General features: G+C 44.9%; 1 protein-coding gene, 2 long non-coding RNA genes and 1 pseudogene across 9 annotated transcripts in view; 3 read left to right on the forward strand and 1 right to left on the reverse strand.

The window, feature by feature from the left end:
- The first annotated feature begins 3,501 nt into the window (after nucleotides 1-3,501).
- Nucleotides 3,502-20,671, forward strand: LOC141373969 (uncharacterized). Its single transcript, XR_012380427.1, has 3 exons — nucleotides 3,502-3,719; nucleotides 8,376-8,525; nucleotides 20,327-20,671. It is a non-coding gene; the product is annotated as an uncharacterized lncRNA (long non-coding RNA).
- LOC112822642 (peroxiredoxin-1 pseudogene) lies at nucleotides 12,625-13,542 on the forward strand (annotated as a pseudogene).
- Nucleotides 20,672-39,520: 18,849 nt separating the features above from the next.
- LOC141373965 (uncharacterized) lies at nucleotides 39,521-47,584 on the reverse strand. Its single transcript, XR_012380425.1, has 2 exons — nucleotides 47,337-47,584; nucleotides 39,521-39,809 (listed from the first exon to the last, which is right to left on the reverse strand). It is a non-coding gene; the product is annotated as an uncharacterized lncRNA (long non-coding RNA).
- Nucleotides 47,585-67,918: 20,334 nt separating this feature from the next.
- The window catches only part of PIK3CB (phosphatidylinositol-4,5-bisphosphate 3-kinase catalytic subunit beta), a 199,898-nt gene continuing 196,162 nt past the window's right edge, over nucleotides 67,919-71,654 (forward strand). For 3 of the 7 annotated variants that reach the window (XM_073899403.1, XM_025881567.2, XM_073899404.1), the window contains exon 1: nucleotides 67,920-68,139. The gene's annotated coding sequence lies outside the window, so the exon portion shown is untranslated. The other 4 variants (XM_073899405.1, XM_073899401.1, XM_073899400.1 and 1 more) reach the window with 4 other exon arrangements.

The following is a 71,654-nucleotide window of genomic DNA, read 5'->3' on the forward strand; positions in this document are numbered from 1 at the left end:
TTAAGGAGGGTAAATGATCTGATGAGCACTGGGTGTTATATGCAACTAATGAATCACTGAACACCACATAAAAACTAATGATGTGTTTTTATGTTGGCTAATTGAACTTAATGAAAAAAAAGAAAAGAAAGAGAGAAAGAAAGAAAAAAGAAAAAGGGACTCAAGTCCATGGCCTTGAGACCAGACTGCCATCAAGATCAGAGGTTTCTCTGTGGTCTGACCTTGTCTCTCCTAGACTGCCTGGTCTGACCCAGTGTCTACCTACTTCCCCACATGTCCCCCGGTCTCTACTTTCTCAAATGCTCCCTCAAACCACTGGGTCCCTCCTGGATTTGGTGGCCACCAAGGCCCCTCCAGCCCCCCACTTCTTCTGCAAAATAACAACCTCTCTTGGAAATTCCTTTTTTTTTTTTTAAGATTTTATTTATACATGAGAGACAGAGGCAGAGGGAGAAGCAGGCTCCCTGCAGAGCAGAGACCCCGATGTTTGACTCGATCCCAGGGCCTGGGATCATGACCGGAGCCAAAGGCAGACACTCAACCGACCGAGCCACCCAGGCATCCCTCTCTTGGAAATTCCTAATTCCATTTGTCAAAGGTGGTGACTCCGTGGGCACCTGGGTGGCTCAGTCGGTTAAGCGACTGCCTTCGGCTCAGGTCATGATCCTGGAGTCCCGGGATCGAGTCCTGCATCGGGCTCCCTGCTCAGCAAGGAGACTGCTCCTCCCTCTAACCCTCCCCCCTCTCATGTACTCTCTCTGTCTCTCTCTCTCATTCTCACTCTCTCAAAATAAATAAATCTTTAAAAAAAAAAAAAAAAAGAGTGGTGACTCCGTTTGGGGGCTGTTCATCCTGACAAGACACCTTGAGGGGTTGCGGGTTGCTGGCCTGGCCAGCATCTAGAGTGGCTGCCCTGAGGAAATGAGCTACCCCAGCTCCAATCAGCTCTGACCAAGGAAGGGAGCAGGGTCACTTGTCATGAAACCTGACTGCTGAAATCCGCCCCTTTGAGGGGCGCCTGGGTGGCTCAGTCGTTGGGCGTCTGCCTTCGGCTCGGGTCATGATCCTGGGGTCCTGGGATCGAGCCCCGCATCAGGCTCCCTGCTCCGCGGGAAACCTGCTTCTCCCTCTCCCACTCCCCCTGCTTGTGTTCCCTCTCTCGCTGTGTCTCTCTCTGTCAAATAAATAAAATCTTTAAAAAAAAAAAAAATCTGCCCCTTTGGGAAGTCCCAGTGGGATGCGGCAGGGCACTTCCCATTAGGAGGCCTGACATCTGGAATTCATTTTGCTTTTCTATAACCAAATGTGCACTCCAGGTAAGTCAACTCTTTAATTCAAATCTGAGCACACAGTAGGTGCTCAGTAAATAAAGGCTGGTTGGTCAACTCATCCTAAGGAGTTAAGGTCAGTTTTTACTCAAATTTAACGTGCATACAAATCAACTGGATCTTTTTAAAATGGAGATTTTTTTAAATATTTTATTTAAAATTCAATTTAAGGGACGCCTGGGTGGCTCAGTTGATTAAGCATCTGCCCTTGGCTCAGGTTATGATCCCAGGGTCCTGGATGGAGCCCTGTGTCAGGCTCCTTGCCGCCCCCTCTCCCTCTGCCTGCCACTCTCCTTGGTTGTACACTCTCTCTCAAATGAATAAATAAAATCTTTTTAAAAAAATAAAAATTCAGGGTGCCTGGGTGGCTCAGATGGTTAAGCATCTGCCTTCGGCTCAGGTCATGATCCCAGGGTCCTGGGATCGAGTCCCGCATCGGGCTCCCTGCTCCTTGGGAGCCTGCTTCTCCCTCTGCTTCTCTCTCTCTCTGTCTCTGTCTGTCTATCATGAATAAATAAAATCTTTTAAAAAAAATAATAAAAATAAAAATAAAAATTCAGGGGCACCTGGGTGGCTCAGTCATTAAGCGTCTGCCTTCAGCTCAGGTCATGATTCCGGGGTCCTGGGATCGAGCCCTGCATCGGGGTCCCTGCTCGGCGGGGGGCCTGCTTCTCCCTCTGCCTACAGCTCTCCCTGCTCGTGCTCTCGCTCTCTCTGACAAAAAAATAAAATCTTTTAAAAAAACAAAACAAACAAACAAACAAAAACACCCTGTCTTTCCCCATAAGGGAGGCTAACTTTGCTGTGAACAATCCTTTCTTTTCATTCGCTGATAATTTCTTATGCCACCGTCCTTCCTATAAAAACTCTCCATTTTGCACATCCCCCAGAACTCCCCTCTACTTGCTGGATGAAATGCTGCCCAGTGCATGAATTACTTAATAAAGCCAATTAGATCTTCATACTTACTCGGTTGAATTTTTGTTCTTTAACAGTGGTCCCTACCCATTAGACGCCAGTAGCGCCCTTCCTCAGTTGTGACAACCAAAAATGTCTCCAGACACTGCCCAGTGTCTCCTGGGGAACAAAATCACCCCTTCTTGAGAACCACTGCTCTAAGGCTTTGAGTTAGAATCTACGTTTTAACAAGATCCTAGGTGATTTGCATGCATATTAAAATTTGAGAAGCCCTGGTCTATGATACAGCAGCAATCCAAACACTTACCCTCTCCTCTGAACTCTCACAGCCTTTGCTACCTGTGTCTCTTACCTGACAGGTCCTCACACCTCTCCTGTACTAGCATTTAGCTGTAGCTGGGAGCCCAGCTCGAGCCTAAATGAGTGTTCTCAGTGCAGGGACAGGTGTCCCTGGAGAGGCACACACCGGAAACTTTGTTTCTACCTGCATCTCCTTCCTTCTTCTAAGGGAACCTTGATGTTCTTGGGAGAATGACCTTCCCTCACTCTTATCCCAGTAGCGGAGAGGGGGCCACCTATAGTCTCATGGGAGAGGAGGTCTATTTCACCCCAACCTCCACACGGATTGCTTCAGTGGCAGGCAATGAATTAAGCCAGGGAGACCCAATTTCAGAAATTCTGTAGGGACTAAAGACAAAGAAAAGATCCTTTTCCACCAAGACTGATAGCTATAAGGGAGATAGAAGCCTGGAATTTTGGGGTCAGCCAAGTGGAAACAGTCAGCCTGAGTGAAGCCAACACTAAAGAAAACAGGACAGGAGAGAGACTGAGTTCTGACCACATTGTTTGAAGTCCTGGTTCCAGCCATTCTTGAAGACTTGCCATGAGTTTTCAGCAATACAAAGTAATAAATTTCCTTAAAAAAAAAAAAATAACAAAAAAAACCTATGAGCAGCTTCAGTTGAGTTTCCATCACTGCAAAGAGCAGTGTCCTAACATGCGGGGACTGAGGAGTTAGGTCCATCAGGGATATATGCTGGGGTCCTCTGCAGCCACGGGCTGAGACAGAAGTCCTCAGGAGGGTTCTAAGAGCCCCTGGCCACAAGCAGGGCCGCATCCGTGCCCAGGTCACCAGATGCCACCCTGATGCAAGGGAGGTCACAGCCTGGCGGCAGGGAGACCACAACGGTGTGGTCGCTCTGGATCCTCGAGGATTGCAGCTTTGCCAGCCAGACAGATGCCCCCTGGACAGGAGAATAGCCTCACAGCCAGGACAATGAAGAGCCGCCACCCTCCAGTGACTTCACAGGCAGCAAAATTCCACAAGGGGGCGGGGCAGTCCAGAGTAGACCCAGGTGAGAGAAATGGGAGCTCTCCGAACACTTCCCCGGCAAGTCCGGCAGCCCCAAGGGGACAGGGTAGTTTTGCAGCAAGCTGAGGTCTTGCATTCTGCAGATGGAGACTGAAGCCAAGGTTAGAGCTGGGTGCCCTTACCCGTAGACAGGAAAGGCTCGGTGACCTAAATGTCAGTAAGTTTTCCCGAGGATGCCCTGGGGAGAAGGCAGATAATCAGAGGGAGTGGCCACAGGCTACCCCGGGGTTCCCAGCTTCACCAGCACCAGCAGCGATGCCAGGCCAAGGGGACATGCAGCCCGGGACAGCAAACAACTTGGCAGTCAGGTCTGGCCCCTGACATCAAGCAGGATGGGGATTAGTCAGAATCAGGATCACTTGAAGAGGACCACAGCTGTGCTATTTCTTTCACATGTGTGTTTGTAGAACAGCATTAGGTCCTCTGTGTGTGGTCTCCGACCTCTCCAGAGCACGCTGGCAGGGGAGGGAAGGTCCGATGTGCCTGAGCAGACGTGGAAGGGAATCCCAGCAGCAGAAACCTGTAGGGGCCCGGCTTTTCCACGTCCTGGAGCCTCCTCGCCACTAGAAGCACAGGGACAGCTGGGAGTGAGGTCTGAGGCATCCTCTAAAGCCAGGATAGGACAGCCACGATTCAGCCCTGTGGTCTCTCTCCTGAATGTAAATACAAGTGCCCCAACCTGCAACCACTTAGGAAGCAGAAACCAAACTCCAGTAGGTAAACAAACTGGCGGGAAATCTGCTTTGCAAGTCGAAGCACCAGAGGAAACTCTAGACTCAGGCTCTGAGACAGAAAGCTCCTCCTACATCACCCAGCCCAAGTCCCTCAGGAAGCCAAAAACTGGAGAAGGCAGGGTGCTTGCCCAAGGTTACACAGTAAGTTGGTGACACAGCCAGGAGCCAAAGCCAGGCCTCTGGACCCAGGGTCTGGGGTTCTGTGCCATGTGCCACAGGACTTCCCTCCTGAGGGAAATCTCCATATTTCAGATGAAGAAAGAGACAAGGATTTCTGTGCCATGCATTTGTCGCTGCATCTGGACTTCTCACTCTGGAATGTTACAGTGGGAGCTCATTGCTATCACTTCCTTACAACAATGCCGGTTGCCCTGACCTATAAAGCCACAGCCTTAGTAACCCAAACCAGCTCGAGCCACTGCCGAGTTAGAGGAGAAGAGCAGGGGCCATCATTTATTGAGCACTGCTCAAAGTTCTCCAGCGCAGGAGAGAGAGAGGCTTTAAGGAATTGGCTCATGTGGTTATGGGGGCTGGCCAGTCTGAAATCCTGAATCCTGCAAGGCATGCCAGCAGGCTGGAAACTGCAGCAGGAGTCTGTGTTCCAGGCTCAAGTCCAAAGGCAGTCTAGAAGCAGAATTCCTTCCTCTTCAGGGGACCTCGGTCTTTTCCTCCCAGGCCTTCAATTCTTTTAAGGTTCTCTCACCGTATTGGAAGGTAATCTGCTTTACTCCAAGTCTACTGATTTCGATGTCAATCACATCTGAAAAATAACCACAGAGCAACAACTAGATTGGTGATTGACCAAACAACAGGGTATCATAGCCTAGACCAGTGACACATAAAAATAGCCGCAGGAGCACCTGTCTGGCTCAGTTGGTAGAGCATGTGACTGTTTTTTGTAAACAAATTTATTTATTCATTCATTCATTTATTTATCTATTTTTCAGTTTTTTTTTTAAGTAATCTTTATGCCCAATGTGGGGCTCGAACTCATGACCCTGAGATCAAGAGTCACACGCTTTTCCAACTGAGCCAGCTGGGCACCCTGAGCATGTGACTCTTGATCTCAGAGTCATGAGCTGAAGCCCCACATTGGACGTGGAGCCTACTCAAAAAAATTAAATAAATAAATAAAATAGGGGTGCCTGGGTGGCTCAGTCGTTAAGCATCTGCCTTCGGCTCAGGTCATGATCCCAGGGTCCTGGGATTGAGCCCTGCATCAGGCTCCCTGCTTGGTGGGAGGCCTGCTTCTCCCTCTGCCCCTCCCCCTGCTTGTGTTCCCTCTCTCGCTGTCTCTCTCTCTGTCAAATAAATAAAAATTTTAAATAAATAAATAAATAGATAGATAGATAAAATAACTATCACAAGCACTAACTCAGTGCCAGGCACTCAGATAACCCCAACAACAATCCTATGGACAGCCATCATCATCTTTACAAAAGATAAAACCAAGGTCTTAAACCACAGCAAGGGAGGAACCAGGCCTGCAACCCCAGTCTCCCTTCCTTGTGCACAGCGTTCCCCTACTTCATCCCTTCCTCTCTCTCAGCTGCTACAGCACCAAAAGATGCTTCTAGGCTACAGGTTCTCAGTCCCTGATGCACATTAGGATCACTGGTAAAACTGATTTAAAAAACCAATCTTCAGACCTCATCTCCCCCAGATCCTGATTCTGTTGGTCAGAGGTCCCCTGAGCATCAGTATTATAACCTCTCCCTCTCCTAACGTGCAGTGAGGCTGAGAATCCCTATTCTAGAAGGTGGGACAAGTGAAAGGCAGGACCTCTCTTTTGCGGAGTGTAGATTGCCCAACAAAAAACACACAACCTAAAGGAAATCAAGTGGCTATAAAGTAGCCTGTGGGAAAACTCAGCAAATATTTTTCCTCTCTCAGCATGAAATTAGCCATTTCCCCTCTCATTTTAAAGTAGCTTACAATGAGTACTTCCTTAATTATTTAATTGGAAATACAAAAGGGTGAAAGTGAGTGTAATTCATTCCAGCAATAAGCATTTTGTAAGCACCTGCTGAGTATTGAGCACTGTGCTGGGCAGCCAAGCAGTCAGATCTATGGAGGTTCCCATCTTTAGCCAGCTAGCCATTGGGTGGGCAGTCGGAACCACAGAATAATGTAGGAAGTGCAATGACAGAGGCCTGTCCCAAAAGTCCCAGAGTCCAGAGATGGTGACCAGCCACAGAACAGAGAGGTGAAACGCTGAGCTCAATACTGTGAAGTCTGTGTTTTCAGAGACTTACACTCTGAATGGATGTCCCTCCTTGGTCACCGAGGCCTCAAGGTGCTGTGGCAGCCAGTCCCCTTGTGAAGGGAATCCACCAGGGCTCCCAGATGCCCAGCAGAACCCATGCTGCCCTTTCTTGTCCCACCAGTCCTTAGTGAAATGAGAAAAACTTCTAGAGATTCTCGCTGTTAAAATGTCCCCCTTCTTTTCTGATCTGATCATAGAATTGGCTTTTGCTCATGTCCTGATGGCTAAAGCAATGATTGACAAGTCTATGCTGTTTCCCCAATAACTATAGGGGATACTTCCCAGGTTCATGAACTCCAAAAGCCTGGCAACCACCACACAGGACAATGACCTGGGGCCTCATGTGAGCAGGAATCTCTGGGAGCCTCAGCTTCTATACCCAGACTTGTCCCCACCCTGCCCACCCACAGGCTGCCTGAATAAACTACATATAACATACCCAGGCTGTCAGCTCTTTGAAAGAGAATACCTATGTTTTGGAGCAGGATATTGGTAGAATTGTTGAACTGGATATTTCCATGTGTTTATCAGGAAACAAACAGGGTGTGTGGGTGGCTCAGTCGGTTGGGTGTCTGCCTTCAGCTTGGGTCATGATCCCGGGGTCCTGGGATCGAGTTCCATGTCGGGCTCCCTGCTCGGCAGAGAGCCTGCTTCTTCCTTGCCCCTATCCCTGCTCACTCTCTCTCTCTCTCTCTCTCTCAAATAAATAAAATCTTAAAAAAAAAAAAGGAAACAATTACAATCAGGTAGTATGTAAGGTACAAAATGAGAACAGGATAACTCTGCTACTATTAGGACTCAGACTTCTTGGACTGGACACCGCTAGCTAAACCAGGGGAGTAGACCACAAACTTCGGTTTCTCCCACTGCAGACATGGGATACTGGCCCATCGCTGATGTGGCCCTTTGTAAATAAATCAACTGAAAATGGGCTCACGCTTGGTAGGAGTGACTACTCATGTATCAAGGTAAACCTACTACCATAAAATAAAATTGTCTTTGACTGGGCAAGAACCTTATAAGGACAAAAAGGGCAAAAAAATTAATCAAATTGTGCAAAAAGAGAACTGAGAAACCGCAGGGGAAGCCCCTGGCCTCCCCTCTGGCTGACCCCAGACCCCAGCACTCCAAGTGCTGCCTCCAGCATGGTTCCAGCCCTGGTGGTGGATGGGCCAATCCTGCCAACATCAGGAAGGGTGTGGATTTGACTCTTAACCAACGGTCCTGCCAGGATCAAGGAAAGAGAACTAGCAAACCTGTACTCCCAGGGAGCACAAGCCTATGTTCAAGTGAAGGGAGGACTTTCAGTAGAAACCATATTTTCTCCTTTTTTTTTTTTTTACAATGACTATGCTTTTTTTTTTTTTAAGATTTTATTTATTTGAGAGAGAGAGAGCACAGTAGAGAGAGTGAGAGTGAGAGCACACAAGCCGGGGAATGGGCAGAGGGAGAGGGAGAAGCAGACTCCTGGATCAGCAGGGAACCCGAGGCGGGGACGGATCCCAGGAACCTGGGATCATGACCAGAGGGGAAGGCAGCCACTTAACCGACTGAGCCACACAGGCGCCTCCTCTTTTTCGTTTTTAATGCGTTCTTTTTATAATCACACATGCCCTTTCAAGACCAGAACAAAAGGAACAATATAGATGGGGTGGCAGGGGAGACTACAGAGGAGGGAGGGCCACTACACCATCCACAAAGGCAAAAAAAACTTGAGTTCCAACACCAAGAACTATCCCGTTTTTGTCATTCCTCAGCTCTTCAAATCCTGATCCCACCGCATCATGCACATTTCCAATGATCCAGGCCCCCAACCACTAAGTGAAATGGACCGGCGATCCTGTGTTAGGGGCCGGTCTGTAAAGAGACGCCCAACACCAGGATCTTCTGGCCAAGTGACCCCAAAGGTACGTCTGGGCCGCGGGCTGCGACCGCCAGGTGGCGCCCTAACCTCTGCTCCGGCTGCCGCCGGCTCTTCTCTCTCCAAAAGCCGCGGGGCAGGACGTGCACACACTGGGCGCTCGATGGGGCGCGCCTGGTGCCCGCAGACCGTGGAGCTCGACCCCAAACACAGAGGCACCAACTGCTTTGACCCCCAAACCCTAGGAGTGGGCCGAGGGACGTCGGGTCCCGAGGACACTGGCACGGTCCTCGCCGCCGCCAAAAGCAGTAAAAAGCCTTCTGACCTAGCTGCCCCTCGCCTCCCGCGCGGGGAAGGGGCGGAAGGTGAGACCTGAGCAGGGCCCGGGGAAAGCAACGCCACCCAAAACTGAGGGGACCTCGCACCTGAAAAGACACGTCTTGCGGATGACGCGGTAGGAGAAGACGCCAAAACCCCGACCTCCCACCCCCTTCCCCACCGGCCTCGCCCTGCGCTCAGCCCTTGCCCTCCTTCCTCTTCCCGCTCGGGGCAAAAGCAGAAGTGTCTGAAGGTCTGGAGGAAACGGGCCGGAAGCTCCCGGGGTTCCCAGCGCGGCAGCCTTGGGGGCGAGGTCCTGCGCGCCGCCGAGCGAGGGGCCCACTCACGCCGCAGGGACGCTGGGTCAACGGGGCCCGCCAGGGGGCGCTGCGGGGCGGGCTGGCCGCCGGGGGCGTGGCCGGCAGACCCGGGGAGCGTCGCTACCGGTCACACTTCCTTAGAGCGGAGCCCAGAGACTTTGAGCACAGGGTGGCGAGAGCCTCTCCCGGCCGCTATCGCCAGCAGGACTCAAGTCGGGCACTGAGGGCAGGTCCTCTGTCTTGCTGGCTGCTGCACCTTCACTTCCTGGAACAGTGAATAAGAAGATTATTCACCAGATTCTGATTGAGCGCCTGCTAATGCCAGGAAATGTCCTTGGCACTGGGGATAAATGAATGAACAAAACAGACAAAACCACTACACTGGTGAGGTTTATATTCTGTTGTGGGGGCAGCGAGGGGAGGCAGGAAGACAGGCAATAAGCAAGATAGAAGTAGTAAAAAGCAGTAGGTAGATGTCAGAAGGGGATAAATGCTACGGGGAAAACTAAAGCAGAATAAGGAGTTGTCGAGTGAGGTAAGGATTCTCACTTTCTACAGTGTGGTCAGGGAAGGCTTCTCAGAGGGAGACACTTCAGCAGATACCTAAAAGAAGGGGCGAGGAGGGCCAAGCAGCTAGGTGCGGTAAGAGCAGGAAAATAAACGCTTCACACTGTGTTAAATGAATGCGTTTTCAAGGCAGGACTCTGCACTGGGCCATGGTTCCTCTGATGCACCCAGGCACCCTCGCTCCACACCGGTCTGCCCCCTTCCTTCATCCTACTGGCCAGCCAGCCATCCTTCAGCTCAGCAGTCCAGGGCACCCACCTGCTTCTGCCGGGTGTATTTCATTTTCATATCCCCTACACCCAAGATATGGGAATGAAAAAGATACACCGCTTGGAGGAAAAATGGCCTTTATCTTCCCTCTAGTGGGACCGGAGAATGCCACAACCTTCCTGGAGAGTAATTTGACAGCATCTGACTTTAATTTTTTTTTATTTTTTTTAAAGATTTTATTTATTTATTTGAGAGAGAGAGAATGAGAGATAGAGAGCACGAGAGGAAAGAGGGTCAGAGGGAGAAGCAGACTCCCTGCCGAGCAGGGAGCCCGATGTGGGACTCGATCCCGGGACTCCAGGATCATGACCTGAGCCGAAGGCAGTCGCTTAACCAACTGAGCCACCCAGGCGCCAGCATCTGACTTTTAAATGTGCTTACACTTTGAGCCAAATGCTCCACTGACTGGAGCTAGATTGACTGGGTTTGTTTTGGTTTGGTTTTCTTTAAGTAAACTCTACATGCCCAACGTGGAACTTGAACTCACAACCCCAAGAACAAGAGTATGCTCTATCGATTGAGCCAGTCAAGTGCCCCTAGATTGACTGGGTTTTAACTCCAGCCCCATCCCTTATCAGGTCTAGGGCCCTGGAAATACTTTTTACCTGGATGCCTGAGCTTTCACATCTATAAAATTAAGCTAATAATAATGATAACCAATTCATAGGATTTTTGAGAAAATACATCACAAAGGGTTTAGAGCAGGGCCTGGCTCATAGCAAGTGCTCAATAAATGTTAGCCATTATTATTTGCTTGGGCAACTACTTGACATAAACATGAGCTGACCTGTTCACCAAAAAGCACTTTGCAAGATTATCTACATAACTCTGTTTCGGAGCAACCTCAGTAAAGATCCAACAATAGGGAGATGACTAAGAAGATTGTGGTGCATCCATTGTACAAAATAAAATGTAATTTTAGAAAGATTGTGCCAATGAGAGACATTTTGAGACCCGTATTGGCATCAGACCAAATGTCCCAAAGAGGAGAGTCCTTCAGAATGCTGGGATGAGTGGCATGACAGGACTGGGGAGCACTTGGATCTAGGGGCCTCAGTTCCTCTGAGTTAGGAGAGCTAATTCAACCTATTATCTGAATAGTCCGTCAATATCAATCAAAATCTTCAAATGCCCTATTTTTTGACCCAGCAATTCTACTTCTAGGAGCTTATCCTAAAGATATACTTGCACATTTGCACAAAGACTCATGAACAAGAAGGTATGTGGCAGTCTTGTCAAAGATGGAAACAACCTAAATGTCCATCAACAGAGGAATAGTTAAATAAATTATGATGCATTTATCCAGTGAAAGACTGTGTAACCATTGAAGTTAGTGAAGCAAATCTGTATGTGCTAATGTGGAAAAATCTACAAGATTCAATACTTCAATAAAAAATAGGGGCGCGTGGGTGGCTCAGATGGTTAAGCGTCTGCCTTCAGCTCAGAGCGTGATCTCAGGGTCCTGGGATGGAGCCCCATATCAGGCTCCTGGCTCAGCGAAGAGTCTGCTTCTCGCTCTCCCTCTGCCTCTCTCCCCTGCTCATATTCCCTCTCTCTCTATCTCTCTCTCTCTCTCTGTCACATGAATAAAAAAAATTAAATTAAAAATAAAATAAAATAAGATAGGGGTGCCTGGGTGGTTCAGTCATTTAAGCATCCACCCTTTGGCTCAGGTCATGATCCCAGGGTCCTGGGATCGAGCCCCACATCGGGCTCCCTGCTCAGCAGGGAGTCTGCTTCTCCCTCTCCCTCTGCCATTCCCTCTGCTTGTGCTCTCTAGCTCTATCTCTCTGTCAAGTAAATAAATAAAACCTTAAAAAAAAAAAAGATTATCTTTCTCCTTCTCCCTCTGCCTCTCCCACCCTGTGTGTGTGTGTGTGTGTGCGCCCACGTGCACAAGCTCTCTTGCTCTCTTGAAAGAAATTCTCCATCTCACAGTGAAAGAAATAAACCACATAAAATTGCTGATATTCAACAATTATTTTTACCTAAACCAGCAATTTCATATGGCTAATATTAATACAAAACAATATTGAGATACTACTTTTATCCTTTCATATTGACAAAGATTAAAAAGGTTTGCTAATACCTTGTGTTGGCAAAACTCTGGGGAAACAGACATTGAGAGCAATCGCTGTGGAAGGTGATTTGGGAGTTGTCTCTCAAATGACAGGAGAGTGCTAAGTGAAATAATTCACACAGAAAAGAACAAATACCACATGATTTCACTTATATGTGGAACCCAAAAGACAAACCAACCAGAAAACAGACTCTTAAATACAGAGAACGGATTGGTGGTTGCCAGAAGGGAGGTGGGGGGGGGCATGGGTGAAACAGATAAAGGGGATGAAGAGATAGAAACTTCTAGTTATAAAATAAGTAAGTCATGGCGATGAAAAGTACAGCATAGGCAATAGAGTAAAAAAAAACAAAAAACACACAACAGATGTAAATACTCTTTGACCCAGCTATTATCCTCTATACTCCTACACCTAGAATGTACACAGTTATTCATGCAACATTGTTTGTAATCTCAGATGATTAGAAAAAAAAACTGAATGCCCATCAATTAGTTGATTAGTTAAATAAATTATTACATTCACAAACACACCCCCCACACACACACACACACGCAACAAAGCATGAATAAAAATAGAATGAGGAGCGTCTTCTTCCTGCCTTGTTTTCGGCCTTTTTGCTCTCAGAGCCGCTGATAGCAAGATGTCTTCGGGAAATGCCAAAATTGGGCATCCTGCCCCCAACTTCATAGCCACGGCCGTTATGCCAGATGGCCAGTTCAAAGATCTCAGCCTATCTGACTACAAAGGAAAATACATTGTGTTCTTCTTTTACCCTCTTGACTTCACCTTTGTGTGCCCCATGGAGATCATTGCTTTCAGTGACAGGGCAGAGGAATTTAAGAAACTCAACAAGTGATTGGTGCTTCTGTGGATTCTCACTTCTGTCACCTGGCACGGATCAACACACCCAAGAACCAAGGAGGACTGGGACCCGTGAACATTCCCTTGGTATCAGACCCCAAGCGCACCATTGCTCAGGACTATGGAGTCTTAAAGGCTGATGAAGGCATCTCCTTCAGGGGCCTCTTTATCATTGACGATAAAGGTATCCTTAGGCAGATCACGGTAAATGACCTTCCTGTAGGCCGCTCTGTGGATGAGACTCTGCGCCTGGTTCAGGCCTTCCAGTTTACTGACAAACATGGGGAAGTGTGCCCAGCTGGCTGGAAGCCTGGCAGTGATACCATCAAGCCTGATGTCCAGAAGAGCAAGGAATATTTCTCTAAGCAGAAGTGAGCGCAGGGTCGTTTTAGGGCTGGGCTGCAGTGGGTGGCCATGAAAACAAAATCTCTCTTGTATTATTGTCATGCTTAGAACATAAGACTTTAGACTGTGCAGATGTGGTATGGGGACAGGACAGGCCTTTTCTGCAGGGGTTGGGGAGGCCAGCCTTTCTTTTCTGGAGAGAAGGGCCTGAGCTGTTATGGGGCAGGCCAACTGTATGTACAGTAGCAGGGCATCACGTTTTGTCTTTTGTTTCTATTAAACTTGAACCGAGAAAAAAAAAAATAGAATGAGGAAATAAGCTATAAGATACACTGTTAGATTTTCAAAAAACCATACACACCAGGTTCTGAACAATCGTATAGTATGTTACCATGTGGCTAAACAAATATAAATGTGTGTGTTATGGCATCTGGAAAAACTGAAAGCATTTGTTGTGCTTAGAAAGGGGAACTTGGGGGGCTGGAAAATAGAGGTAGGAGGGAAACGTTTCATTGAATACTGTTTTGTGCCTTTTGAACTTTGAACCCTGTGAATCATTACCCATTCAAAAGAAACAACAATGACCACAAAAAAACCAACCAGCCCTGGCAGGGCTCACAGTATATCCTATAAAATCCTAAAAAAAAGTATATCCCCATTCTAACCAAAGCATTGATATAACAAGAAGTAGACAGATAAACTCAGCAGTAAGCGGTTCTCCTCAAAAAGTCTGCCCTAGTCTTCGGAAATGTACCGCCTCAGGACATTTTATCTGGGCAAAGATCTGTGGGGCCCTTTGGTAGCACTAGAACTAGTCTTAAACAGGTGCTGGTAGGAACTTCCTGAGCGCCCAAGGAATCCATGAAGCCTCCCAGAGGGGGAAGCCAGGGACCTGGTGGCAGGAGCTCAAAAGGCTATCCGAGGAGACAAAATTAATCCAAGTGGGAGACAGAGTTAGGAGACAGGGCAGGAGAGCTGCAAAGGGAGACTGGAGTATAGGCAGCCAAGAGACCATCCGTCAGCTAAGCCAGAGAAGGTAGGCTGCAGCGGAACAGAACATCCTCCTGGGTCTGGGAACCAAAACATGGAAGCTTGCCCTCTCTCCCATGACCCAGTTTGTGCTTCCTGTGCCTGCAAGTCTGAACTCTGCAAGGTAGGAGGTGCTGGTCCCCAAGGGGGACACGACAAGTTCCCTTTGAACTACAAGATGCAGTTCCTCACCAGCATCCTGCCAATGAAAGAAGGAGTCACCACACTGGAAAAGGCAATTGACCCTGATCAGCAGAAGGAGATAGAGCTGCTTTTACACAGCGGACAAAGGGGAACACATGTGGAACCACTGACATTTTGGATCAGATAATTCTTTGCAGTAGAAGACACTAGTATGTACTGTAGGATGTTCAGCAGCATCACCAGCCTCTCCCTACTAGATACCAGTGACACTTCCACAGTTGTGACAATAAAAATGTCTCCAGGCATTGCCAGATGTCACCTAGGGAGCAAAATCATTGTCAGTTGAGAACCACTAATGTAACTAATAACAGCAAAACTTTTCTTCAAAAAGAGATCAAGTTGGGGCTGCTGGGTCGTGTAGTCAGTTAAGCATCCGACTCTTGGTTTTGGCTCAGGTCATGATTTCAGGGTCATGAGATCTAGCCCCGTGTCAGGCTCTGAACTCAGTGTGGAGTCTGCTTGAGATTTTCTCTCTCCCTTTCCATCTGCCCCTCCTCCTGCTCTCTCTCTCTCTAAAATAAATAAATGAATCTTTAAGAAAAAGAGACAGGGGCGCCTGGGTGGCTCAGTCGGTTAAGCGTCTACTTCAGCTCAGGTTGTGATCCCATGGTCCTGGGATCGAGCCCCGCATCGGGGCTCCCTGAGCTCCCCTGCTCAGCGGGAAGCCTCCTTCTCCCTCTCCTTCTGCCTGCCCATCCCCCTGCTTGTGCTCTCTCTCTCTCTGTGTCAAATAAATAAATAAAATCTTAAAAAAAAAAAAAAAGATCCGGGTGAGAACATAGGAGAATTCAGCCCACCAATGCCGGCTTGGAAGCTAGAAGGGGACTATGAACCATGAGCCAAGGGATGCAGGTAGCCTCTAAAACCTGCAAGGAACAGATTTTTTCCTAAAGCCCCCTGAAGGAAAGCAGCCTTGCCTACACCTTAATTTCAGTCCAATGAGACTGAAATTAGGCACATGGGTAGGACTTCAGCTCAGTTCATGATCTCAGGGTCCTGGATCCAGCCCTGTCTTGGGTTCCCTGCTGAGTGGGGAGTCTGCTTGTCTCTCTCCCTCTGCCCTCCCCTGCTCATGCTCTCTCTCTCTCAAATAAATAAATAAAAGTCTTTAAAAAAATTCAGTCCAGTGAGGCCCATTTCAAACCTCTGGCCTCAAGAACACTAAGATAAATTTATGTTGTTTTAAGTCACTGAGTTTGTGGTGTTTTATTATAACAGTAGTGGAAAACTAATACACCTTCTCTATTTCACAGTCTTCACTTATAAAGTTATCTCAGACACCTCTGTGGCTCAGTCAGTAGAGCATGCATCTCTTGATCTCAGGGTCGTGAGTTCGAGCCCCACTTGAGGGTAGGGCTTACTTTTTAAAAGTATAAAAATAATAATAGGGCACCTGGGTGGCTCAGTCATTAAGCATCTGCCTTCGGCTCAGGTCGATGGAGCCCCGCATTGGGCTCCCTTATCAGCAGGAAGTCTGCTTCTCCCTCTCCCGCTCCCCCTGCTTGTGTTCCTGCTCTCGCTGTCTCTCTCTTGTCAAATAAATAAATAAAATCTCTTTTAAAAAATCTTTAAAAATAATAGTAATAAAATAAAGTTATCTCATAAGGTTACTGTGATGATTAAAAAAGAAAATATAGGGGCACCTGGTTGGCTCAGTCCGTAGAGCATACAGCTCTTGATCTCAGTGTGGTAAGTTCAAGCCCCACGTTGGGTGTAAATCTTACTTTAAAAGAAAGAAAGAGGGTGCCTGGGTGGTGCAGTTGGTTAAGAATCTGACTCTTGGGCGCCTGGGTGGCTCAGTTGGTTAAGAGACTGCCTTCGGCTCAGGTCATGATCCTGGAGTCCCGGGATCGAGTCCCACATCGGGCTCCCTGCTCAGCAGGGAGTCTGCTTCTCCCTCTGACCCTCCCCCCTCTCATGTGCTCTCTCTCTCTCATTCTCGCTCTCTCAAATAAATAAATAAAATCTTTAAAAAAAAAAAAAGAATCTGACTCTTGGTTTCTGCTCAGGTTGTGATCTCAGGGTCGTGAGATCAAGCAAGCCCCGAGTCAGGCTCTGCACCCAGCTAGGAGTCTGCTTGGGATTCTCTCTCCCTCTCCCACTGCCCCTCCCCCCACCCCCACATGTGTACACTCTCTCTCTCAAATAAATAAATAAATAAGTCTTGAAAGAAAGAAAGAGTGAAAGGAAGGAAGAAAATACAGGTAGAACCCAGAGAAGAGTGCTCAGCAACTAGTAAGTTGCTAAATAAATGCTAGAAAAATAGTAAATGTAAACAATTGAGGGAAGAAACCACAACGGATGCTAAAAAGATTAGATGAAATGTTGTTTAGGAACAGGATGTCAGAATGGTGACCAAGGGTTACCTCATAGTCTACACACTAATTGCAAAAGGGGGAAGGGCCTTTACAATGGAGACACATAACAACCACCATCTAAACTCAGTCTTCAAACATAACAGGACCAGAGGTGGGACAACCTAACATTGATGTCCCTCCAGATAGAATACAACATAAAGTACATCATCTTCAAAATATTTCTCACCAAAAAAGTTAACCTGATGCTAATCAAGCTAGAGAGCTGACTTTGAGTTGGCAGAAAATACAAAGAACAGAGGAAGAAGTTAAATAAGAGCAAGAAGAAACATTGAGATCAATCTTGAACATGGAGATACTACGCAACTATCCTTGTCTCTTCAAAAATTTGGTGTCGTGAAATAAAAAAGGTTGTGAGGGAGTGGTTCTCTACTCCACATAGTCTTTTGGGAACCCAGACCTGCCCCCTCTGTGATGCTGCCATCCTTAACACACCTCCTGTAGGGAAGGGAAAGGGGGGCTGGAGAATCTTACAGGGTGGCATTCAATAGGCCACCACAGAGAGTGGTCCACATCTGTTTCCACTTGTATTTTTTTGACGTAGCTTCACCTGGCCCCCATCTAACTGCAGAAAGGCTGGGAAATGTGGCTGGAAGCTTGAAAGAAAAAGAAAGGGATTTGATGTGCATCTAGCCAGTCTCCCCACACAAACACCACCACTCCAGGATGCAGGTCTCAGCATGGCCTCTGCCAGGGAATCCTGAGCCATGCATGCCCTCAGTCCCGTGCCCTTTCTCCATCTGAGATGGACCAGCAACCCACTGTCCTCCTTTCTCACGTCATCCCCCATAGTCAGTCAGTCTAAACACCAATGTCTCCATCCCTACGTATCGCTAGAAAGCCATCACCTCTGACTGCAACTGCCAGAGCTCAGGGTATCAGCCTCCCAGCTGGCCTCCTTCACGCAAGACTTTTGTTCTCAGAGGATGTACATTCTTGTGTAAGGCTGAAAGTGAGAAAATAAATGAATAGACAAGATCGTTTTTGTATGGTTTATTTATTTGAGAGAAAGAGAAAGAGGGCATGTGCACGTGCTTACATGAGAAGGAGTGGGGGGACAGACAGAGAGAGAATCTTCAAGCAGACTCTCTGCTGAGTGCAGAGCCCCATCCCATGACCCATGAGATCATGACTTGAGCCAAAACCAAGAGTCAGACGCTTAACCGACTGAGACACCCCAGCGCCCCATTCAATATAATTCAAGATAATGGTAGGTACTATGAAGGAACCAGAGGCTAAAATGATAAAGAATGGCTATTTGGGGTGGGGAGGAAGAACTAATTTATACAGAGTGGTCAGTAAAAGTCACACTGAGGACGTAGCTGTGGTAGATAACATTACCCAGAATTATCCAGAAGAGCAATCTTTCCATTTCTGTATGAACCCTGATACTCCCTCTTCGAGTGGTAGAGTCCATGTTCCTTCCACTTAACCTTGGACAGGCCTTTTGACTTGCTGAACTAATAAAGTACAACAGAAGTGATGCTATGTGACTTCTGAGGTCAGGAAAGACAATAGAGTTTCTGCCTGAGTCTTTTGGGATACTTTCCTTGAAACCAAGCTACACGAACAACCAAGGCCCCCATGCTTCCACCTTGGCTTAGCTCATGGACCACTGCCAGCGCCAACATGCCAGCCATGTGAGTGAGCCACCTTAGAAGCAGATCCCCACTCTTGGGTGATTTGCCCCATCTGAAGCTGCATGGAGCAAAAATGCATCTTTCCCATCAAACCCTGCCCAAATTACAGATATATAAACAAAATAAATGACTGCTATTTTGAAGCCCCTGAGTTTTGGAAGGTTTCATTACGGAGCAACAATACTGAGCTGAGACCTGAATACTAAGGAGCCAGCCAGAAGGAAATCTTCATGGAGCATTTTAAGCATTGCCAACAACAAATCCTGTAGCACTGAGACAGGACCAAGCTTGGCACACTGAAGGAACAGACAAGGCCACGTGGCTGAGGGAGCAGTAGATGTGTGACTGAAGAGAAAGGAACGGAGCCACAGTGTGCAGAGTCTCAGGCACCATGGTAAGAAGTTAGAAATTAATCAGCGGCGCCTGGGTGGTGCAATCGGTTAAGCAATTGACCCTTGATTTTGGCTCAGGTCATGATCTCAGGGTCATGGGATAGTGGGGGGTCTGCTTGAGATTCTCTTTCACTCTCACTTTGCCCCCCACACACACAGTGCACACACACTCTCTCTCTCAAAGAAGAAGAGGAAGAAGAAGAAGAACTTAGAAATGAATCAAAAGTTCAAAGGTTCAGTGGGAGCTTTTGGGGCGATGTGAAAGGGAATTTGGCTCGTCCTTGAAAGATGGCTAGGGCTGTTGGGAGGAGAGCAGTCTGTATCAGGACAAAAGTGAGCAGGAAGACCAGTTAACAGACACCGCACTTGCCCACGATGAAGACAATTGTTCAGTAAGTGGTGGAGAGAAGATAGATTCTGGGCCTATTTTGTAGAAGCAACAGGCCTTGCTGATAGGAAGGGTGAGGGGTGAGGGACAGGGGAAAATAAAGGCAAACTTCTAGCTTTTTCTCTCAAGCAGCCAGGTGAATAACGGTGTTACTGGCTGGATGGGGAAGGCTGGAGGAAGAGCAAGTAGGGGTGGGGGAAACTTCCCTTTCCCTCAGGATGTCTGATTTCAATGTGGTTATTGAGAGCCGCAAGCTGGTTAAATACTTCTCCCTAAGCAGTTATGGGCAGGCGAGTACAGAGCTTCTGGGTCTGATGGGAGTGGAAATTCTGATAACCGCTTGTCTTTTCTTAAGAACGCCTGAGTGGCTCAGTTGGTTGAGCGTCTGCCTTTGGCTCAGGTCATGATCCCAGGGTCCTGGGATCCAGTCCTGCATTGGGCTCCCTGCTGGCAGGGGATCTGCTTCTCCCTCTCCCACTCCCCCTGCTTGTGTTCCCTCTCTCTGTGTGTCTCTCTCTGTCAAATAAATAAATAAAAGCTTAAAAAAAAAAAAAAAAAGAATTCCTTTCTGTTTTCTGTCTGCCTGTATAGCTTTAAGAACCTCCATGCAGATTGTGGTTGTTATAATTGTAGTGGCAAAGATCCCATTTGGAAGCTGAAACACACCCAAAGGAGGAAATTGAACTCAACATGTAGGGGACCCAGCCAGGCACTTTCCCCAAACTATACTCCATTAGTCAATCTGGAAAAGAGCCCCTGGTGATAGAGACAAGGGAACCAGGCTTTAGGGGTTCACTGAAAGAATGACTAAAAAGAGTCAGGGCAAAGAACAGTGAATGAGCTTCTGGAATGACTCTGAAAGCAGGCAGAAGACCTAAGCTGTCAGAAGCAGCTGCTGGATCTCCTATGCGGAGAGGGGGAAGGAAGGGAAGGGGGGGGGCCCGGGAGGAGAAGGAAGGATCCTAGGCCAGGCCACACCTCCATGCCTTCCTTACCTTGCCTCTCCAGCCCCAGTTCCAGGAGCTTGCTCAGTCCACTCAATTCCCTCCCTCCACAGGATGCACCATCCCCAAAGCTCAGAGGGGAAACTGCTCTCTTCACCTGATGTTCAGCAAAGGTCATTCATCTGCCTGGACTTCTTGAAGATCACCTCACAGGACCCCAGGTTGGACTGGTCAGCAGAAGGAAGTGGGATGTGCAGCCAGGCTCTATACGGGGAAAGAATGGGCAACCACAACAGCAGGGACAGGGCACTCAGTGCCCGGGAGCAACTTTGCTGATTCCCACTGAGTTCAAATGCCACTAAATCCTCTCTCCTGTATTTGTCATGTTTGTTTCAACTTTCCCCATTGTCTCCATGAGCCCACAGTACTTGCTGCCCAAATATTACTTCTTCCCACTCTTTCTCCAAAATATGGCAAAGAGTCTCAAGTTTAACCATGAATCACCAGAAAGCCAATGATAACCCATACCTGGGCATTGCTCCATGTATGCATTCCATAATTATTTATTGAGCTCCTACCACGTGTGATTGTTAAGAAGGCTACTGCAGTGTTCCAAGTGAAAGATAATGGAGACTTGGACCAGTATGGAGGTAATGAGAAGTGGTTGGATTGTAGATATATTTTGAAAGGTAGAGCCAACAGGATTCCCTGGTGTATAGGACATGAGGTGTGAAGGGAAGTTTGCCTGGGGCGCCTGGCTGGCTCAGTCAGTAGAGCATGCGATGTTTGATCTCAGGGTCATGAGTTTGAGCCCCATATTGGCCATAGAGTTTACTTAAATGAAAATCTTTTCTGAAAAAGAAGGATGGGGGCACCTGGGTGGCTCAGTCATTAAGCGTCTGCCTTCGGCTCAGGTCATGATCCTGGGGTCCTGGGATTGAGTCCCTCATCGGGCTCCCTGCTCCGCGGGAAACTTGCTTCTCCCTCTCCCATTCCCCCTGCTTGTGTTTCCTCTCTAGCTGTCTCTCTCTCTCTGTCAAATAAATCAAATCTTTAAAAAATAAAAATTTTAAATTTTAAAATTTAAAAAAAAAAAGGAAGGATGCTTCCAAGTTTTTGGCCTCTGCATCTGAAAGGGTGGTATTTGCCATTTTCTGCAATAGGAAAGACTGCAAGACAAGTAAATTGAAAGAACGAAATCAAGAGCTTGATTTAGGGACATATTAAATTTGAGATACTTACTTAGACATTTCAGTGGTAATGTTCAGATAGCAGTCCAGAGTTCCTGAGAAAGGTCCAGGCTGTAGGTAAAAAATTTTGAAATCTTAGCCTGCCTTTCTCTGCTCATAAGCAAAAAGAAACATTGGAATGAGAGGGGGCCTACAGAATTTCAACCAATAAATATCAGGAAGTATAAGATTAACCAAGATAGGGGCGCCTGGGTGGCTCGGTTGATTGAGTGTCTGCCTTCGTCTTGGGCGATGATCCCAGGGTCCTGGGATTGAGCCCCACGTCTGGCTCTCTGCTCAGCAGGGAGCCTGCTTCTTCCTCTGCCTGCCACTCCTCCTGCTTGTGCTCTCTCTCTCTCTCTCTGTCAAATAAATAAAATCTTAAAAAAAAAAAGATTAACCAAGATATCTAGAAATGTTGCAGTCGGCATTGCCTGACAGAGTTGAAGAGTGACCTCTCTCAGAGCCTAAATGGGATGATATATCTAAGTGTACTTTAGAGTTTCCAAGTTCCTAGGCAGATGGGCACTGTCATTGAAAATGTCTATAGTGGGCAACCCTCTGGGGTCCCTTCTCTCTTCGGGAGCTTTGTACTCTATTATTGAATAAACTTTACTATCACTCAATAAAAAACAAAAAAAAAGTCTACGGTAGTCTCCTACCCTATAGAGACTAATGTGGGAATAATCTTATCCCCCTAAAATGGAAATGGACCAATGGCCTTTCTAGATCCCTTCCCTCACGAGGTTAATATCACTATTAAAAAACAAATATCCTTTCCTCCCTCAGTAAACTTCCTTTTTCCTCCCTTTACCTTGGCTTACCCTTTTCCTATTCACAAAATAAAAGCTGCCATGCATATTAATGAAAACAAACGGTAGGGGGAAGGGAGAAGGGACTAGGGAAAGACTATATCTAGCAATAACTAACCTTAAATTTCTTATTAAGTGTATTTTTTTAAATTTATTTATTTATTTGAGAGGGAGAGAGAGAGAGAGCACGCATGAGCAGGAGGGGCAGAAGGAGAGGGAGAGAGAATCTCAAGCAGCCTCCCTGCTCAACACAGAGCCTGCTCGGGTTCCATCTCACAACCCTGAGATCATGACCTGAGCTGAAACCAAGAGTCAGGCGCCCCTGTGTGTATTTTTCTGAATTTTTAAAAATTTGTTGTGGGGCACCTGGATGGCTCAGAAAAGCATTCAACTCTTATTCTTGGGTTGTGAGTCCAAGACCCACATTGGGTGTAGAGATTACTAAAGAAAATCTATAAATAAAAAAAATTTTTTTTAATTTGTTTTTAGATGTTTGCTGTCAGTGTAATTATTGTTCTTTTGTTAGCTATTTGTTTTTTCTCTGGATGTTTGGGTAGGTTTTTTTTTCTGTCCCTCTGGGTTGATTTTTTTTTTTAAATAGACTTCATCTTTTAGAGTAGTCTTATTTTTTTTTAAAGATTTTATTTATCTATTTGACAGAGAGAGACACAGCGAGAGAGGGAACACAAGCAGGGGGAGTGGGAGAGGGAGAAGCAGGCTTCCCGCTGAGCAGGGAGCCCGATGCGGGGCTCAATCCCAGGACCCTGGGATCATGACCTGAGCCCAAGACAGACGCTTAACCACTGAGCCACCCAGGTGCCCCCTACCCTATCCATTTTTAAGTGTACATTTCAGGAGTGTTAAGTATATTTACATTGTTGTACAACCAATCCAGAACTTTTTCATCTTACAAAACAGAAACTCCGTACCCATGAAACAGCAACTCCCCATTTTCCCTTCCCTCTGGCAACTAACCACCATTCAACTTTCTGTTTCTATGAATCTGAATCTTGTAGGTACCTCATGTAAGTGGGATCATACAGGGCACCCAGCTAGATCAGTGAGAGGAGCGTGCAACGATTGATCTCAGGGCTGTGAGTTTGAGCCCCATGCTGGGTGTCGAGATTACTAAAAAAATAAACATTTTTTTAAGTGGGGAGGGATCATACAGTATTTGTCTTCTTGTAACTATCTTATTTCACATACCATAATATTCTCAAAATTCATCCATGTTGTAGCATGTAACAGAATTTCTTCTTTTTAAGGCTAATAATATTCCCGTGTGTATATATATATATGCCACATTTTGTTTATCCATTCATCCATCAATGGATATTGGGTCACTTCTACATTTTAGCTATTTTTTTTAAAGATTTTATGTATTGGGTGCCTGGGTGGCTCAGTTGGTTAAGCAACCGCCTTCGGCTCAGGTCATGATCCTGGAGTCCCAGGATCGAGTCCCACATCGGGCTCCCTGCTCGGCAGGGAGTCTGCTTCTCCCTCTGACCCTCTGCCCTTTCGTGCTCTCTATCTCTCTCATTCTCTCTCTCTCAAATAAATAAATAAATAAATCTTTTAAAAAAAAGATTTTATGTATTTATTCATGAGAGACAGATAGGTAGAGAGAGATGGGGGCAGAGGCAAACGGAGAGGGAGACTCAGGGCTCGATTCCAGGACCCCGGGATCATGACCTGAGCCGAAGGCAGCTGCTTAACTGACTGAGGCACCAGGTGCCCCTACATTTTAGCTATTTTAAATAATGCTGCTGTAAACATAAATGTGAAAGTATCACATTCAATTTTGGGGGCTATATCCCTGAAAGTGGGATTGCTGGATCATATGGTAACTGCCATACTTTTCCACAGCACCTGTAACATTTTACATTCCCACCAACAACACACAAAGCTTCCAATTTCTCCACTTCCTCATCAACACGTTATTTTCTGCATTTAGGGTTGCATGAGGTTTGTTTGGGGCAGAACAAAGCACAATTGTCCTGGATCAACAAACACAGACTCCTCAATTTTGAAGGAGACTCCTCATTTTTTTTAAGATTATTTATTTATTTGAGAGAGAGAGAGAGAAAAACAGCATGAGAGGGGAGAGGGTCAGAGGGAGAAGCAGGCTCCCCGCTGAGCAGGGAGCCCGACATGGGACTCGATCCCAGGACTCCGGGACCACGACCCAAGCGGAAGGCAGTCGCCCAACCAACCGAGCCACCCAGGTGCCCCGAAGTTCCTCATTTTTGAGGGAAGTATCCAACCGCCCCACTTGTGGTTAATTATTCATTGGCCAACTGAAGATACCAGCTCCTGAATGGGGAGTTTCATGGATGTGTGAGAATAAGGTGGGACAGTGTTTCCCCACAGCTTCTGGAGATCAGTCCCCAGAGAAACCTGAAAATAGGACTCTGAAGAAAAGTGGGGCAGGAAGGGGCTCCTGAGCAGCTGAGGACCACAGCTATTTCCTCAGGGTGACCACAGACTAGCAAACAGTTCCTTTGAACACATTTCCCTATTCCCTTCCCCTCCACGGACAAGAATTCCTCTACCCTAGTTAGAGAATAGAAGTCTGCTGTGCCCATCTCGAGGATGATCCTAAGCAGAAAATATAGTCAGCCTTTAGAAAATGATGATTTTTATTTTTTGGAAAGAATGCTGCACTCGGCATCTGGAGCTCAGAACCCTGGGTTTCACCTCTGGTACTTTGGCTGAGAGGCTTTGCGATGTTAAATAAACTTCCTCCAGGAATTTCCTTTTTCGGGGGATACAACTAACTCATCTCTGGCACAATGGTTGCCACAGTTCTCTGAACACCTGTTCTGGTTCAACTGTACTTTGTTTTTGTTTTTTTATCATCTTTATAGAGCAGTGAAAAATCCACCTTTATGAGAAGTTTTTGCATTACTCTGTGGTTCTTTGCACCATATCAAGCCAGGCAAAAACATGACTCTGTGTGATTCCCACTCAGGGAAGTATGTAAAAATGAAATGACTCTTGCTACGGTAGTGAGACTACTGGATGGGAAGAAAGGTGTACAAGACACCAGTTTCTTTTTTAAAAGTTAGCTCAACATAAGGGGGTGCCTGACTGGCTCAGCTGGTAGAACATGCAACTCTCAATCTTGGGGTTGTGAGTTCTAGCCCCACGTTAAGCGTAGAGATTAAAAAAAAATCAGGACAACATTACTATATTTCCTTTTCAATGGTAGTATTTATTTTTTATTTTTTCTTAAGTCCCTCTTAATATATCATTTTTTTAAAGCTTTATTTATTTAAATAATCTCTACACCCAACATGGGGCTGGAACTCACAAACCGGAGATCAAGAGTTGCATGCTCTCTGACTGAGCCAGCCAGGTGCCCCCTATTCAATAGTAGTATTTAAACACAAATTCAAAATTATACAGTGTGTTCTTATAAATAATTTACTCAAGGGGCACATGGTTGGCTCAGTCTGTGGAGCATACCACTCTCAATCTTGAGGTTGTGGGGCACCTGGGTGGCTCAGTCATTAAGCATCTGCTTTTGGCTCAGGTCATGATCCCAGGGTCCTGGGATCGAGCCCCACGTCAGGCTGGCTCCCCGCTCCCCAGGAAGCCTGCTTCTCCCTCTCCCACTCCCCCGGCTTGTGTTCCCTCTTTGGCTGTGTCTTTCTGTCAAATAAATAAATAAAATCTTAAAAAAAAAAAAAAAAAGGTCTTGAGGTTGTGAGTCTGAGCCCCATGTTGGGTGAAAAGATTACTTTAAAAAAAAATCTTGGGGGGTCCTGGGTGGTTCAGTCGGTTAAGCATCTGCCTTCGGCTCAGGTCATGATCTCAGGGTCCTGGGATTGAACCCCACATAGGGCCCCCTGCTCAACGGGGAGCCTGCTTCTCCCTTTCCCCTGTCCTTTCTCCCTGCTTGTGCTGGCTCTCGCTCTCTCACAAATAAATAAATATAATCTTTAAAAAAATTAAATTTCATTTAATTTAAAAATTTAAAAAATCTTTAAAAAATAAATTCAAATAAATAAATAAATAAATAATCACTCATTCAAGTTTTCATCAGAGAGTAAAATGTGAAAGACCCTCCCACCTGTTCTCCACCTACAATAATTTTTTCTTTTTTTTTCAAGATTTTATTTATTTATTTGAGAGAAAGATAGCAAGCACTGGGGAGAGAGAGCAGTGGGTTTCCCATGGAGCAGGGAGCCTGACATGGGGCTCCATTCCAGGGTCCTGGGATCATGACCTGAGCTGAAGGCAGATGCTTAACTGACTGAGCCACCCAGGTGCCCCTCCACCTACAATAATTCAGTGCCCATTGTTGTAGGCCAGGTTTCCCAGGAAATAGACTCTGAGACAAATTCATGTGCAGGTGGTTTATTGAGAAGTATGCTCAGAAACAACGTCTGGAAAGGATGAGAGAAGCGATAATAGGCAATATCTTGGGGGAACTGTGAAGCTAGAATGATCCTTCTGAAATGTCCCAAATTGGAGCAAAGTGAACATGTGTTTTTACTGCATAGTAACCAGTCATTGGATGCAACTAGTCCCCAGGGAGGGACTTAAACTTGGCCAACCAGGTATAGGCAGCTGAGGGTAAGGCTTCTAAAGGCACTCTGCATTAGCTGTCAGCAGACAACATTCCTGGCAACTGTCTGAAGTGCTTTGTCCTAAAAAAAAAAAAAGCATGTGGCTAACACCCCACAGTATCTAGTACGTCCCTACACTCATTCCCTTCTCCAGAAGCAAAAACCATGACATGTCTATATCCCTCCGGATTCACATTTTTAAACTCATATACATATATGTATATACACCACAGGTGTGTGTGTATACACCTTTTCTTTTTTTACTTCAAGTGATTCATCACATATGCATTGTTCTATTGCTTTATATACTTGTATTGGAGATCTTTCCATTCCAGTACAAATCATTCCCTTTTTTATTATTTTTTTTATTTTTTTAAAGATTTTTATTTATTTATTGAGAGAGAGAGAGAATGGTAGAGAGAGAGCATGAGAAGGAGGAAGGTCAGAGGGAGAAGCAGACTCCCTGCTGAGCAGGGAGCCCGATGTGGGACTCGATCCCGGGACTCCAGGATCATGACCTGAGCAGTTGTGAGTTTGAGCCGCGTGTTGAGCATAGATTTTATTTAATAAAGAAAGAAAGAAAGAAAGAAAGAAAGAAAGAAAGAAAGAAAGAAAGAAAGAAAGAAAGAAAGAAATGAAATGTTCTTTGCTGTGCTCATGCATTTTTACTTCATCTTGAGAATTAGATAAGCTTGAGGATTATGACATGATCACTCCAATAGATGTAAAAAAAAAGGGCATTTGATGAAATGGACATCCACAATATGGAATACTACGCAGTTGTTAACCAAAAAGGAGTTATTTGGGGTGCCATAACACCTGGGATCCAGCCCCACGTCGGGCTCCCTGCTCCGTGGGAAGCCTGCTTCTCCCTCTCCCACTCCCCCTGCTTGTGTTCCCTCTCTTGCTGTGTCTCTCTCTGTCAAATACATAAATAAAATCTTTTAAAAAAATTGTAGTACTAAAAAAACCATAAAACTATTAGAGGAAAATATGAAAATATTACCATAAACTCAGTTTATTAATGGAAACTTCCTAAGCATGAAATGAAACCCAGAAACCATGAACGAAGAATTTCAGTTTTTATTGCATAAAATTCAAAAACTTCTATGGGACTAAACACACAAAACAAAAAACAATATTATAAGACAAGTGATAAATTAGGAAAATATATATGAAGTACAGACAGTCAAGGCACCTGGGTGGCTCAGTCAGTTAAGCATTGGACTCTTGATTTCAGCTCAGGTCATGAACTTAGGGACGTGAAATCCAGCTGGGTCAGCTCTGAGCTGGGTGTGGAGCCTGCCTAAGATTCTCCCCTCTCCTTTCTGTCCCTCCCCCTCCCCCTCCTCGCTCAACAGTGCTCTCTCTCTAAAAAGAAAAAAAAAAGTGCACATAATCATCCAAATCACTAAAACACAGGATATATAATAAAGAAGAGACAGTGACAAATCATAAAAAATAATAAAGATGTAATTTATAGAGGAGATATAAACATCCAATACGGATGTAAAAAGTTATTTATCCTTACTAGTAATCACAAAAATGTGAATTAAAGCAACAAAATACAAAGGTAGGGAGAGAGAATTATCAAGAATTTAAATATCGGGCGCCTGGGTGGCTCAGATGGTTAAGCGTCTGCCTTCGGCTCAGGTCATGATCCCAGGATCCTGGGATCGAGTCCCGCATCAGGCTCCCTGCTCCTTGGGAGCCTGCTTCTCCCTCTGCTTCTCTCTCTCTCTCTCATGAATAAATAAATAAAATGTTAAAAAAAAAAAAGAATTTAGGGCGCCTGGGTGGCTCAGTTGGTTAAGTGACTGCCTTCAGCTCAAGTCATGATCCTGGAGTCCTGGGATCGAATCCTGCATCAGGCTCCCTGCTCAGCAGGGAGTCTGCTTCTCCCTCTCCCGCTCTCCCCTCTTATGTACTCTCTCTCTCAAATAAATAAAAATCTTTAAAAAAATAAATAAAATAAACAAACTTAAAAAAAATACACATGTATACAGGGAAATGCATGCAATAATCTTGAATGCAATACAGTTTCTAATTGCAAAAGATTTGCAATGACCTAAATATCCATTAATTTAGTCAAATACATTCATGTTATAAAATATTAAAGTTATTTTTTAATATTTTAAAAAATATTTATTTGAGAGAGAGAGCACGCTCGAGTGAGAAAGAGAGCACGAGTGGGGGTGGGGCAGAGGGAGAGGGAGGGGAGGGAGAAGCAGACTCCCTGCTGAGCAGGGAGCCAGACGGGGCTCCATCCCAGGACTCTGGGATCATGATCTGAGCAGAAGGCAGATGCTTAACCAACTGAGCCACCCAGGCGCCCTATTTCTAAGTTATTTTTAAGATTTATTTATCTGAGGGGGGAGGGGCAGAGGGAGAGGAAGGGAGAGAATCTCAAGCAGACTCCGTGCTGAGCACCAAGTCCCCTTGCTCAATCTCAGCACCTGAGCCAAAATAAAGAGTCCGAAGCTTAAGCAGCTGAGCCACCCCTAAACAGTAATTTAAAAAGAATGAGATAGAGCTGACACTGAAAAGTCTCCGCAATACAGGCACAGTACTGATGTAGTTTTGGAGTGTTGCTGGGATTCCGAGCCCATGGCCAAGAAAGAATTCTTGAGCCGTCTCTGGTGCAAAAAAAGTGTTTTTATGAAAGCACGGGACAGGACCCGTGGGCAGAAAGAGCTGTACTGGGGTCATGAGGAGTGGCCCATCATATACTTTCAAGTTGGGAGGGGATAGGGATAGAGTAAGCCTCCCAGGTATTTTGGAAACAATGTTTTCAGGACCTTGAGGGGGCTCCCTATTGTTAGGAAAAGGTCATTTATTACTGTTTAGTAAAAACTCAGGAGACTCTCCAGATGTATATCGGTGAGTCATATGCTTGAGGGATGATTGCCAACCTATATCTTGGGGGGTAGAGATAAAGGAAGTTTCCAAAGGAATTTTTACACATCAAAGTAGATTGACAGGATCCTGGGGGTTGGGCTAAGATTGCCTTTTGCCCTCAGCAAAGTGTTAACATTGAGGCAGCCTGTTACTTTGCCTGTTTCAAGGACCCATCAAGGAGCTACAGGTAATGAGGAAATTGAATTTTCCTTTTGCCTTTGTTTCCCACAGCAGTATTAAGAAAAAGAACATGATCGTATATTTAAATATACACATCCTTATTTAAACATACGTACACATGCGTGTCTACACGTACAATACACTCTTATCAGTGGCTATAAACTTGAGAGGGCGCTGGAATTGACCTTTGGGTAAAGTGGCACTTCACTTCTCATATGTGTTGTTCTGTGTGATTTGAAAATATTACAATGAGCCTATATTATTTTTGTGATTTAAAACACAATTTCCAGGGGCGCCTGGGTGGCTCAGTTGGTTAAGCGACTGCCTTCGGCTCAGGTCATGATCCTGGAGTCCTGGGATCGAGTCCCACATCGGGCTCCCTGCTCAGCAGAAAGTCTGCTTCTCCCTCTGACCCTCTCCCCTCTCATGCTCTCTCTCTACCTCATTCTCTCTCTCAAATAAATAAATAAAATCTTTAAAAAAAATAAAAAATAAAACACAATTTCCGGGGCATCTGGGTGGCTCAGTCGGTTAAGCATCTGCCTTTGGCTCAGGTCCTGGTCCCAGGGTCCTGGGATCGAGCCCCACATCGGGCTCCCTGCTCAGCGGGAAGCCTGCTTCTCCCTCTTCCTCTGCCTGCCACTCCACCTGCTTGTGCTCTATCTGTCAAATACATGAAATCTTAAAAATAAATAAATAAATAAAATACAACACAATTTCAAAAAGGGAAAGGCAATACTGGGACTCCAGGATCATGACCTGAGCCAAAGGCAGATGCTTAATGACTGAACCACTCGGGTGCCCCTAAAGTTAATATTTTCATTCAGGTTCTGCTTCTGGGTGAAAGTCAAAGCCACTTGCTCAGGAAGGACTCTCCCCTGCTGATCACTAAGCCAGAAACTCCAGATCCTAGCCCCCAGGCACAGGAATGGCTTAGCCACTACCACCTGGTGTGCTGAGCTTTGGACCACTTCAGGTCACATGGTAAGCTAAAGGTACATGGAGATGCAGGGCTGAGGGCTGGGGGGTTGGACTAGGAGGCTGAGGAGCCCAAGTAAGGCTGACGAGGTCGTTGGAAAGAACTGCTCAAACACAATAAAGGTAGTATAGCCAAGGTGAGGCTCCACACAGACTGAACTTTGCTCCCTTCAGCTGAGTTGCAAGGCAGCCTGAGTTGGAAAGAGGGAGTTAAGGTGCTTTCTGCAATGACGAGACCTTACACTTGAGCCGAGTTCAGCGGGGAGAGTGTTTACCTAGACCTCAAGAGTAATCTACCCTTGTGGTTTACAAAGGACCCTTGAAAAAGGCTTCTTTAGGGGCGCCTGGGTGGCTCAGTTGGTTAAGCGACTGCCTTTGGCTCAGGTCATGATCCTGGAGTCCCGGGATCGAGTCCCACGTCGGGCTCCCTGCTCGGCAGGGGGTCTGCTTCTCCCTCTGACCCTCTTCCCTCTCGTGCTCTCTATCTCTCATTCTCTCTCTCTCAAATAAATAAATAAAATCTTTAAAAAAAAAAAAAGAAAAGAAAAAGGCTCCTTTAGACTTAATGACCAGCAGGAGCAGGCCAAGCATGGGCGTGAGTCTTAGCCAGGAAACTGCTCAAGGTATCCTCTGGGCCCCAGCTGCACCTTCGAAGAACTGTGATGAGCAGAACCTGCATTTGGGTGAGCGGGCCCTGGCATTATGGGGGATGGGAGCCAGGCCACCAGTTGCATTAGCATTTGAATATAATCTACTTGTAACCCTGCACAGTATGGGATAAGAATCTATGGGTAGGTTTATAATCAGAGGAAATAAACATTTAGTATCCAAGAGGCAAGAAGGAAGCAAAAGAACTGATTACAGAACGGAAAAGGAAAGTTACCAAGATTGTGAAGTGTTTTAACATCTCTTTCCAGTAACCATTTTGCAATATATACATATCAGATAATGATGTTGTATACTTTATTTTTCTTAGGTTTATACTTTAAATGAATACAATATTATATATCAATTATATCCCAATAAAACTTGGAAAAAATTTTAAATGCCATCCTGTTCTATAAAGTAAAATGGTCCTCTGCCCTCCTTCCAATCTAGACCCTAAAAGATTTTAGCAGTTCCTTTTGTAAACACACTTGCTGATTTGTAAATGAACTCTATTGGGGTAAGCCTGTCTTTGGCATGGCCAAAGTCTTGAGGATTCAGGTCTGTACCCACCACCTTTTTATTTCTCCAGCTCTTCCATCACAGTGAGTAGCTTCATAAATGTGGTCAACGGCAAAGCTGTTGAGTTTCTGTTGTCAGTTCTGATAATTCTCCCCCAAGGAGTGGGGAAAAGGCACAAATAATCCAAAAATAATCGACCCCATGAATATATACATATAATTTTTTTTAGGTAAGCTCTATGCCCAACATGGGGCTCAAGAGTGGCATGCTAGCCAGGTGCCCCTCCACGAATATATTTTATTTTGAAGTATATTGTGATAATTTTATGATAAATTAGCCTTTTTTAAAAAAGAGTTTATTCAGGAGGGTGAGGGGAGGGGTTAGCCCAGTGATTGATATTAAGGAGGACACGTATTGCATGGAGCACTGGGTGTTACACACGCAAACAATGAATCATGGAACACTACACCAAAAACTAATGATGTAGGGGTGCCTGGGTGGCTCAGTTGGTTAAGCGGCTGCCTTCAGCTCAGGTCATGATCCTGGGGTCTTGGAATCGAGCCCCACGTCTGGTTCCCTGCTCGGTGGAGAGCCTGCTTCTCCCTCTCCCTCTGCCTGCCGCTCCCCCTGCTTGTGTGCTCTCTCTGTCAAATAAATAAATAAAATCTTTAAAAAAATAAAACTAATGATGTAATGTATGGTGACTAACATAACAATAAAATAAAGTTAAAAAAAGATTTTATTCATTCGAGAGAGAAAGAGAGAGAGCAGGAGCACGGGGAGGGGTAGAAAGAGAAGCAGACTCCCCGCTGAGCAGGGAGCCCAACTCCAGGCTTGATCCCAGGACCCTGAGATCAGGACCTGAGCCAAAGACAAATGCTTAACCGACTGAGCTACCCAGGCGCCCCAAAATTAGCCTTTATTAGTAATCCCCAGCATGAATTAATTAGTTGATCCAGGAATCTGTCTTCTCACTAAAGAACCTGTAAGTGTCGGGGCGCCTGGGTGGCTCGGTTGTTAAGCATCTGCCTTCGGCTCAGCTCGTGGTCCCAGGGTCCCGGGATTGAGCCCCACATCGGGCTCCCTGCTCCGCAGGAGGCCTGCTTCTCCCTCTCCCACTCCCCCTGCTTGTGTTCCCTCTCTTGCTGTGTCTCTCTCTGTCAAATAAATAAATAAACTCTTAAAAAAAAAAAGAACCTGTAAGTGTCCCTAGAAGATCCTTCCCATAGAAACTTCCTCTCACTGCCCACATGGTGCATGTGACCTAACGTCTGCCAATCAGATGCTCTCTTTTAGGGCTTTGACATTTGAGCAAACTGAGATGAGGGGTATGACCTTTGATCTCAGTGGGCTAAGAAAATGGGGTAGAGCTCTAAAGACAAAGGGAACTTACTGTCCACATGGTAGATTCAAAAAGGGATACTACGATTCAGTTCCTTCATTACAATTATTCATTTAACAAACATTTACTGAGCATGCGTTGTGTCCCAGGCACTGTACGAGATGCTTGCACATATTCATTTCATTTAACAGATGAGGACAATTCAGGAACCTTCAAGAAATTTGCCCAAGGTCACACAGTCAGACTAAAAGAGCTAGGTTTGGGGGAGCCTGCCTGGTTCGTTTGGAAGAGCATGCAACTCTTAATCTCAGGATTGCGAGTTCAAGCCCCACATTGGGTGTAGAAATTACTTTATAAATAAATAAATAAATAAATAAATAAACAAACAAACAAACAAACAAACCAACCTTAAAAATAAAAATAAAATAAAAGAGCTAGGTTTCAAGCCCCTTTGTCCTGACTCCATTTCTGGTGCTTTATTTACTACTCCCCAGTTGACTCCAAGACTTGCCCACATCCAGTTTTAGGGGTAAATCGAAAGAGAAAAAAAAACATTATTTTTAAACAGATGACGCTGACTTAAAAAGTAGAATTAACTTTGTTTCAACAAAGTGAGTACTAAAACTTATTTACAGTCCCTGAGAACAGATCACTGGTAAGGGCAGAGCCTAGAAGGGAAGATTTCTTAAAAGAAAATGGGTGAGGACAAATACACACCAACACACAGAGAACAGAATTCTCCCCAGATCAGAAAGGATGAAGTTCAAATAGCCAAAAAAGAAAGCTGATGGTTTAGGTGTTTGGAATGAATAAGTAAACAGTCCGACTCCTGGCTACAGGTGAAAGAAACCAAACTCAACTAGCTTAGACAACCACAGAAAGAGCCTCAAGGGCAAGTGCAACTAACACTGGCTCTCTCTCTCCCTCTTCTTTCTCGTCTGTACATCTCTCTACATGTCAACTCCATTCTCCCTCAGACAAGTTCCTACAAGTGATTTCAAGAATAGCTGTTGGCAGTTTCCAGACCGCATCTCCCAACTACCCCACCCAAGAATTTCACTCCTCTTAGTGCCAATTCAAACATCCTGTGCAGGACAGGGGGCTTAGAGAGGGGGGAGGGAAAGGCAGCCAGCGGCTTTGATTATCCAGAAGTAATGGGAAGATGTGAGCAGGCAATTAAACAGTTAAATGTCCTCCACATGGAAGTCTAATTTTCACCGGCCTCTGTTCTTTCTCGCTGTAATTGCATCATTGTTTCCACAAATTCAGGAACGATATGGATAAAACAGGAGGTTAATGAGCTCAATTATATCTTTCATGTATACTAACAGCATCATTATTTTCATTTATGGATATATTCTATTGATGAGCTTTTATGCCTATTAGTTCTTGGTAGACGGTGACACACGGAAATTTGAGTATGCTGATCATGTCTGATAATCACCATAGATATTTTGGTACATTTTTTTCTTTTTACATGGACTCATCTTCTATTTCTGTTGTTAACAAGAGTAATTCCAAAGTCTTAAATATAACATTTCAGAATTGAGCATTGTGTACCCCACTAGATAGATTCAAATCAATGTTTGCTTGCAAAAGAATTCACTAGAGCCCTAGATTTGCATTGTTTTTCTCAGTTAGCATAGAGAAAAAAAAGGAGGGGAGCCCAAGCTGGGGTAGAGGGCTTGGATTGACTCCCTGCCTTATCACACACCCTGTGACCTTGGGCAGGTCCTTTAGTCATTTAAGTTTCTGTGTCATTCTTTCTGAAATGGATAATATTTCCTATTTAGCGGGAGTATTAGGAGGAGTAGAGATAACAGATGCCTAGCACAAGGTATGGGAGGCTCAATAAATGGTGTTTATTGATTTTGGCCAAACCCACATCCTGCAGATGCCATGAGAAATTTATGCCAGGTTGGGAAGACTCAGCCATACTCCACTACGCATTTGCTGCCCAAGTCACACAGAAAGCAATCACCAGCTTACAGGGATCTTTCCTACACAGCCCAACACAGCTCATGGTCCATTCGATCTTCCTATTCCTCTGCCATGGGACGTATCTGACATGGTTAATTCAGACCATGAACTCCCACCTTGTTCACATGTTTCACCACCGGTTGCCAAACTGACCTCATTTCCTGCCAAGCTAACTTCATTTCCGTTTTTGATAGGGTTACTAAACTGGATGGGTTCCGAGAATACTGCTGACATAGTATATCTGGATTCTGCAAAGGGGATGATAAGGTCCCGTGGTCTCTCTGCGGCCAGGATGGCCAAAAAAAGTAATAGGGTAGAGCAAACAGCAATTATTGAGGGCCTGTGTGGGCCCTGAATAAGGCTCTATGGACAGAAGAGAACAAAACAGACAAGACTTTCGGAGCTTACTTCTAGTGGTGGGGAAAGAGACAACGAACACACAAATCATCTGGAAATTTCTAAAGCTGATAAGTGTTACCAAGAGAATAGCATGACTTGGAGCAGAGGAGGGGTGCTCCTTTAGGTGTAGTAGTCTAGTGATCTAAAGACTGAGGAGCAGGGGTGCCTAGCTGGCTCAGTTGGTGGGGCACGCAACTTCTGATTTGGGGATCATAAGTTCAAGCCCCATCCTGGATGTAGAGCTCACATTAAAAAAAAAAGATGAAGAATGAGGAGCCAGCTGTGTGAACTTCTGGAGCGATAGCACTCTAGGCAGAGGCAAATGCAAAGCCCCTTTTACAGAATGTGTTTGGGGGACACCTGCGTGGCTCAGTGGGTTAAGCGACTGCCTTTGGGCTCAGATCATGATCCCAGGGTGCTGGGATCGAGTCCCACATGGGGCTCCCTGCTCAGCAGGGAGTCTGCTTCTCCCTCTGCCTCTACTCTTCCTCCCTGCTCATTCTCTCTGACAAATACATAAAATCTTTCAAAAAAAAAAAAAAAAGAGAGAGAGAATGTGTTTGGTATATTTAAGGTCTAGGGAAGAAAAGCAGGTCCTGGAAGCTCAAATGAAGTGAGAAAGGCACAGATGGGTAAGGAGTGGATCCTCTTGTGAAGAGCCTCCCAGATGATGTTCCCCAAGGAATTTCACATGACCCCAGCTATTGATCCTGTCAGCCCTCCACTAGGCAGAAGCAGGACCTGGGGCAACCTGATTCCCTCTGTGCCACCATCACCTTGGACTACAAAAAGTTCCATCTACTTACCTGTGTTCTGTGCACATATTACTGTTTCCTTCGTGTTCCATGATTTGGAAAGTGGGAAACGCTAATGTTAAGTTTTTGTAAATCATGTTAAACACTTTACATTTTAACTCCTATATAGTTTCAAGGGACAAAATTAGAACCATTGCCTAAAAAAGACACAGAAAAGATATGCACTTCAAAACAAGGAGGAACTTTAAAAATTAGCAGAACCGGGCGCCTGGGTGGCTTAGTCATTAAGCGTCTGCCTTCGGCTCAGGTCATGATCCCAGGGTCCTGGGATCGAGCCCCACATCAGGCTCCCTGCTCCGTGGGAAGCCTGCTTCTCCCTCTCCCACTCCCCCTGCTTGTGTTCTCTCTCTCACTGTGTCTCTCTCTCTGTCAAATAAATAAATAAAATCTTTGGAAAAAAAAATTAGCAGAACCATCCAATGATTGAATAAGTTGCCTCAAAAACTAGTCTGGTAGGAGGAAGAAAATATACATATTAGATAGGAATACTCAATATTATAAAGATGTCAATTCACAATAAATTATCAATACATTTAACATAACCAGGATTAAAACATCAAGTTTTTTGGGGGCACCTGGGTGGCTCAGTTGGTTGGGTGTCCAACTCTTGATTTTGGCTCAGATCCTGATCTCAGGGTCGTGAGATCAAGCCTCACATCTGGATCCCCTCTCAATGGGGAGTCTGCTTGGGATTCTCTCTCTCCTCTTTCTCTGTCCTTCACCCCACCCTCTTTCTCTCTCTCTCTCTCAAATAAATAAATAAATCTTTAAAAAATAAATAAAGATAGTATTCTGGGGGTGGGGCTCCTGGCTGGTTCAGTCCATAGAGCATGCCACTCTTTAATCTCAGGGTGGTGAGTTTAAGTCCCACAGTGGATGTGGAGCCTACTTAGAAAAAAAAATAGTATTCTAAATCAGTTGGGAAAAGATGGATTATTCAGTAAAAGGTTTGGGAAAACTGAAGAGTAACCTGGAAAAAAATAAAATTGGATCACTGCCTTGTTCTTTATAGCAAAATAAATTCTAGCTAGAGGAAAGGCTGAAATGTGAAAAGTGAAAGAAAAAAAGTACCAGAAGAAAACACCACAGAATTTTTATATATATATATATATATATATATATATATATATATATAATCTTGCTGTGGACAAGCCTTCCTCGGAATGGTAAAACAGACACTCAAATAAATAAAACAAGAAGCTCTAGAAGAAAATACTAATAAACCCCAGCTTTTTTTACCCCAGCTTTATTAAACTATGATTGAAAATAAAAATTGTGGGGGCGCCTGGGTGGTTCAGTTGGTTAAGTGACTGCCTTCGGCTCAGGTCATGATCCTGGAGTCCTGGGATCGAGTCCCACATCGGGCTCCCTGCTCAGCAGGGAGTCTGCTTCTCCCTCTGACCCTCTTCCCTCTTGTGCTCTCTCTCTCTCATTCTCTCTCTCTCAAATAAATAAAATCTTAAAAAAGAGAAGAAAATCAAAATTGTGTGTATTTAAGGTATACAATGTGATATTTTGATATACATATACATTGTTAAATGATTACCACAATCAAGCCAATTAACATATTCATCATGTCATCTAATTACCCTTTTTTTGGTGGTGGTGAGAACCCTTGAGATCTACTCTCAGCAAATTTCAAGTATACAGTACATTATTATGAACTCTAGTCTCCATGGTATACATTAGGTCTCCAGAACTGACAGCTGAAAATTTGTACCCTTTGACTAACATCACCCCATTTCTCCCACTCTCAGTCTCTGGTAATCACCATTCTTTAAAAAAAAAAGATTTTAGGGGCGCCTGGGTGGCTCAGTCAGTTAAGTGTCTGCCTTCGGCTCAGGTCATGATCCTGGGGTCCTGGGATCAAATCCCACATCAGGCTCCCTGCTCAGCGGGGAGCCTGCTTCTCTCTCTCCCTCTGCTTGCTGCTCCTCCTGCTTGTGTGCTTTCTCTCTGTCAAATCAATAAATAAGATGTTTTAAAAAGCAAATAAATAAAAATTAAAACAATTTTTTAAAGATCTTATTTTATTTTTTAAGATTTATTTATTTATTTATTTAAGAGAGCCCTCACCAGGGGGAGGGGCAGAGGCAGAGGGAGAGAATCTCAAGCAGATTACTAGAGTGTAGAGCCTGACACAGGGCTTAATCTCCAGACCCTGAGATCATGACCCAAGCTGAAACCAAGAATCCAACGCTTAACTTACTGCACCACCCAGGCACCGCAAAGATTTTATTTTTTTTAAAGCAATCTCTACACCCAACCTGGGGCTTGAACCCACATCCCTGAGATCAAGAGTTGCACACTCCACCGACTAAGCCAGCCAGGTGCTCCTCACCATTCTTCTCTGTTACTATATGCTCCACTTTACAGATTCCATATATAGGTAAGATCATGTAGTATTTGTCTTTTTACGTTAAATTAAGCAAATTAAAAATATATACATTACAGAGCCACCTGGGTGGTTCAGTTAGGTGTCCAACTCTTGATCTCAGCTCAGGTCTTGATCTTAGGGTCTTGAGTTCAAGCCCTGTGTTGGGCTCCATGCCCAGCATGGGGCCCACTTATACACACGCGCGCGCGCGCACACACACACACACACACACGATATGTTTTATATATATATATTTGGGGCGCCTGGGTGGCTCAGTCGGTTAGGCGGCTGCCTTCGGCTCAGGTCATGATCCTGGGGTCCTGGGATCGAGCCCCGCGTCGGGCTCCCTGCTCAGCGGAGAGCCTGCTTCTCCCTCTCTGCCTGCCTCTCTGCTTACTTGTGCTCTCTATCTCTCTGTCAAATAAATAAAATAAAATCTTAAAAAAAAAATAAAGTCTAAATATTGACAAGAAAAGCAACAAAAAGAAGAAAATATATAGGTAAAGGATATAAACAGACCACACACAGGAAAATAAATACAAATGGCCCTCATATATATAAAAGGATGCTCAACTTCATTCATAATAAAAAGAAGTACAAATGAAAACAGCTAGGGGTAATTATTTTTGATCTAGCAAATTGGCAAAAGCTTTTTTAAAAAGTCATTAATATCCAGGGCGCTGGGTGGCTCAGTCAGTTAAGTGTCCAACTCTTGATTTCAGCTCGGGCCACGATCTCAGGGTCCTGGGATGGAGCCGCACTCAGCGCAGAGTCTGCTGGTCCCTCTCCCTCTGTTCCTCTTCTCCTCTCCCCTGCTTGTGGGTGCACATGGGCGCTCTCTATCCCTAAAATAAATAAATAAAATCTTTTAAAAATAAATAAATAAAATAAAAAGTCATTAATATCCTGGTAACTGCATGGGGAAAATCTACTCTCATAATTGAAGAAAAGAATGCAAATGAATACAGTCTTTACTGAGAGCAACTGGCAGTGTCTATCAAAATCACAAATGCACCTGCCCTTTGGTCCGGAAGTTCTGCTTTTAGGTATTTATCTTACAAATTTGCCTACATACATGAAAAAAGGTGTATAGCCAAAGTTATTCATTGCAGCCTTGTTTGTAATCACAAAAGGTTGGAAACACCAAAATATTCATAAATTGATAGATTTAATAAATTATATCTGTACAATGAAATGGCTATGCACCTATTCAAAGGATGGTAAAACACCTTTAAGTAATGATATGGTATAATGTCTAAGATATGTTGTTACAGGGAAAATATTGTATATTGTATGTTAATACTTATGTTTAAAAAAAGAATATTAAGGGACACCTGGCTGGCTTAGTCAGTAGAACATGTGACTAGATCTCAGGATTGTGAGTTCAAGCCCCACATTGGGTGTAGAGCTTACTTTTTTTTTTAATATTTTTTATTAATTTATTTGACACAGAACGAGAGAGAGAGACAGAGAGCAAGCACAAGCAGGGGGAACGGCAGGCAGGGGAGAAGCAGGCTCCCTGCTAAGCAGGGAGCCCGATGTGAGGCTCGATCCCAGGACCCTGGGATCACGACCTGAGCCGAAGGCAGCCGCTTAACTGACTGAGCCACCCAGGCGCCCCTAGAGCTTACTTTAATAAAAAGAAATTAACATGTGTGCATATCTCTGGAAGGCTACACTTAATAGCGGTTACCTCTGGGGAGAAGTGAGGGCTGGAAGGAGAGGGATGCAGATAGAAGGAGAGAAGACTTTCTTTTTTTTTTTTTTTAAGATTTTTTTTTTATTTATTCATGAGAGACACACACAGAGAGAGAGAGAGAGAGAGGCATGAGAGACAGAGAGAGGCAGAGGGAGAAACAGGCTCCCCGCTGAGCAGAGAGCCCAATGTGGGACTCGATCCCCGGACCCTGGGATCATGACCTGAGCCGAAGGCAGATGCTTAACCATCTGAGCCACTCAGGCGCCCAGACTTTCTTTTTTTTTTTCTTCATTGTATATTCTTTTTTTTCCCCCCCTTTGGTGCCCACAGCTCTTGGTCAGGTTCTTGGTCACACCGCTTTCTGCTTCAAAGAATGAAGAGAGACCAGAGGAAGAGTGGTGGGCAGCAAAGCGAAGTTTATTAAGCGACAGTAAAGTGATAGTACAAAGCTCCCGAAGAGGAAGGGGACCCAAAAGGGTTGCCCTCTTCATTGTATATTCTTTTATACCATTTGATTTTTATATGGTACAGATGTTATCTAATCTTTTTAGATGTTATCTAATTTTAAAAATAGATTACAATAGAAAGTATGGGGTGAAAATACTTATATGTTAGTACACATATATAAAATAACCATCCTCACCATCCTGTAACACTCCTTATCAGATGGGAAGATGGGAGATTTCAGGTGAAGTTTAGCTTTTTACTTTTATACTCTGCCATAGTGCTTCAATGTGTTACATTAAGCACATATTACTTTCCAATATAAAAACACAATAATAATTAAAAATAAAAATAAAAACAAATTAATAGTAGGCTCTTCACCAGAGAAGTGTTGGTACAAAGCTGAAAAGACTATTTACAGTATACTTTGTAGGGAGAGTTCCACCTTGGTAGGGAATTTCAGACTGGATGCCAGCCTTCAGTAAAAAACATTCTTTAGTTCTATGATCTATAACTCTGGTTGGACTTGCCTTATTACTCCAGCTGGATTATAAACTCCTTAAGGACAGGGAGTCTGAATTTTGCTTTTTTTAAAAAAATGCCCCTCATCCTTTAAAAGCACAAAGGTACACACACTTGCCAAAAAAGGAATGCAGGGATATCTGTTTTTTCACAGCTGACATAGTGCAGAATCAGTGCCCAGAGCTATAGGTCACATACTGTTGTTCTAACCTTTCCTATCACAAAGAGAAATGTAATACCATTTTCCTGGTAAAGAAGGTTCAGTCAGCACATTTTGGTTTTGGAGTGGTAAAACAAGAGTTTTTTGTTCAAAGTTAATGGACCAAGAAGCGTTGATCAGTACATTGCCAGGATCTCAATTTACACACCACCACCAACTGCAGGTCTGGAGACCAGGACCTTTCCCTGGGCACCCACTTAGGTCTCTAATTAGTGATCATTGATTCCCTCTGGCATAAACCTTGACCTTAATAAATGTGTACTGAATGAATGAATGCAATAACAAATAAATACATGCCCAAATGAATAGACAAATTATTTGATAAAACAGATGCATAAATACATTAATTAATGAATGAATGAAACATTTTCTCATGGGGCAGACAGACATACTATGGGTCAGGGACACTGTAGAAAGTAGAAATAGAGGGCGCCTGGGTGGCTCAGTCGTTAAGCGACTGCCTTTGGCTCAGGTCATGATCCCGGGGTCCTGGGATCGAGCCCCGCATTGGGCTCCCTGCTCTGCAGGAAGCCTGCTTCTCCCTCTCCCACTCCCCCGTGTTTGTATTCTCTCTCTCTCTCTCTCTCTGTCAATTAAATAAATAAATAAATAAAATCTTTAAAAAAAGAAAAAAAGAAAAAGTAAGTAGAAATAGGGGCATCTGGGTGGCTCAGTCGGTTAAGCGTCCAACTCTTGATTCTGGCTCAGGCCGAGATCTCAGGGTCGTTGGATAGAGCCCCCCGTTGGGCTCTGCGCTCAGCGAGGAGTCTGCTTGTCCCTCTCCCTCTGCTCCTCCCCCTGCTTATTCATTCTCTCTAAAATAAATAGATAAAGAAAATCTTAAACCAAAAAAAAAGGAAAGTAGATATAGACACAAAAAGGGGCACCTAGGTGGCTCAGTCAGTTAAGCATCTGCCTTCAGCTCAGGTCATGATCCCAGGGTCCTAGCATCGAGCCCCACATTGGGCTCCTGGCTCAGCAGGGAGTCGGCTTCTCCCTCTGCCTGGTGCTCCCATGCTTGTGCTTTCTCTCTCTGTCAAATACATTTAAAAAAAAAATCTTTAAAAAAAAATTAAAAGAAAAAAATAGACACAAGAGCCCAAGCCTGGGGCTCTTCTTGCCAAAAGTGGCCCCACCTCCTGGTCAGGGCCCAAGAGTGCGCCCAACCAAGCAGAGCACATAGCACAGGGTCAGAACCACACATACCCAGATGGGCCCCTGCGAAGGAACCTTTTATCCCTCTTCAGAGCCAAGATACAGCCACTACTCAGAGAAATACTGACCTAAGTTCCTGAATTAAAAATATTTGGTTTCTTCTGTATAAAGATAGATTCTGATTCTGTATATCATAAATACCTTATGATTCCAGGTATTTTATTCCCAATTTTTTTTTCACAACAGGAAACATGTATATGTCCAAGTGTGATCCTACCCATGTTTGTGTGTGGTATGTGCCACTTAATCTCTCTCCCCGCACACACATATACCCTAGAGCAACAGAAAATAGCAATTACAGCTCAAAACCTAAAGTGCAAAAGATTGAAGGGGTCAGGATAAACAACTACAGGGGTCCCTGGCTGGCTCAGTCAGTAAAGCATGCAACTCTTGATCTTGGGTAAAGAGTTCAAGCCCCACGTTGGGTGTAGAGCTTACTTTAAAAAATGGTGCGGGGTGCCTGGGTGGTTCAGTCCTTTAAGCCTCTGACTCTTGATTTCAGATCAGGTCATAATCTCACGGTCCTGGGATCGAGTCCCATGTCAGGCTCGCTGCTCAACGGGGAGTCTGCTTTTCCCTCTCCATCTGTGCTCTCTCTCTCTCTCAAATAAATAAAATCTTTTAAAAAATAATAATAAGGGGTGCCTGGGTGGCTCAGTCTGTTAAGTATCTGCCTTCGGCTCAGGTCATGATCCTGGCGTCCTGGAATCAAGTTCCATGTCGGGCTCCCTGCTCTGCCTGCCGCTCCCCCTGCTTGTGCTCTCTCTTTCTGTCAAATAAATAAAATCTTTTAAAAAATAATAATTAAAAAAAGGTTCCCTTTATTTGTTTAAGCTATTTTTTAAAAGTAATGTCTACCCCCACTGTGGGGCTCAAATTCATGACCCAGAGATCAAAAATTGGATGCTCTACTGACTGAACCAGCCAGGTGCTCCCCAAAGCATTTTCTAAGCAGAACTAAAATAGCAAACCCATCCCCCACCCACTTCTCTTTAGGATCTAATCTCCCTTCCCCACTTTCTCTCCATAGTTAGTATCATATATTCACGTTTGTCTGAGTTTCTCCCGAAAAAAATCTAAGTAAACAGGTGTCCTTAGCACTCATGAATAATTCCTTACACATAGTAGGTACTCAATAATACTCAATAAATATCTGTTTAATGATATTCTTTTTTAAAGAACAAGAAATTTAAACAAGACACTTGACTTGAAGGGACAACTATCTAGGTTTCATTTCCTTTAGAGTAACTAGGACAGAGTGCCCAGGTGGCTCAGTCATCGAGCGTCTGTCTTCGGCTCAGGTCATGATCCCAGGGTCCTGGGATCGAGCCCCACTTTGGGCTCCTTGCTCAGCAGGGAGCCTGCTTCTCCCTCTCCTTCTCCCCTTGCCTGTGCTCGCTCGCTCGCTCTCTCTGTCAAATAAATAAATAAATAATCTTTAAAAAAAAAGTGTCCCACATGTAACAGCTATGTACAAAAAAGTTATAAAATTGTCCTTGGTTTTACAATGATAAATGAAAAACATTAAAAATTCTCCAATCGAACAAAGAATGCAAGGATTTTTATGCTGTCCTTTTTTTGTTAAACAGTGAGAGCAAAATACCTTACTGGAATATAAAGATCAGAGCTGAATGAGCACGCCATTAATGGAGAAAGGGGGTATTTTCATAGAACCAGTATTTTCCCCCATCCCATATCCATTTGATGTGCATCAAAACATACCATTGGCCGTTTAGTTTTTTTTTTTTAAAGATTTTATTTATTTGACAGAGAGAGACACAGCAAGAGAGGGAACACAAGCAGGGGGAGTGGGAGAGGGAGAAGCAGGCCTCCCGCCGAGCAGGGAGCCCAATGTGGGCCGATCCCAGGACCCTGGGATCATGACCCGAGCCGGAGGCAGACGCCTAACCATCTGAGCCACCCAGGTGCCCCGGCCATTTAGTTTTAAAAAAATGTAATGTGCTTGTGCACATGCACAATTACTTTATATACCATAAAGGAATGGGGAAGGGGAAAATGAGCGAATAGAGAAAACTATACTTTTTTCGGGATGTGATGGAACCAAATTTTGATTTTCTCATTGAGAATGTCTTCTTGGTCTGGAGGAACAGAGTTCTAGTATAAAGTAGAAGGTTCTCCCCCCCTTTTTTTTTAAGATTTTATTTTTAAGTAATCTCTACACCCAACATAGAGTTGGGGCTCAAACTCAGAACCCCGAGATCAAGAGTCATGTGCTCTACTGAGCGAGCCAGCCAGGGCCCCTCAGGTTCCCTTTGTAGTACACACTCTCCCATCTGCGGCTGGAACACATCTATGGTGTCTTCATCCCCCATTTCCAAATGTGCAGGTGTGTCTGTTTTATTGATGGGCTGCCCATCAAATCAGAATCTGATCTGCCTCATAGACAAACCCTGCTGTTCACAATAGGCTTTCATGAGTTTACTAAGGGCTGTATACCTCTTAATCTTACACTGCACCCAGAACCGTCCTGCCCACCACCTTCAAATTAATATGATCGTTGTTCTCAGCCTTGACTCCTTCCCTGGCCTTTGGTTGGCCATGGAGAGTGCTGGAGTCTCCTCAGGGGCTGCTTCACAAAGGAGGTACCAGGTCTGCACCGAAGGAACACACGAGTAGTACCAGGAGCAGAAGAAGGCAGCAGCAGCCGTGGAGGAGGAAGAGCTTAATGATTTATTTGTAACAGTGCAAATTAAAACAAACCACAAAAAAATAAAGTAATAATGATTAGGCACGTTTTGGCAGTCCTTTGACTATTGTGTAGTCATTACAAATGTAATTATGATAATTATATCAACTTGGAAAAGAGATACACTGTTAAGGGGGAAAGCAAAATGCAAAATGTTGATGCCCGTATGTTGTTGCAATTAAGGACCCAAAGAAACACACTGGATGTATCCAGATTTCATTAAGTCCCCTCCCCTCCACATAGACTCTGGCTTTGGCCATGTGACTTGCCTTGGACTATGGGACATTAGCAAATGATGAGTCAGATTGCAGCCAGATTGTATCTTGAAAACCGTTTGCACAGAGGGGTCTTAACCTTTCTCTCTTGCTGCTTTTGGAACCCTACTGCCCAGGTTATATGCTGGAAATATACCACCCAAGCCCATAGCCAGCTCCCAACATACGATTGAGCCCATATTATACCATCCAGCTCCAGCTGAACCACCAGAAGACTGCAGTGGCATAAATGACCCTAGTTAACACTAAGAAAAAAAGCCCAGATGATTCCTACCCAACTTGATGATTCATTGAATTGAACTGAAAGTAGGTGAAAGGGTTGTAGGGTTAAGCACTAAGTTTTGGATAGTTTGATATAATTTCTACTTTGTCAAAGTAGCTGTGCACATGTAGAAGGAAAGTAGCAATGCTGTTTACACATAAAAGACCTCACAGCAATCCTGTGACAAAAGAAACTGAGGCGAAGAAATCTGGTGACTCTGTATAACTTGACCTGACTCCACCTACCAGCAGAGACTGACATCTTCTAGACAAAAAGTTATTTAAACAATAACCACAGGAGCACCTGTGTGGCTCAGTCATTAAGCGTCGGCCTTTTCGGCTCAGGTCATAGTCCTGGGGTTCTGGGATCGAGCTCCGCATCGGGCTCCCTGCTGGGTGGGAGGCCTGCTTCTCCCACTCCCCCTGCTATGTTCCCTCTCTCACTGTCTCTCTCTGTCAAATAAATAAATAAAATCTTAAAAAAAACACACAAAAATAAGCACACAAATGAGTACAGACGTTCTGTTTAGAGTGATGAAAAAATTTTGGAAATAGTAGTGCTAGTTGTACAACATTGTGGTTTTCAAAGTGTCATTGTATTTGTATATTTTAAAAACGGTTAAGGGGGGCCTGGCTGGCTCAAATGGTAAAGCACATGACTCTTGATCTCAGGGTTGCGAGTCTGAGCCCTAACCCTGCGTTGGGTGTCAAGACTATTTACAAATGAAATCTTTAGAAAAAAACAGTTAAGATGGCAAATTTCAGGACGTATATATCTTGCCTCAAAACAAACACAAAACCATCTAATCCAAGTCACCTATCACAAACTTCCTCCCCCAAACGGGGCTCTTTCTCTGACATGCTGTTCCAGGGGCTGCTCAGCCACCGTGAACGGACAGCTCACACAGCGGTCCAATATGTGCTCTGGGTCATTTTCTGTTTCTACACAGACTTAGGCGGAGTGATGCAATCTGATCCTGCTATCCTTTCAACTGCCTCGAAATGTCAGGATGGGGTGGCGGACCTTACCTTCCTCAAAGAGACCAGCCCACAGTTGGCCTGATCCCCACACGACGCCTCGCTCTCTCGCATGAGACATCAAGGTGCAGGATGCACGTACAGCCACACCCATGACCAAGAATTCTCGTTTCAAAACGCCCTTCCCTGCCTCCTGTAGCAAGAGGCGACAACCATAATCGGGCACTTCCCCCTTTGCCTTCCGCTCTAAGCCAACCCTGGTTTTAAGACAACGCAATGAAATGAAACAAAGGGTGGCAAATCTGGCGGGAACTTCCGGGGAGAGGAAGGGAAAACAGCACCTCACTCAGTCTCCATGCAAATGATCCCTTCCAGCAGGTCCAGGACCTCCTTGGTGGCCGGTGTGCGGCTGGGATCCCACTTTAGAACGGTCACTAGCCCTGTCACGGGAAGGTGTTTGCCAAGTGCCTTCGACTAGTTCTTTAATCCTAAACTGGGATCTGCTGGGACTGACTCATCCCTCCCTCATGGCACCGATATTCAGTATCAGGGCACAGCAGCTGCGGCAAAACCCCCGCCTGGCTTGGAGCTTTCTCTCTTCCCGTGAATCTACTGTAGCCCAGTCCTTGCTGCCTACCTCAGGTTTCTCCAGTGTCTGGCCAATTCGGCACTGAAGTTTTATTTTTTTGTTTCCCTGCACAAGCAAATATTTTGTTACTATTTCTCCACTCAGCCTCCTAGGCTTGTCTTTAAGAAGGTACTTTCCCTCTGCTGCAGCGTCCTGGTAATTACCCCTTCTAACTCAATTACAGGACCTTATTTTTCCCCCACTTCCTCTTTTCCTTCCATTGTTACGCAGAGGGAGGGAAGGCTGCTGAGTGTGCAAGGAGAATTGGATTAGGTAGCTGAGTATCTCAAAAGCTGTCTTCCTGGTTCTGCCTCTGCCCTGGAGGTCTCACTTACAACAGCCCCACACCCGCTCCATGCTGTCTTCCCACCTGCAAAACCCCGAGTGTAAGAGAAACCAATTAAGGGTGCCTTAGCAGAGGTGACAAAGGGGAGGTTCTGGGAGATTACAAAGGTGATGGTATTGTAGGGGAGGAAAAAGTTTCCCTCGACATTCACAGGGTCCCTGACTTGGTCAGACAATGAAACTGACAAAGACAGATTAACAGGAGGAAAGAATAATGTTTTCAAAAAAAATTTTACATGTACATGGGAGCCTTCCAAGAGAATGAAGACCTGAAGAAGGGACCAGAGCAGAAAGCTTTTATACCTTTTAGGGAAATAAAAATTTGTGAAGAACTGACAAGGGGGTTTGGGCTAGGGGTAGTAAATGGTGAAGAAGTAACTAGGAAGGTAAGGGTTAATTTAACAAGGCTTGTTTACACAGCCTTCTCAGCCCTAAATTCTCTGTCCCTGGTAACAAGAATGTCCTGCTTCCTCCTGGTATGGGGAGGGTACCGCTCACAGGGGAGTTTTACGACCTGTTTCAGGGCAGAAGGTTGGGGTGGGGGAGGTCAGAGTGACCCAACAGCTTCTGTGGCTTTTAAAAAAAATTCCTTCAGCTAGGAGCACCTGGCTGGCTCAGTCCATAGAGCCTGTGACTCTCGATCTCCAGGTTGTAGGTTTGAGCCCCACATTGGGTGTAGAGAATACTTAAAAATAAAATCTTTGGGGCACCTCGGTGGCTCAGATGGTTAAGCGTCTGCCTTCGGCTCAGGTCATAATCCCAGGGTTCTGGGATCGAGCCCCGCATCAGGCTCCCTGCTTGGCGGGGAGCCTGCTTCTCCCTCTCTACTGTTCCCCCTGCTTGTGCTCTCTTGCTCTATCAAATAAATAAATAAATAACTTAAAAAAAATCCTTCAGCTTAAGATAAATATTTAATAAGTCAAGTTGCCATATTTTGGGGTAGCCTGTCCTGGCCCCCATCGGCATCTTGTTACATAACTTAGGTGAACGGATGATTCTGATATTACAAAATAAGCTCAAGAGATTATAGACAGACAGAAAACAGTAGTGTTGATAAGAAAAATAATTTTGTTAAGAGAAATCAATGCTGAGAAAACTTACATAAAATTTCGAACCTGGAACCACTTTCTCAATGATTACTCATTCTTTGCGGGGGACAGATGCCTCTTTGAAAACCTGATAAATCATGTAGAATCTTATCCCCAGGAAAATGCACATAAACAGAAACCAAACCTTAGGGGTTCACCACCCCCTTGAATCCCGGAGGCACACGAATGGCTGGTTAAGTGATGTAAGGAATCCAGAGCTGCAATCAGGCCTTTCCTTCTTTGTAAATCCTAAATCCCATCTAGAGTTCAGAGTAGTTCGGAGAAAGCATTCATTTGTTCATTCATCCAACAAGTAACTCTTTGAGAAACTTCCAAGTGTCAGGCCCCACGCTGGGCCACATTGTGAGGCAGAAAGAGGTGAATCGGACACAGTGCCTGCTCCCGGGCCGCTCACGTCTGGCAGGGGAGACCCACAGAGAACAGACAATGAGCGTACAGTGATGGAGGAGGGACGGTGGGAGCCCTGAGGGGAGGGGCAGAACTATTTCCCACAGTCCCCCCTGCCCATAGCAGTCAGTTCCTACACCTCTGACTACAAAGCAAAGTGGTTTTTTAAAAGCCCCAGTACTCCCTCGGGGGCTCGCGGAGCGGCCCAGGTCAGGGCTCTCACCCCACCCCTACCTCCACCCCGGCCCCATCCAGCTTTCACACCTCCACTGGGACGGGGCTGGCTTCCTGATCTCTTCCCACAGGCTCCCAGGGTGCGGCCATATCCTCCCCCACCCCAGTCCCAACACACACATACCTTCCCTACTCCCCAGGCCAGCGTTGAAATAAGTAACTAATCAATCCCCCTTGCACCTCCTCCTTTCTTTGCTTTAAACGCTTATTCATTTTACTAGTTGAGCTGCCTCAACGACTACAAGGAGTAACAAAAATAGCTAACTTTAAGGAAGTTACAGATTTGCAAGAAACCTGGGCCGTCTTGGTATGAGTTGGTCTTTATTCACAGGCCCTAAGGCTGGGCTGGACTGGGCTGGGAGGGACCTGGGCCTGGCCATGCCTCCTCTCACCTCTTCTCTGAATTCTCCCTTCCTTTGGGGGCCTCAGGGAAAAGTCTCTGGCTCCAAGTCTGGGTGTCAGCAATTCTGTGTGTCGGGGTTGGATGCTAGGCTGCATCTGCTTATCCTAGCTGCTTCCCTATCACACCTCTGGCCACTGGCCCCTGAGCACTCCTTTGCAGGCTCTGGCTGGCCCTCTTCCCTTCCTGCGTTCAGCTCCTGACTCCCAAAGGAGAAAGTCCCTCTCCCCTTAGGTCTTTGAAGAGTCCTCCCCAGGGCTCTGGGCCCTCTTGTCCTGACTAGCTTTCGCCATTCCCAGAGGTTTCTCTGACTTGGATACATTGTCCTACTGTAATGTGCATTTGCTTTGTAGACCATTCTATTCCAGTTTAGAAAATGAATGAGTTTATGATTTGTCAGATAATGGCAAAACCTTTTATAAATTTATTAGGGAAAGATAATAAATACAAGATGTGTGTGTTTGGGGCGCCTGGTGGCTCAGTCGTTAAGCATCTGCCTTCGGCTGGGGTCATGGTCCCAGGGTCCAGGGATAGAGCCCCACACGGGGCTGCCTGCTCGGTGGGGAGTCTGCCTCTCCCTCTCCCTCTCCCATTCCCCCTGCTTGTGTTCCCTCTCTCGCTGTGTCTCTCTCTGTTAAATAAATAAGTAAAATCTTTACAACAAAACAAAACAAGGTGGGTGTGTTAAAATGAGAAAGGATGGAAGGACCAAGTGATACCTAATTATTTTTGAGGTACTAAGAGAATATGAGACACTCTAAGTATTCTAAGTATTCATGATATCCTAAAGATACGTGAGACACTAAATATTCATGAAGGAAATCATTTTTTAAAAGATCTGTTTATTTGTTTTAGAGAGGGGTGGGGAGAGGCAGAAGAGAGGGAGCGAAGAAGCAGATTCCCCGCTGAGCAAGGAACCCAGAAGGAAGCAGGGCTCTATCTCACAATAGTCAGACCCTTAACCTACTGAGCCACCCAGGCAGCCTTGATGCATGAAGTCTTTTATTTTTTTAAGATTTTATTTATTTGTTTGACAGAGAGAGATACAGCGAAGGAGGGAACACAAGCAGGGGGAGTGGGAGAGGGAGAAGCAGGCTTCCTGCTGAGCAGGGAACATGATAAAAATTTCAAATAGCATAAAAGAGAATAACCATAAAAATTAATTCTCCCTTCCACCCTTGTTTCCCAGCCTCTAGCTACCTTTCTTCCAGGCAACCACTGTTTGTTTGTTTGTTTGTTTTTAGATTTATTTATTTATTTATTCATTCATTTATGAGGGGAGGGAGAAAAGCAGGGGGAGCAGAGGCAGAGCAGGCAGAGGGAGAAGCAGACTCCCCACTGAGCAGGGAGCCCGATGCGGGACTCGATCCCAGGACCCTGGGATCATGACCTGAGCTGAAGGCAGACGCTTAACGACTGAGCCACCCAGGCACCCAATGCATGAAGTCTTAATGCAGAAGATGACAACTAGTCTGGCCCCATCCTCTGACCAAAATATACAAGTAAAACCCACAGTTACTCAGATGGCTAACTGATGAGCTACATCGGTGGCCAGGTGTACTGGTCTGTGCATTTCTTTGGTGTCAGCATGTGTCAGTGATCCAGGGAAACTTCTATCTGTGGGTGGCATGCCTTTGCTCAAACCTCAACTCTGGTGCTTGTAACTGCACCGTTAGCAGGGAAGGCTGACATAGCCAAGAGACAGGTCATGCAAACATTATGTCCCCCCCACAGCTTCAGGTACCCTCATGCTTCTACCCCATTGTGTCTTATCCTAGATGTGTCAACCTATCCCACCTTTCCCTTTGCTTCTCCCTCTTTGTGTTTTTTTCTTGATTTAATAATGCGTGTGTTTTGAGCATTTAACCTGGTTTGAGACCCTGTCTATTCCATGCCCTCTGAGATAGTTGGCCTGATAGTGCACTTGGAAGCTACCATTCCATTACTATGTAACACCTACTTTCTTTTTTTTTTTTTTTAAATGCATAGTATTTTATTTGTTGATTGATTGATTGATTGATTTAAGATGATTTATTGACAGAGAGAGACACAGCGAGAGAGGGAACACAAGCAGGGGGCGTGGGAGAGGGAGAAGCAGGCTTCCCGCCGAGCAGGGAGCCCGACGCGGGGCTCGATGTGGGGCTCGATGTGGGGCTCGATGTGGGGCTCGATGTGGGGCTCGATGTGGGGCTCGATGTGGGGCTCGATCCCAGGACCCTGAGAGCATGACCTGAGCCGAAGGCAGACGCTTAACGACTGAGCCACCCAGGCGCCCCTGTAACACCTACTTTCATACCCCTTGTTTCTCCAAATCCTGTTTTGCTGGTTATGACAATGGAGCTCAGCATGGGCTCCCATCTTGCATACATTTGCCCCCATCTTTTTTCCTTCCCCTCACCCACTGCCCTCTCAATAGCAGTCCTTCCCCTAATCCCCACAGCAGCCTGGGGGCGGGGCAAGGGGGTGGAGGTGGGCTAGAGGCTAGGTTACCACAGTTAGCACACGTCCTGTCTTATAAAGGCAAGGCTCAGGCCTCCCATGTCTAGAAGGAATACAAAGCCCATTCTCTCAACTGCAGGTGAGACCTTTGTTACTCCTGTTGTTTTCTTTTCTGAATGTTAGACGCTCCCTCTGCTATAAACTCCTTGAAGGCAGAGACTATTCCTCATCTTCACCGTCCCAGCTCTTACCACAGGGTCTAAGACATAGCACCTGCTCTGTGACTGTTGAACTCAGAGAATATTAATGTATCCATTTTATTCACTCATTTTGACAATTCAGCCCCTTGCATCTATCAAGTCCATAACCCAATCCTAGCAGCTCCACCAAAATTGTTCTTAAGTTAGCTTCTCTTCGTCTCTTTTGCCACCATGACACTCGGGTCTAAACTACCTAGGTATTTTTCTAGCTAGGAATATATCAGAGCTTCCCTGCTTTCTCTACCTTTCTCCACACAGCTGATACGGTGATCTTAGATACGTGAAAGAAAGGAAGAGGGAAAGAAGGAAGGAAGGAAAGAAAACAGCCAGCTTCATAACTCTGGAACCCTTGAAACCTGGCATATTCTGAGCAAATTTCCCAATCATGGGAAAAGTGTGTCTGTGACCCCACAGATATACTTGTTCTTTTTTTTTTTCTCCCCTTAAGTAAGCTGTATGCCCAATGTGGGGCTTGAACTCAAGTGACCCCTGAGGTCATGAGTTGCATGCTCTACCCACTGAGCCAGCCAGGCACCACCCCCTTCTATTCTTTTTTTAAAAAGAAATTAGGGGCATTTGGCTAGTTTGTGGATGGAGCATGGGACTCTTGATCTTGGGGTTGTGATTTGAGCCTCACGATGGGTGTAGAGATTACTTAAATAAATAAAACTGAAATAACAAAGTGAAGAGCTTTCAAAAAAAATTAAAAATCTTTTTTTAAGATTTTATTTATTTATTTGAGACAGAATGAGAGAGAGAGAGAGAGAGAGAGAGAGCACATGAGGGGGGGAGGGTTAGAGGGAGAAGCAGACTCCCTGCTGAGCAGGGAGCCGGATGCGAGACTATATCCAGGGACTCCAGGATCATGACCTGAGCCGAAGGCAGTTGCTTAACCAACTGAGCCACCCAGGCACCCCAAAATTAAAAATCTTAAAATAAATAAAAGAAATTAATTGGCTTTCTACCCTTCCTTTCACAGTTATAGTTAGCCGCAAATAACAGAGGTCCGACTAAGTCCGGCACTAGGGAAAAGTGGCGTTATTAGCTCAAACAGTTGTGAAGTGTTGCTGATCTGCTGGCTCTAGCCCTCTCTTAGACTGAGAGTTTCAAATGATGATCTTTCTTATTTTTTTTAAAGATTTTATTTATTTATTTGAGAGAGAGAGAATGAGAGATAGAAAGCACGAGAGGGAAAAGGGTCAGAGGGAGAAGCAGACTCCCCGCTGAGCTGGGAGCCCAATGTGGGACTCGATCCCGGGACTCCAGGATCATGACCCGAGCCGAAGGCAGTCGCTCAACCAACTGAGCCATCCAGGGGCCCAATAATGATGATGATCTTTCTTCTCTTGCTTCTACCCTTAGCTATCTTTTTCTCTGTATTTCAGTTGTGTTTTCTAATCTGTTCTCTTCATGTAATGGAAGAGAGGTCTAGCTTCATTTGCTTTTATATCTATAGACCCAGAGAAAAAGAGCCCCCTTCCCTGTACTGATTATAGCGATGACTTTAGTTGGGTCACTTGAAGTCACATGTTCCTCCCTGAACCAACCACATTCATCACTCTGGCCAGCTCCCCCTTCCCCCCATGCCAGGGGTAGAGCAGAGCTCTCATATAAGGAGTCTTGCCAGGCCCCTGTGGAACAGGGGGATTGGGGCTTCTAAAGGAAAAATGGGGACAGAAACAACAGAGGTCCAGGCACTTTTTTGTAGAGTAGAGGTGGGAAGAGATTTTTACATGTGCCCAACGCCTTGTCTCTTTATTGATGGTGGGTTGGTGGGTGCTTTATCCCTTCCTTGATAGGCTGTAAGCTCCACCAGGGCGAGAATCTCTCAGTTTTAGCTCTCAGTGTTGGTTATCCCTGCACTCCTAGCACATGGTAGGTTTTCACTTCCTCGTCTGTTCAGGGGGAAAAAAAAAAGGTGATAGGTGCTAAAGACACAGGGGAAAAAAAGACATGTGTCCCTGCACTCAAGGAGCAGCAACTTATGCATGCATATGCATTGAGCCAGTGTTTTTCAAATTGGAAGATTCAAGGGGTGGTGAAATTAACTTGGTGATTGCAACTACAATTTTTAAAATGTGAGATAGAATAGAAAATAGAAATGGACTAGCCAACATCAGAGTGCATCACACATAATGGGGGTATTGTTCCATCACATTTTTATTTCAGTATAAATATTATAAATACACACACACACACACACACAACATATTGGGTTGTAGTGTGAAATGCATTTGTTACTGGGAGTTGGTCAAAAGTTTCAAAAAGCCTGCCTTAAAAAAAAAAAAAAAAAAAAAGCCTGCCTTAGGCTGCCTGGACTGAAGTGTGGTAAGATAGTACCCTTCCAGTTCAGAGCAAACAAAGCTTCAGAGACTGAGTCATGTTATCACTGGGAAATAACACCTGGGAAGCTCATTCAAAGACCTAGAGTGGAGACACAATTTCAGGATGCTGTTGCAGGGTGAACTCTGGATTTCTGTGCTTTGGTTGGCTTGTGTCACATCCTCAAGGCCATTTTATCATATGTACATTCAGGTGTGTTTTCCCTCCCCACCCCCCAAATAACAGATGACTTAGCAGATTTCAAAGTCGAATACAAAATTAATTTTTTTCTGTTATGTATGGTTGGATCACAAATTATATATTCCTAGAAAAAAATCTGAATTAACTAAATTATTCCTGGAAGAATAGAACTCAGGGAGGCTGGGGGACAGCAGTTAGTATGGTGTGGAAGGACCAGGGGCTATTTTTGTCCTGAACAGAATCTCTACTTCAGCATTTGCTGGCTCTGTGGATTCAGAGGAAGGGACCTAGTCTACATTTGCTGAAAAATGACTCATCAAGACCCTGTGTCAGCTGTGGAAGGTATAAAAATAAACACTGTATCTGTATTGTTAGAAAACCACAGGCCCCCCTTCCATTTTGTACAACTCCTCAGAATTCCCCTCCACCTACTTGACAAAATGCTGCCCAATTCATGAATTGTTAAAAAAAAAAAACAAAAAAAAACACAACCCATTAGGGGCGCCTGGGTGGCTCAGTCATTAAACGTCTGCCTTCGGCTCAGGTCATGATCCCAGGGTACTGGGATCGAGCCCCATGTCAGGCTCCCTGCTCAGCAGGAGGCCTGTTTCTCCCTCTCCCACTGCCCCTGCTAGTGTTCCCTCTCTTGCCATTTCTCTCTCTGTCAAAAAAAAAAAAAAAGGCAATTAGGTCTTTCAAATGAACTCAGTTGGGTTTTTGTTATTTACCAATGCGCTGTTCCCAAAGAGTTTTCCATCTGGTGGAGTTATGAGTACATAAATAAATAGCCAAAATATAATCCCTGGAGGTTAATGTAGTTTATCAGTAATAAACTCATGTTTTTCAATCAGTCATTCGATACTTCCAAAACTATGCTTTGAGTATATTTAGGTGGCAGACTCTGCTGGGGATGCAAAGACAAGTAAGACATTATCCTTACCTTGAAGGAGTTCAATCCAATAGAGTTTTCAGTCTCAAAATATATACAATATTTCATAAAATTTAGGTTCTTTTTTTTAAAAGATTTTATTTATTTATTTGAGAGAGAGAGAATGAGAGATAGAGAGCATGAGAGGGAAGAGGGTCAGAGGGAGAAGCAGACTCCCTGCTGAGCAGGGAGCCCGATATGGGACTCAATCCTGGGACTCCAGGATCATGACCTGAGCCGAAGGCAGTCACTCAACCGACTGAGCCACCCAGGTGCCCTAGGCTCATTTGTTAAGGAGTCAGGCAGAATGGTTTCAATTTTAGGTACATCACCTTCCAGCTGTTGTTAAACCTTTCTGAGCCTCGCTTATACGCATCTGAAATAATATTAGAGGCATCTAGAAAATGCATATAATCATAGACCTACTTCCTTGGCTATTAGGAAGATTAAATGAACAAATTCAGATACTTAACCTGGTGCTAATGGATAGTAGAGAGGCACTTGATAAATGTTTTCTATTCAACTTTATTTTTTTTATCAATGCAACCTTATAAAATAAAAAATACACTTCAGTGTTTAGGACTTCATATAGAAAATCAGATGCAGTTTTGAAAAACTAGGTATTGAGGGGCGCCTGGGTGGCTCAGTCGCTAAGTGTCTGCCTTCGGCTCAGGTCATGATCCCAGGGTACTAGGATCAAGCCCCGCATCGGGCTCCCTGCTCCACGGGAAGCCTGTTTCTCCCTCTCCCGCTCCCCCTGCTAGTGTTCCCTCTCTCGCTATGTCTCTCTCTCTGTCAAATAAATAAATAAAATCTTAAAAAACAATAACTAGGTATTGAAATTCATGATTCAGTGAATAAATGTCTATAAATGCAGATGCAATGTAGATAATAGTTATAGATATAAGAAATTATTTTTTTGTAAGATTTTTATTTATTTATTTGACAGAGAGAGACACAGCGAGAGAGGGAACACAAGCAGGGGGAGTGGGAGAGGGAGAAGCAGGCTTCCTGCCGAGCAGAGAGCCCGATGCGGGGCTCAATCCCAGGACCCTGGGACCATGACCTGAGCCCAAGGCAGACGCTTAATGACTGAGCCACCCAGGCGCCCCAAGAAATTCTTTATGTTTAAATTCTGAATTATTTTAGATTTTTTTTCTTTTATGTTATGTGATTCCTCTATGGAGTTTCTCAAACTTGGGTCTATATCAGTAGAATAGGCTGGGTTTGGGAGCCCTGGGTGGCTCACTTGGTTAAGCATCTGCCTTCTGCTTAGGTCATGATCCCAGGGTCCTGGGATGGAGCCCCGCATTGAGTTCAGCGGGGAGCCTGCTTCTCCCTCTGCCTCTGCCTGCCTCTCTGTCTACTTGTGCTCACTTTCTGTCACATAATAAAATAAAATATTTGGAAAAAAAAAGATAGGCTAGGTTTGCTGCAATTACAAACAGCTCCTAAACAGTGGTTTAACATGGCAAAAGTTTGTTTCTAGATCATGCACATTCTGTGTCAGCTCCTGTTGGCTCTCCAGGACAGCTGTCCTTCTTGTGTTGGCTCAGAGATCCTGCTGCTTTCCTGTGGTGCTTTCATATTAACTAGTAGGAAAGAGAGAAAAACCTACTCTATCTCTTAAATGTTTCCATGGAGAGAAGTAACAGAAGCCACTTCTCACATTTCACTGGCTAACGCAAGTCTCAGGTCTCCACTCAAGTTCAAGAGTTCCACCTAACTTCGAAGGAGCAGGGAGGTACAATCCTCTCAAGTGCTCTGGAGGGGAAGAAAACTGGAAATATTATCGAGTGATGGGAATGCCTACCTAGGGCATCCGATGCTTTCTGGTCTTTTTTGGTTTTTAAATGGCCATGTTCCCTCCTGCCAGGAGGGACCCTTGCCTTGGCTATTTTCCTTGTGCCACTTTTTGCTCCCATTCTTTGCCTAGTCTAATCTTCCTTTAGACTGAGGCAAGTTTTCCCTTCCTTAGGGAAACTTTTGCTTTCCCCTCCCATTATTATTTACTTTCATAGCATCAGGCGCCCCCACCTTATGGCACTTAATTGTAATTTGCAGTTAATCATGTGATGACTTCATTAATGACTGTTTCTTCCTCTACAGCATCTGCTGTAGGAATCATGTTGTTTTGTTCAGGCCCCTATCTCCACCACTTAACCCAGTGCTTGGGATGGTTGCTGAGTGAATGAAGAAGTGAATAGTCTCAAGGGCCTGGGAACATTTTTTTACTCTCCAAAGTGTCTGCATATTATTGGATTTGAAAAACACAGCCTTGTATAAAATTTTCTTGGCAGCTGTTAAGGAGGTACTTGACAAATACTTGCTGATTTCATCCTGAAAGCTGAGTCTGGATGGAACATCTCTAAACCCTCTGAATGTCTAAGTCTTGATCTTCTAAGAGAAACAATATTTATCTGCTCCATGACCAATCTGGGGGATTAAGGACTAGGGAAGTCATCTCACATTTCACTCTGGTCCCCACCCTTTCAGATTGAGCAATCCAGGTTTTTGTTTTCAAGACCCATCCTATACCTGCAAGTTTCCCCATTCATTTGCATAAGTATTTCAAGACTGCTCTAGGCCTCTGAGCCCAGCGTGACTTCAGTATCAAAAGTTGGTGTAAAGGGTGCCCGGGTGGCTCAGTCAGTTAAGCATCTACCTTTGGCTCAGGTCATGATCCCAGGGTCCTCTGCTTCTACCTCTGCCTACTCCCTCCCCGCTTATGTACTCTCTCTCTCAAGTAAATAAATAAAATCTTTTTTAAAAAAAGTTGGTGTGAAAAGAAGTTAAAGTAAACCAACTCTTCACTTTGGTGTTTCCTGAAGGAAAAAAATGTGATGGAGCCCACTTTTTAGCTAAAGTAATTCCCTTTGAAATTAGGGCTTTGTTTTGCAAATATAAGGCCTTTGAGCTGTCTGAGGAGCTGAAAATAAGCTGCCCCCCCAAAACTCAGTAGTGGATGAATCAGGGTGAAACTACAAATAAGCCACTGCCATTGGAGTTTGAGACATTTCTGCCTCTGACGCCTTCCTAATGGGCTAGAAAATTCTTGATTCAATGTGTTCAAGGTAACAGATTATTTTTAATGTTAATGTTAATTACATTACATTAGCTTCCTTATATATAAAAACAGGTTAAATTGGAGTCCTGGGTAACTTGTTTGAAACAACAAACAGGGCAGTGCCTTTGTTGATAAATAGTTTTCATTCCAGAAGGGAGAGTCACACCCAAACCCCCTGGGAACCGGGACTACAATCTTTGATGTAGCTAACTCTGCATACCAGCCCTAACTGGTTTTAAAAGTGCCTGATTTATTGTTTTTCAGCATTCAACTTACATTTCTTCAGTGCTTGACAGCATTCTCGAGTTGCAAGTTAATAGGACTGAAGACCAATTGCACTGAAAATGCAGTGTGATTGGCCTTCTCAGTTTGCAAAGCTAGTCCCTGAACCGACTTCCTGTCCTTCTAGTGCCCTCATTGCCACACCAATTCCCTCACTACGCCCCACCTGTTCCTCTCTTGCTTTGTGCCTCTTCTTCCTCAGTGAGAGGCATATCTCTCACTAAATTACACTCCTCTTACATATTTTCTTTATATATATATAAAAATATACATTGTATACATTGTAAATTTTATTGTATATTGTATATATATATACAATATACATTGTATATGTCAATTTTATAAATTGAACATGATAAAAATTTCAAATAGCATAAAAGAATAACCATAAAAATTAATTCTCCCTTCCACCCTTGTTTCCCAGCCTCTAGCTACCTTTCTTCCAGGCAACCACTGTTTGTTTGTTTCTTTTTTTTTTAGATTTATTTATTTATTCATTCATTTATTTATGAGGGGAGGGAGAAAAGCAGGGGGAGCAGAGGCAGAGCTGGCAGAGGGAGAAGCAGACTCCCCACTGAGCAGGGAACCCGATGTGGGACTCGATCCCAGGACCCTGGGATCATGACCTGAGCTGAAGGCAGACACTTAACCCACTGAGCCACCCAGGCGTCCCCACTGTGATTTCTTCTTTCTGGTGATAATCTCGGCATAACCAAATAGCAGCATATTTCAATGTTCTGTATCTTACCTGTTTCATTCAATAATATTTTGGAGATTGTCCCAGATCAGTTCATATAGAAATGCCTCATTCTTTTTTTTTTTTTTTAAGATTTTATTTATTTATTTGAAAGAGAGAGAGAGAGAGAGAGAGAGCATGGGGGTGGGGGAGGAGCAGAGGGAGAGGGACAAGTAGACTCAGCGCTGAGCACAGAGCCCAACGCAGGGCTCTATCCCACGACCCTGAGATCATGACCTGAGCCAAAATCAAGAGTTGGATGCTTATCCAACTGAGCCACCCAGGGACCCCCCCCCATTCTTTTCAAATTTGTATAATATCACATAATTCAGCTATAACCTCTGTGCATGTATGTATGCGTGTGTGTACATATCCAAGTGTCTTATTACATTTTCCTTCAAAGCCTTATATATCTATTATTTTGCTTTCCAGGAAAATGTAGTGTCTGGTCCCTCTTGAGTAATCTCTGCACCCCATCTGCCTCTCCCCTTCTATCCCCTTCCTCCCATGGTTGGTGGTTCTGGTGTATGTGGATGGACCTCTTTGCTGTGTGTTTTTTTTTTTTTTTTTAAGATTTCATTTATTTGACAGACACAGCAAGAGAGGGAACACAAGCAGGGGGAGTGGGAGAGGGAGAAGCAGGCTTCCCGCTGAGTAGGGAGCCCAATGCGGGGCTCAATCCCACATGACCTGAGCCGAAGGCAGACACTTAACGACTGAGCCACCCAGGCGCCCCTGGGTTTTTTTCTTTTTTGTTTTGTTTTGAAAGATTTTATTTATTTATTTTAGAGAGAGAGAGTGTGTCGGGGAGAGACAGAGTGAGAAGGAGAGGCAGTGAATCTCAAGCAGACCCTGCACTGAGTTCAGAGCCCAACCCAGGGCTCAGTCCCATGACCTGAGCTGAAACCAAGAGTTGGCCGCTTAACTGACTGAGCCACCCAGATGCCCCCTATGCTGGTCTTTGAAGGCAGCTGAGGGAGGGAGAGAGAGGCAGCATGCCTATAGCCATGAGCAGAACAGGATATTTGAGACTTTGTTGGTTCTCTGTTATGTGAGCTCAGTGTTCAGGGCTCCTTCAGAATTTAGGAATGATAACTAACTTGCTCTATGGCTTTGTGCAATTCTTTTCCCCTTTAAGTGTTTTGATTTTTCTCTGGGTAAGATGAGTGGGCTGTATAATGTGATTCTAAGTCTCCAGGCTCCAAGCTCTAAAATTCTAAGAAAATAAACTTTCAAATACTCTGCTGGTGGGAGTGTTAAGAGTATATATATTCCTTAAGGGGCGCCTGGGTGTCTCAGTTGGTTAAGCATTTGCCTTCAGCTCAGGTCACGATCCGAGTCCTGGGATCAAGCCCCACATTGGGGGGAGGGGGGGGTCCCTGCTCAGCGGGGAGTCTGCTTCTCCCTCTGCCCTTCACCCCGCTTGTGCTCTCTCTCTCTCGTTCTTGCTCAGATGAATAAATCTTTAAAATCTTTAAAAAAATCTAAAAAAAAAAGAGTATATCCTTTAAGATGGTAATTGGTCAATATCCTTCAAAATTACAAATATCTATAGCTGTTGATCCAGTAATTCTACTTCTAGGAATTTCTTTTGTAGTTACACTTGGATATGCACAAGGTGATATAAGTTCAAGATTGTTCAATGTAGCATTGTTTGTATAGCAAAAGACTGGAAACAGTCTAAATATCCATTAATAAGTGACCAGATAAATAAATTCTAGTATATGCTTACAATGGAACATTATGTAGCCATAAAAAAGAATGCAGATACAATGAAATCCTATTTAGCAACGACAATGAACAAAGTATTGTGACATTCAGTAGTGTATAAATATCAAAACAAGATGGGGAAATGTAGAGCAAAAGAAGCTAAACACAAAAAGAGCACACCTCTGGAACCTGGCTGACTCAGTTGTTGGAGCATGCAAGTCAAGGAGTACACCAGGGGCACCTGGGTGGCTCGGTCAGTTGGGCACCTGACTCTTGGTTTTGGCTGGCGTCCTGATTTTGGAGTCAAGGGGCCCCTGCATCGGGCCCTGTGCTCAGTGGAGTCTGCTTGAGAGATTCTCTCTCTCCCCCACCATGTATGCTCATGCTCTCTCTCTCTCTCTAATAAATAAATCAATTAAATTAAATCTTAAAAAAAAGCACACCAAATCAATCTTTTTTTTTTTTTAAGATTTTATTTATTAACTTGACAGAGAGAGAGAGAAAGCACAAGCAGAGGGAGCAGCAGGGAGAGGGAGAGGGCGAAGCAGGCTCCCTGGCTGAGCAGGGAGCCCGATGTAGGGCTCGGTCCCAGGACCTTGGGATCATGACCTGAGCCGAAGGCAGACGCTTAACGACTGAGCCACCCAGGCGCCCCTGAATCTTTTTTTTTTTCAAAGATTTTATTTATTTATTTGAGAGAGAGAGAGAGAGAACATGAGCAGGGGGAGGGGGAGGGGCAGAGGGAGAAGCAGGCTCTGCACTGAGCAGGGAGCCCAATGTGGGATTCAATCCCAGGACCCTGAGATCATGACCCGAGCGGAAGGCAGATACTGAACTGACTGAGCCACCCAGGTGCCCCCAAATTCAAAAACAATAATAACAACAAAAGTTCAAAACAGAAAAAAGAAATCTCCAGTGCTAGAAGCTGGGATAATGGTTGTCCCTGGGGATAGGGCCATGACTGGAAGGGGTTCAGAGAAGTGGATTTTAAGATATTCCTCATGGGGCACGTGGCTGTCTCAGTTGGTAGAAGATGTGACTTTTGATCTTGGGGTTGTGTGTTTGAGCCCCCACACTGGTGTAGAGATTCCTTAAAAAAACAAAATAAAGGAGACTGGATGGCTCAGTTGGTTAACATCTGACTTCAGCTCGGGTCATGCTCTCGGGGTCCTGGGATTGAGCCCAGCATCAGGGAATCTGTCCGTCTGTCCCTCCCCCTGCTCGTGTTCTCTCTCCCTCTAAGAAACAAATAAAACCTTTAAAAAAAAAAAAGATGTTCCTCATGGTCTCTTTATTGTACACAGTGTGTTCAGTTTGTGAAAATTTAGGAGGTGTGTGGGTTTTTTGTGAGTATTCTATACACCAACAAATGTTTAAAAGAACACAGAAACTATATGCACTGATAAAAGACAACCTGACATACATTACGTGAAAAAAGCAAGCATGAGTCAAACACTTCCATTTGTGTAAAAAAAAAAAGTAGGGAAATATATCCGTATTTTCTCATATATGCATACAATACCTCTGGAAGGATGCTCAAGAAATTGACAACATCAGTTTTCTGAAGAGCTTCAGAGCCAAGAGACTCATTGCCCATTCGGTTGTACATTTTGGATCTCAAATCATGTGAATATATTGCTTATACAATGAAAAGAAAGCATTCAAATTCTAAAAAGAAAAATAAAAGAAATTCTGTGATCTTAGGAAATATTCAGAAGTACTTAGAAAGAAAATAGGGAAAAAACATCAAAAGGTTATATATTGAAACTATAACACAGAAATCAGTGATGGGAAAGTGGGGGACATGGAGAACATTTGAGTCTTCTAAAACTGGACAGATAAAACTTTCTCTTTATGTTCACAACTGTTTTTTTTTTAAGTTTATTTATCTTTTTTAGTAATCTCTACACCCAACGTGGGGCTTGAATTCATGACCCCAAGATCAAGAGTCTTATGCTCTTCTGACTGAACCAGTCAGGCACCTCTACATTCACAACTTTAATTATGATTTAAGAACTAGTCACAAATTGTTTTTTCTCTTAAAACTGTATTTATTAGGGGTGGCTGGCTGGCTCAGTTGGTAGAGCATGAGACTCCTGATCTTGGGGTCTTTTTTTTTTTTTAAAGATTTTATTTATTTATTTGAGAGAGAAAGAGAGAGAGCGAGATTGAGAGAATGAGTGGGAGGAGGGGCAGAGGGAGAAGCAGACTCCCTGCAGAGCAGGGAGCTCCATGTGGGACTTGATCCCATGACCCTGGGATCATGACCTGAGCTGAAGTCAGATGTTTAACCAACTGAACCACCCAGGTGCCCCACTAAATCAATCTTTAAGAAATAAATAAGACAAGACTATATTTATTTAATTAAAAGAATAAGTTAATCCATATACGAGTTATAATAAGTAAGATAATTCAAAGATCTATCTATGTTAAAAAAAAGATAAGGACGTCTGGGTGGCTCAGTCAGTTAAGTGTCTGCCTTTGGCTCGGGTCACGATTCCCGGGTCCTGGGATCGAGTCCTGCATCGGGGTCCTTGCTCAGAGGGGAGTCTGCTTCTCCCCTTGCCTGCTGCTCCCCCTGCTCATGCAATCTCTCCCTCTCTTTCTGACAAATAAATACATCAAATAATAATAATAATAAAAAGGGTAACTCCTTCCCACCCAAGTCTTCCACTTTCAGCCCTCTGAGTTATCCAATATGATCAGCCTACTATAAATCCTTCCACCCCTTTCTTTATGCTCATATAAACATATGTATAAATGGTCAGCAATATACTAAAAGGGTCATAACACTCTTTATCACTACAGAATTTGCATTTTCCCCTGTAGCATAATATTCCATAGTACAGAGGTAGTACAACAGATTCATGGATTCCATTACCTATGGACAATCAGGTGGTTCCCAGTTTCTTTGTGTTTGTTATGCACCACAAACAATATAAACATCTGTCTTAGTTTCTTGTGGCTACTTTAACACATTACCACAAACCGGGTGGCTTAAAACAACAGAAATCTATCCTCTCAGAGTTGCTGAGTCTAGAAAGCTGAAACCAAGGAGTTGTCAGGGTTGTTTGCTTCTGGATGCTCTGAAGAAGACTCTGTTCTATGCCCCTCTTCTAGTTTCTAGTAGCTGCCAGCAATCCTTGGCCTTCTTTGGCTTTAGATGCATCACTCCATTCTCTGCCTCATTCTTCACATCACCTTTGTCTCTGTGTCTCTGTATCTCAAATCTCCCTCTGCCTTTCTCTTACAAGGACATCTGTCACTGGAATTAGGGCCCATCCTAAGTCTAAGATGATCCCATTTCAAGATCCTTAACTTAATTACATGTGTAAAGATGCATTTTCCAAATATGGCTATATTCACAGGTTTTGGGTGGACATATCTGTAGGAGGGCCAATATTCAACTCACTACAGCATCCTTATGAATATCCTTACAACTGGTATTTTCTTTAGCTTTTCTATAGGGCAAAGTTAATATAATTTTTGGTCACTGGGTAGGTATGTGTATTTTAAATATTAATAGACATTCCCAGATTACTCCTGGAAAGTTTGTGGCTATTTATACACCTACCAGAGATGTAGCAGGGCTCCTTTCCTTGTGTATCATTGATTGGTCTTTTTAATGTTTGCCAATCAAATGAGTGAAAAATGGATTATTGTTTCAATTTATTTTTCCATAACTATTAGTGAAATAAGCATCTTTTTAATGGATCACTTGGATTTTCTCTTCCATTAATTGCCTGCTTGCATACCTTGCCCATATTTTAATAACATTGATCCAGCTGGCTTGTTTTTATTTATTTTTTAAGATTTTATTTATTTATTTGACAGAGAGACAGTGAGAGGGAACACAAGCAGGGGGAGTGGGAGAGGGAGAAGCAGGCTTCCCGCCGAGCAGGGAGCCCGATGTGGGCCTCGATCCCAGTACGCTGGGATCATGACCTGAGCGGGAGGCAGTTAACGACTGAGCCACCCAGGGGCCCCTGATCCAGCTGGCTTTTATAAAAAAAAAAATCCATTTATAGGGGCACCTGGCTGGCTCAGTTGGTAGAGCATGTGACTCTTAATTTCTGGGTTGAGAGTTCAAGCTCCACCTTAAGTAAGTAGAACTTATTTAAAAAAAAAAAGTCCATTTATAGAAACTCTTTTATGGTAGAGATACAATGTGCTTGCCAAATGTTCTGTTCTATTTTTCTTTTAACTTGTCATTGTGATGTCATGCAAAACTTTCAAAATACTTACGTAGACAAATGTTTTTATTTTTTCATTAATGATTCTGGGCTTCCTGTTTTGCTTAAAATTTCCCCCTCAGGAAAGTCGTATTACTATTCTTTTTTTTAAAGATTTTATTTTTTTGACAGAGAGAGACACAGCGAGAGAGGCAGCACAAGCAGGGGTAGTGGGAGAGGGAGAAGCAGCCTTCCCACCAAGCAGAGAGCCGGACGCCGGGCTCGATTCCAGGACCCTGGGACCACGACCTGAGCTGAAGGCAGACGCTTAACGACTGAGCCACCCAGGCACCCCTCATATTACTATTCTTTAAAAAAATTTCCTCTAATTTTTTTCGATTACTCAGCTATTTGCCTGAGCTATTATAGTAGTAAGTTACAATAAATCTACAACATAGCAGCTTTACAATAAGTTAGGATTTCAGCAAGTGCAAGTGCAATTCAAGTGTGCCACTGATGAAGAGGGCCATAAAATTTCCTGGTTGAGGTTAAAAGATAACAGGAGATAAGGTATGCAAAAACGGTTACCTGAACTCTAAGGCACTGCATACAAATGTTAGCTATTATTGCAAAAGTAAACGCATAGAAAACTAATCTTGGGCTTACAAGGCTGGACTTTTGCTTTTTTTTTTTTTTAAAGATTTTATTTATTTATTTGAGAGAGAGAGAATGAGAGAGAGCATGAGAGGGAAGAGGGTCAGAGAGAGAAGCCGACTCCCTGCTGAGCAGGGAGCCTGATGTGGAACTCGATCCCCGGACTCCAGGATCATGACCTGAGCCGAAGGCAGTCGCTTAACCAACTGAGCCACCCAGGCGCCCCTGGACTTTTGCTTTTATGACCATTAGCATTGTAGGAAGTGAAGGACCAGCTGTGAAGCAGTCAATCTAGCACTCCATCTCCAGAACTGGCGTGACAGAGAAGGGGGGAGACAGAGAAGAAGGGGGGAAAAGCGAAGGGCTGTGCCCAGTCATGAGTCTGTTTGAAGTTCCAGAACCGAAAAGAAGGCCAACAAGAAAACCTAGGAACAGAGTGGTGTCTCGGGAGGGGTCTACGAAAGCCGGGGCAGGTGGCGGTTCTCTGCTGAAGGCGGCTTGTTGGAGATTCCCGAGCCCAAGGTCCTCGGGGAGCCACGAAGAGGAGCCAGACGCCCACGCAGCAGCGTCCGGGACCGGTAGGCAGCCCGAGAGGACCAGACGACCGTGCGGCCTCTTCCCCTGCCCAGCTCGTCCAGTCCCGCAGGTTTGGCTGCGGCCGCTGGGAGCCCGGGGATTGGTCCGAGCGGCGCACGGGGCGGGCCGAGGGCTGCTGGGAGGGCGGCCAGGGAGGTGCGCGCGCGCGGGCACGGCGGCGGCGCGCGCGTGCTCCGTCGATCGGTGCGGCGGCGGCGGCTGTGGTGGAGCGGGCCATGGATGTGGGTGGCGGGCCGGTGTAGCGCCGCGCGGGGCAGGCGGGAGGCGACCGAGAGAGGCGGGGATGGGGGCGCCGCAGCTGGATGGTCGCGGTGGCCTGGGCTGCTGACCGCGTAGCCGGAGCCAGGAGTCGGCGGCGGCGGCGGCGGCGGCGAACGGGGCAGGTGAGAGCGGCGGCGCGGGACCCGGATGCGTCGCAGCTGAGTGGCGGCGCGGTCGCGGCGGCGGGTAAGGTGCCCCCGCGCGGGCGGGCGGCGCGCCCTTGCCCGCCACAGCCTGCGGCGCCGCGGAGTTGTATACCCGCTGCGCGCTTCCTGCCGGCGCCGAGAACACCCGTCCGCCGGCCTGCGGGGGCGCCTCGCTCGACTGCGGCCCTCCCCGAGCTCTCTTAGGTGAGAGGCGCTTCCCGGCCTCTGGGCGGCTGAGACAAGACCGGGCGCCCCGGGCCGCTGGCGCTTTTGGTGGCATTCCTGAGGGGCCCTCTGTGGAGAGGCGGCGCCCTTGCCCTCTGTGTCTCCTCAGCCTATGCGGACACCCCCGGGGCTTTCAGACGTTCAGGTGCCGTTTTGCGTAGAAGTGCATTTTAGGGGCGGGGGTCCTGGACTGTTGGGGTACGGGCGTGTTTTCAAATCCCTGCGCTTCCACCGACTAGCCTTGGGGCCTTGGGCCCAAGTATCCTGATTTGTTAATGGGAATAATAATATGTACTTAACAGGGTTGTTTTGAGGCCAGGACAGGATGATGTGCATGCCCGATCAGCCAGCGCTCGGTAAGTGGTAGGCTATTAGGAGCAACCCTGGTGCAGCATCTTTTCTTGTTAGCTATTGCTGATACCTGGCTGCGGGTGTACGTTTGGGGGCGCATTTATTTCCGAACCGCTCTGGTGTTGGAATAACCTCCACTGGAATTGCTTAATATTGGATCCTGTTCTCTTATAGGGGCCAAAATAGAATCCTATTATTTCCCATCCTAGAATCTTGTAGTCTCTTTTGCTAAGGCTGGCTTGGGATACATGTCTGAGGCGCTGAGTGGAAATTGTGGTAAATAAGACCGAACGAATTTTAGGATTCGCTTAGGATAGAAGATGGTGGGACACACAAGCTGGAAGTGTTTTGTTTAAATAATCTTAAGTGACACTTAACTGTCACTTGTTACATAGTATAAACACACGAGGAATCTGGAAACAGACTCCTTTTTTTGCATTGCTACATCCGAAGGGAGTGACAAGTGCTTTTGTAAACATCATTGTGGGCAGTGTTAGTGTCTGGTGAAGTCATCATAATTAAGTTAGATGAGTACTTATTTTGAAGCCCTGAATGAATGTTTGGAAATATGATTCCTAATAAAATCATCTTTAAGGAGTCAGAATTCTCAGCAGTTCATTAATCATTTGGGGATTTTTATGCAACACTAAGATTTTTATGGTAAAAGCAGAACTGTTTAAGTCATGATAATGTAGCTTAGGAGAGAGTGGTCAGGATAAAGATAGTTTCAGAAGGCAAGTGTGAAAACAAGTAAAAGTCTTAAACGTTAAAAACTAAAATTGTAGGGGTGCCTGGGTGGCTTAGTCATTTGAGCGTCCCACTGTTGATTTCCTCTCAGGTCATGATCTCAGGGTCCTGGGATCAAGCCCCCCCCTGTTGAGCTCTGAGCTCAGCAGGGAGTTTGCTGGTCCCTCTCCCTCTGCTGCTCCTCATCTCTCTCTCTCAAATAAAATCTTAAAAAAAAAAAAAAACCCAAACTGAAATTATTCATTAAAGCAAAATTGACTAAAAAAAAAAAACTCCTTGTTTTACACACTCTGATTCATTCTCTGATGAGGGTGTTCCACCTTCAGGGTGTTTTTAGAACTATAGAAAATTGAGTTGGCTAATTTATAGCAATTTTGTACCTCTTGCCTGTGTTTCCTAGTTTTCTTTAGGGACCCATCCATAAAGGCTTTTGATCCAACTTGTTTTTGAATATGAACAGAATACATAGAAAAAAATTAAAATTAAGCCTTGTAAGTTATGTTCTTCCTAAATTGTGATCTTTCCTGTTCTGTTGGCTAATTTCAGACTGGTGACTTGACAGTAGAAGCACTGCTAGCTGCTGTGAAAAGGCTAGGGGTCAGAAGTCACATCTTGCTTCGTTCTAGGCCTGGACCTGGGTTCCTATTAGCTGGGGCTTTGGGGATGTCACACAGTCTTTTTGGGCCTCAGTCTTTTTATTTATAGTGTGTGAGTGGGTGTGTGTCACAAGGTTTGGAAGGGTGGTGGTGGACTAGAGAATCACATTATATAGCAGAACCTTCCAGGATACTACACTTCTATGATTTTCCTTCACTCTCTTTCTCTCTCTTGTTGATTTTTCTTTCTCTTCCTGAATTCAAAACATCCTAATGCCTGGGGGTATAGCTCAGGGGTCCAGCATTTGAAAAACATCCTCATGCCTTAGTGCTTCCAAGCCATTACCTCTACTTTTTTTTTTTTTTTTTTTAAAGTAATCTCTATGGCTCAAGAATTGCATGCTCTAGGGACGCCTGGGTGGCTTAGCCGGTTAAGCATCTGCCCTCAGTCATGATCTCAGGGTCCCGGGATCGAGCCTCTCGTTGGGTTCTCTGCTCAGCTTCGAGTCTGCTCCTCCCTCTGCGATCTCTCTTGCTCTCTCAAATAAATAAAATCTTAAAAAAAAGTTACATGCTCTACCAACTAAGCCAGCCCAGTGCCCCCGTTCCCTCTACTTTTTTTCTTTAAAAAAATTTTTTTTTGCGTGTAGTTGACACAATGTTACATTAGTTTCAGGTGTACAACATAGTGATTGGAGAAATTTATACATTATGCTATGCTCACTACAAGTGTAGCTAACATCTGTCACCATACAGTGCTATTACAATATCATTGACTATGTTCCTTATGTTCCCTCTGCTTTTTTCTACTTGCACTCCCTCTGGCTGATCTCATGTCCACTGTCTGCTGTTGACTCTCACATTTTCATCTTATGTCTTGCACTTCAGTTTTCTTCTACTGCCTGTGTGTATCTTCACTCCATTTGTCTATAGGCATCTTAAATTGAACATATTCAGAGTGGAGCTCTTGATTTATGTTCCTCAGCCCATTCCTTCCTCAGAAGTCTCCATTTCATAAGAGCACCCTTCTGCTCCCCATTCTCCACCCTCCTCAAGTGAAACATACGGTGGTCATCCTTAATTCATCCCCTGCCTCACTGCTCTCCCATCCCCACACACAATCAGCCCTTCAGCAAACCCTGTCAATTTTACCTCCAAAATACTTTTTTTTTTTTTTTTTTTTTGAGAGATTGATAGAGAACACTTAAGTGTGTGAGTGTTGCCCGGGAGGGGCAGAGAGAGAGAATCCTAAGTAGGCTCCACAGTCAGCGGGAGCCCGATGTGGGGCCCTATTTCAGGACTTTGAGATCCTGACCTGAGCTGAAATCAATTAACTGACTGAGCCACCCAGGCGTCCCCAAAATACATTTCAAGTATATTTACTTCACTTTGTTGTTATTGCTACCACCCCAGTTCTTGGGCAGTAGCTTCCTAACTGGTCTCCTTGCCTCTGGTCTTGCTTTCCTATTTCAAACAGCTGTCAGAGTGATCTTTACTCACTTTCCTGCCTAATGGCTTTTCATTACACTAAGAAGTAAATCCACACTCTTTACCTGCATTATCCGCTAATTA

The sequence above is a fragment of the Callorhinus ursinus genome, unplaced genomic scaffold (assembly GCF_003265705.2).
Source record: "Callorhinus ursinus isolate GAN/ISIS: 27379988/994484 unplaced genomic scaffold, GSC_fseal_2.0 scaffold1, whole genome shotgun sequence".
Classification (NCBI taxonomy): Eukaryota; Metazoa; Chordata; class Mammalia; order Carnivora; family Otariidae; genus Callorhinus; species Callorhinus ursinus.